Source organism: Blennius ocellaris (assembly GCF_963422515.1).
Source record: "Blennius ocellaris genome assembly, chromosome: 2".
Classification (NCBI taxonomy): domain Eukaryota; kingdom Metazoa; phylum Chordata; class Actinopteri; order Blenniiformes; family Blenniidae; genus Blennius; species Blennius ocellaris.
Window position 1 is genome coordinate 31582136 of NC_137651.1, and position 71289 is coordinate 31653424.

Consider the following 71289-nt stretch of genomic DNA (forward strand, 5'->3'; position numbering starts at 1 on the left):
GAGTTCACTGTGAAGCTTGAGGAAACACTGGAAGAAGCTCTGAATGTTTCATCCTCATGTATAATGAGACATGTCATTTTCCACTAAGTCCAATCAGTGAACATTACGGCCTGATGAACCACAATCTCCTCGCACTATGAATATGAATCGCTTGCTGTCTGTCCTCTCCACCTTAATGATTAAAGATTCCACTGACACGGTTCTGCACCAAATATAAAGACCATTCATTCCCATGTGACAGTTGCTATTCTTCAGAGCAGTTACTCCATTATGAAATTTGACATATTTTAATAGATATGACAGATTGGAGGGAGCCTCGGTGTCCCGTAGAAGTAATCTGTCTTGTAACAAAAGCACTTGTCGGTGAATCACACTGACGGTGACAGACTCAGTGGAGACTCGCTTCATGTGATCTAAACACTGGAGGTGGAGCATCAGTCACACGTTCAACAAACGTCTTGCCCCCCAAAAGATGAATCCCTATTTTTATATTTCAAAGCAATCAATTGGAAGTTAAAAGTCACGTCAGTTGTGCAGCGAGATCTCTGGGACACATCGTCAGTGATGTTCCCTGAAACCATGGGGTGTTTTGGGTCTCACAACATCCGACGTCCTCCTCCAGGCGACCCAGTCGGGCCAGTGTGTGAGTGTGTGTGTGTGTGTGTGTGTCCTTTGATGGCTAAATTGTGTTTCATAACTTTTTCCCCCACAAATGAATAATTCCTGGATTCCCAGATCTATAAAAACAATCAACCTCTGAAGCAAACATTCATTAGAACAAAAACCCAGGAAACTGTAAGAATAAATGTTTTTTTTCCTGAGAAAGTTTCAGTAAACTCAGTCATCAATAATTTAGTTTTTTTTTTTGTGTGAAATCGATTTGATTGCAGTGCAGCTGCAGCTTCTTCTGTTTTTGATCATCAACATTAAGTCTTTTCTCCTCCCAATAACAGCTGTTATAACTGTGTTATAACTCGTGTCATAGCCACTCTGCAATGAAGCAACATTAGGATTCCTCAAATGTATAGCGGGGGCGCTTTATAATCAACTTTACTGTTTTTTTCCAGGAAGTAACTGGTACCGAATCAATAACTAATTTGCAGCAACTTGCATGCTTAACAGTTGTATTGAATTATTCTGCTCCACCCACTTCCTTTGTCGTAGCATTTCCGGTGAGTGACGGATGACCTCGTGGTGGACGGCAGCCCAGTGTGTTTATCTCGTCTATAAAACTACCATGAAACACCTGTGAGGTGGGATGGATTATCTCTGCAAAAGAGAAGTGCTCGCTAACACACATTTAGGCAGACTTGTGAACAACATTTGAGAGAAATTGGCCTTTTGTGTTCATAGAAAATGTTTTAGGTCTTTGAGTTCAGCTCGTGAAAAATGGGAGCAAAAACAAAAGTGTTTGCATTTCTATTTTTGTTCAGTGTATGAGCAACGATACAACGCGACACTCGTCCCACCCAGGGGCGTTTCTAGACCCCCTGGGGGCCCGAGGCAACGAAGGCCTGTGGGGCATAGTGGAAAGTAAGAACTGTGACATCTTGGTCTTATATCTATAGTCCACTTGGAGTGCAATGTTTTTTTCTTAAAACTGCTGTTTGCAGGCCTTGGCCACAATATCTTCCATACCTGAAGGACCTCCGAACATCTGTCACTATGGAAACCAGTGCTGGTCCAGTGAGCCTCTCCTGGTACAACAACAAGACTTATGACATTCTGTGTGAGCAAAGCTGGACTACTTCTTAAAATAAAGCTGTTAAAATTGGTGTGAAGTAAGAATAAATAAATATGTGCTCTAAGTTTGTCACACCACAGAAGTGTGTTGTTACTGTCAAATTTGAATTATTAATATATACATATATACACACTTTATGGATGTGTTTATAAATAAATGGCTGAATTCACTTTACACAGACTTAAATGTGCAGTGAGCTTTTCTGGTGTTTGGTGGAGGACTGGGAGTTTAGGACAGAGTGTCTGGAACTAACTTTTTTTTATAATGCATCACACATAGCTTAAACACTCTCACTTGCCAACGTCACGTTTTCTTTCTTTTCATCCTCTTCCTCTTTCTCTTTTCTTTTCATTTCATGTTCCCTTAGCGATTTGTACGCTTCATTTTTTCAGCGTGTTGGTGCAGGGCAGTAGTGGGGCCCCATTAGGGAGGTTCCCGACGTGTCATTGACACGTGTCCAGGGGTTTCAAGTTGTGTCGCTGATATCAGCCGGCCGTCGGGGGGCCCCCCTACTGGAAACCAGCCAGCGACCACTCAGAAAGGGCCCCGTTCGGGGGAGTTTCGACGCTCTGTCGTTGCAGCGTCTAAAGCACTTACATTATTTTGTCATTGAAATTGACTGATGTGAGCCGTTCCTTGGGGCCCCCTTCAGGCTACCCCGTTGTGACGCCTGTGGCCCCACCCACCGGAAGTTGTCAGACAAAAGGATGCAATATGGCGGCGCCCTGGTTTTGGCACGGAATAAGATGAATGGGTTCATAGTTGTATTGAGATTATTCATCATATTTCCTTCAATATTTCACATAGTTTTTCAGAGTAAACATTGAACATAAAATATATGTTTGTAAGTGGCAAAGTGTTCAGGTATGAGAATAAAAACAGCAGAGATGTTTTACATTCACTCTTTCGACACATGAAGAAGATGTACAGGGTTGATATGCGTCAGCACTCACGTCATAATGTTTGTCAGCATGGAAACATCAGCTTCATCAGCAGATTAGAATTAATCTCTCATAGTCTGCAATCAGGAACGACATGACTATCGAACATTTAAAAACATAGTAATATTAACTTGGCTTGACTTTAGAAAACAAAGAAACTTTCACTTAAAATGTTTGAAAGGTTTTTGAGGCAATAACAGGAAGTCTTGATATTCAGCCAAGTAGCTTCAACTGTTCACCTGCTGCAGCTTCAGAATGAGGAAGTGAATAACCTTTTACTGCAGAGCTCAATGTTTCTCAAAGAGGTGGAAACAAGTAAATGTTTTTTTCAGGTTTTCAGAGGAATAAATAGTTAAAGCAAGTACAGATGCTTGAAAATCGACTTGAGTAGCTGAGTGTCTAAAACGACACATTTTGTTCCTGGAGACTTTGAAAAGCCCCTGAATGGTCTTGTATGATGCACGTTGGACATGAGTGAGGCCACATGGTGGAGCAGTGGTTAGACGGGGTCTCCAGCCCCGGTCCTCCAGGGCCCCTGTCCTCCAGGGCCCCTGTCCTGCAGCTTTTTGCTCTCTCCCAGTTGCAACACACCTGACTGCAATGAGGGGCTCGTTAGTGGGCTTTTTCACAACCTTGGTGATGATGTCATCATTAGATTCAGCTATGCTGAAGCAGGTAGAGAACAAAAACATGCAGGACGGGGGCCCTCGAGGACCAGGGCTGGAGACCCCTGGGTGAGAGCCTCACAGTGAGACGGACCTGGGTTCAAACACCAGACAAACCTTTCCTGCATTGGTACTCTGGTTTTACTTGGGTTTCCTCCTGTGGTCCACAATCACACATGTGTGGATCACTGGTGATGCTAGATTGAACCCAGGTGTGACTGTGAGAGTGTGTCTGTGTGTGTTTGTCCTGTGAAGGGCAACCGGCGACCCTGCACAGGATAAATCAGTATGACGGATGGAGGGACGGATATTAGGACGAGTACACAACATTGCTGGAATACATTTGGACAAGAGTACCTGGGGGAAACGCAAACACATGAGAAGAACATGCAAACTCCACACAGAAGGTCCTCCTGAACTCAGCTGTCACTGTGAAATGAACCTGTCGGTCACTGATGGGCTCCTGACTGCGCTGCACTTTGTGATCAAGCCGAGGAAAATGAAAAGGTCTATAGTCTTTCTTCTGAAATAGAACGAAAGGAATTGAAAGCCATGGAGTGCAGATTTCAATGTTTCCCTCTGAGATGAAGGAGTGGATGTAAGGACATGCAAATACATGAAAACTTCAATACTTTCACACTAGCAGTTTTTTTCCAAGGCAGAGTGCTTTGCGATGATTTGTTTGAATACTCTGTGTTGTTGCTGTTTCTCCGTGTATATAACCAAGGAACTAATGTGAGACGTGGCGTTCTTCAGGGAAACAACCTGGACGGGTGGCTGCACGCCGCTGAGGTGGTGAGCACTCATGCTTTCATAACTGGCTTGTGTTGAGTTTGCATGTTTGACCTTGGGTTCCTCCCACAGTCCAGTTGGATGAAGGCTGTTCCCGGCCTTTGGCTCCAGAACCCCGCGACCCCGACTCTTTGTCTTGATGTGTTTACATCGTGGTTCCTTCCACGCTGCATGCCACAGTGCGTCGCACACACAGCGAAGGTGGTTGTTTCTGTGAGATTGGAGTCACTGAACTGTTACTGAAGGAGCGCTGAGCCGCTGGGATGGCTGCAGGACCAGTGGAGAAACCATCATCCAGACGCCACTGGGCTGCTGGCTGCTCCCACCGTGTTATTCAGGAGGGAATGAATTACAGAACATTTTCAGATTCCAAACGGCTAATCCTCAAATGAATGGCTCGGGGGATTAACAGACACCACAGTTTGCAGCCTTTATTGACTGTCATTCATCCTGAATGACCTATTATATGTTTTTAAAAGTATTCAATTTATGGATTTTAATAGGTGGGAGTAAAAACGTTTTTTTCCTCAAACTGTTTGTTCTTTTTAGTCGATGCGACTCCATGCCTCCTCACATCTCCTGTGGTCATGTTTGATTTCCTGCGGGCCTGACCAGAGCTCCACACACACACCGGTGTCGTCCTTGATTACCGCCAAGCACAGATCTGGGTACAGCCCGGTGGCGGGGCACAAAGACATCAGAAATCACAATGGGTAGGCGCTGTTTAAAGGAGGAGGAGGAGAAGATGTGAAACTCTTTGCACAAAAAGGTACATCCTGGCAATGTGAATCTGTTGGAAGGGCTGTGGCCTGCTGGGATTTACCATCGTCGCTCTCAGACCTCGACACCAGGCTGAAGACGGAACGTGCAGCAGCTCCTTTCATCTCCCCTCAGATTGGTGTTGAGATTGAAGAGGCCGGCGGAAGGAGACACAAGTCCTCTCCTGCGCGCCGACAGCGAAAGCAATGTTCCACAAGACTACACATTCATTACTCAAAATAAATCTCCATTAAACAAATGCCATATGCATAATTAGGCTATAGGAATAATTAGAATTGTGATTAGTTTCTCCATGGGCCGACCTGTGTAAATTGTGATTGACACCCGGAAAATAGGACGTGCATAAATCTGGCTGCAGAGAGACACGGTCACGTCCAGCGGCACAATAACAACATGCGGCGGGATTCAGAGGCGACGGAGGGATTGAGGCTGTAAACGTCACACACGATGCTGGTGCTACAAGGAGACGCACGTTAGCGCAGCTCTTTCATCACGCTCAGCCGCAAGGCTTCAGGAACAATAAATCCTGCCCTCAGGGGGGTTCTAATCTTTGTTGTTGTTGTTGAAGCTGTTCGTCTCCTTCTATTGATATTAACAAGGTGGACAAAATATTATAAACACCCGTCGTCGTCCAATGATACAAATCATCAGCAGCACAGACGTGGCAGCCCCTATAAAGCATCAGCAGAAGCACAATGTATCAGTGGAGCATAAAGACGGGTATTATCTGTGAGGCACCATCAAGCTGTGGCCCATCTTTGTATTTCACACAGTAAACATTGACTTTTCTTTTTTTTTTATCACGTGCATGTAGTTATTCTTTTATATATGAACAATCCAGTTTCATCCTGGTGAAATGATCATTTGCAGTTCTTACAAACAACATTTTAAGTATAAATCCTGACATTTTCCTTGTTTAGTATTTAAAGTGGAGGTTCCAATCACAACAAACTGTCAGAGCAACACAAATAATGATTGTGTAGGTGGTGTAGTGGTGAGGGTAGGACGGTACCAGGAGGCATGGCGTTTGCAGGTTTTCCTGTGTTTGTGTTTGTGTTTGCTGCTCTTGGGTCTCAATTCAGTGAAGAAATAGCCACCGTCTGCATCAATCAATCTTCTTCACGGGATGCAGGGATGCAGGGATGGAGGGATGCAGGGATGCAGGGATGCAGGGGTGCAGGGAGCGTCGCAGAAAACCCCCAGCATGGAAAACATGCAAATCTCACAGCCACACTTGAACCAGCTCGCCCACCAGCATGCAGCCCCGGTCAATACAACTGAAGGTAACCTTCTTCTTCAACGGTATTGATTTTGTTTCACACACAGATTCAAGTCAGATCCAGAATTAATGTTTGTATATTACAGGCATTGTGGGAAATAATGTCTCACACCATTAGCCATGATGAAATATTCTTACTCTTCACTTTTCTGGTGAATGAAAACAGCTTTGGAGCTCTCTCTCTCTCTCTCTCTCTCTCTCTCTCTCTCTCTCTCTCTGTCTCTCTCTCTCTCTCTCTTGATTGATTGAACTTGATGCACCCGTGACTTTTCCAAATGACGAGTTACTGATATTTTCAGTAACTGGTAAAGTAATTCCCCTCCATCCTGATGTAAGTATTTATAATCTAGTAATTCTTCCCAGTGATCATCCTGGTAGAGAACCCCGGTCACACAGCGAGCGTTGGGCTGCAGAAGACAGAGGACGAGGACCAGAGAGGAGACACACGTCAATATCAAACCAACCAACCAAACAAACACTGTCACAATAACCAACATGTATGATCAGTTGCTTCCAACACTGTTAATGCAGTTGAATACATTTTTATTTGGTTATTTCTTCGGCTCTGTTGTTTGACAAGAGACAGATCTGTGGACTTGGGGAGGAGAATGAAGCTTAAAAACCCCCCAGAACAGAACAGGTGTACCGACATGTTGGTGTTGGAGAGTAGAGATGAATAGTAAGGTATGTGAGGAAGTTGCAGCCTCTGCAGAGGCGCCTGCTGGAGCTCCGCTTCTTAACAGGCTGCTCACGGCACCGTTGTTTCAGAAGGTGAGACGTTTACCGTGTTTACCCTCTTAATTCATGCTGTTAGCGTGTGCATCGGCTAATAAGTGCTAAACATGAGCCTCATCCAATCAACCCTCGGAGGGATGTGAAGATAAATGTTGAAGTTTTTCGGAGAACGGGTGAGAAATGTGAAGACGAATGATCACCAAGGTCAGTGTGAGATGATCCACATCAGGCCTGCAGCTGCGGGGGGAGGCTGGGGGTCAGGGGGATTCCTTTCACCACCATGGTTTAATCTTCAAGAAGAACAAAAGAGCAAGCGGAGGCTTAAACAACTTTGTGTGTTTTAATAAAGTGATCAAATAAGCTTCAGTGTCAAACGCCAAGTTGAGCAATAGTGGCAGATTATTAAAAAAGATTTCAACTTAAAGCTTCAAACCAGCATGAGAATAGCTTACAAAGTTTTACTTTGTAAGTTGTACATATCTCGACTATTCCATTCAATAACAGCCATAAATAAGCCACGGCCTGTTCCCTTGCTGGGTCTTACTCATTTGTAGTGTGTGTGTTGAAGTAAGCAATTCATTGCTTGATGAGCTCCACCAAACCAACAACGCCTCGTTTCCAGACTGACGATCGGAGAGAAAAGATGCAGGCTGCACACAGAAAGCCTGCAAGCCCAGACTCGAGCCAGGAGTCCTCCCAGGGTGCGGCTACAAGGCTGCCCGCTTCACCTTTTCTATTGAGGAGGGATGTAATGAGATGGTGAAAGTCCACACGGATTGTAAACTGCATTGAATCCCGTGGAGACAATTTTCTAAAAACTCCACCGTTGAGTTATTCAGCACGGCGTCCAAACAAGGAGTCAATCAGAGCGCTCTCACTGTCGCTGTGCTCCGGCTTCAAAAGGAAGCGATTACAGCCGGAGCCTTGATCTGTCCGAGTCCCGCTGGCCGGCCGGCTCACGTGGAGGCGGCAGAGCCTGTTATTACCAGTCTGAGGCTGCTGGGCCTCCACCTTTCATCTCCAGAGCCATCGCTGAGAAACAATAGCCAGCCCGGCCCGCCCTTCTCAACTCACCAGGAGGGGGCAGCAGTGTGTGTGTGTGTGTGTGTGTGTGTGTGTGTGTCTGCTCCGCCAATACCCAGAGTGAATCCAGTGTCAGCAGCTTCATTATATATTCAAAAGGACCAGACAGGTCGAGTGTGGCTTCTTTTACATTTTAATGGAAAAGTGAGGACTGGCTGATAAATCCACTGATAAGATGGAAATGGAAAGAAAGAAAACCCCTGAATGTTCCAACAAACAGAAACCAAAGGAGACGTTTCCAGGCTGTAAGATTAACAGTTGTCCCCCCCCCCCCCCCTCTCTCTCTCTCTCTAGGAAATAGAAAAACCGGTGCTGGGAAAAAAGAAAACACAGGACGACAAGACATGTCATGATATGTTCACATTTATTGTGCAGTGATTTGTATGTACATACAATTTTATACACCTAATTTACATGAACAGAAATAAATTAATCTGCTTATGTTCTTGAACTTTGCTAACCTTAATCTGGACTGGACAGCAATCTTTAAAATGAGAAGCACAAGAACTCCAAGTGACACGGGAGTGACGAGGCAGTAATGTGAGTCAATGTGGTCTAATCTTCATCAGTGTTATATTACACACACACACACACACACACACACGCACACACACACACCAAGAAGCAGTTTGTAAGAGGTGCAGTTGTGGTTCTGAAGAAACAGTCAAATATTGACACGACAGGACTATTTCCTATGAGCTCTGCCTGGACCTCAAGCGAGGGCTTTTAGTATTTCAAGCACGAGCCTCTATTCCACCAAAACTCTTGACGCACTTTTTCAGGTTTTAAATCTCTGCATTTAAAGAGTAAAGGAAATTCCTCCAACGCGATGAGGCCGTTTCAATAGTAACCTGTTAAATACTAATAAAGTGAATAAGATTTCCTAAAAAAATTCATTTTTCCAAACTCGTTCTTTGTCATTTACTTGTACATCTTTATAATTTGATAATTTTATTCAATAAATCAATAAAAACATCTATAGTCTTTTAGTGAGGTTAAACAGCCTGAGGGTATTTACAAATGTCAAAGGAATTACATTTTCCAAGACGTCTTACAAACTGCATCTTTAATATTAGAGATTACTATTACTATGGTGCTACATACAGTATTGATCACTGAGACACAGGGTAATTAGTGTGGGTTTTTTTTTTTAATATAAAAACTAGATCTAAGACGCTAGAGTGGAAACCATCTGGATTGTGTACGTTGTAGTGTGTGGACACAGAAGAGAAACGTAAAGTGGAGCGGCTGGGGGAAGTTGAACGGTAAACACAGACGTCAACCTGCTCTCATCTTTTCAGCCTGGAGAAGTCTAACGTTCTACTGCTAGCTTATGGTAAACACGGACGCTAACTAGAGTGACATGCCTATGTAACACCAAACGACACGCCACCGCCGGCCTCCTCGCGCCGCACACAAACACAATTTACAAGATACGCTGATGGCGCTGAAGCGCGGCGCTGCTGGGGCGGCAGGACCTCTAAGCTATCAAAACATGCAGCTTGTGGTGAGTTTGTCTACAGTACGATTCTGTTGGCGGGAAAATGGCTGTGAGGAAACCCAGAGTTTTATTTTTCAGTACAATTATTTCTATGACTCTCAGCATGGCTGTTGTCCCGATGGCCTCGCGCTCTCTCGGCGAACGAGAAGAAACGGCGTCGACACACTGGGACTTCTGATTATTGCACACGAGCACTGAACTTGCAAATGTTCAAGCGGGATGAATGGGGAACGCACGACGTGACAAATGACCGCACGGCTCTTTGGAAGACTATTATACAGAGTTGGGGCGAGTTGTGGGGGGGGGGGGGGGGGGGGGGGGTGTCGACTACGTGGCTCACGGCAGCGTTTGTATTACGGCCCAATGTGGTGGACAGAGGCCACGTCTGAGAGAGTCAGTGCGAGGAACGTTGACACACACAGACGGTAGGAAACGAGGAGTGGGGGGGCGATGAGAGCATTTCTGTGAGGCGGAATCCATCAACACCTGCATGTAACGTATATTACATCCATGATCAACATTCATAGTGTTGTTTCTGTTAAAACACAAAAATAGTAAAGACTCACAGGAGAATCCCAGCAAAGAAACAAAGAGGGAGAGTTTAAAATCCTTGTAAAAAGTAAAAACAGTAAAAGGAGGTAAATGCGATCAGATCAGACACACGGGCTGCCCCACCGACACCAGACGAGACGGGTGACACGGTCATAAGGCCAGACTGTGGCAGGAGGGGGGAGGGGGGAGGGAGGAGGGAGGAGAGAGGAGGGGGGAGGCAGGAGGGAGGAGGAGGAGGCAGTAGGGAGCAGTCGGGAGGGAGGAGGCAGGAGGGAGGAGGGAGGAGGGAGGAGTGAGGAGGCGGTAGGGAGCAGTCGGGAGGCAGGAGGCAGGAGGCAGGAGGCAGGAGTGAGGAGGGGGGAGGCAGGAGGGAGGAGTGAGGAGGGAGGAGGGGGGAGGCAGGAGGGAGGAGTGAGGAGGGAGGAGGGGGGAGGGGGGAGGAGGCGGGAGGAGGGTGGAGGCAGGAGGCAGGAGGGAGGAGGCAGGAGGGAGGAGACAGGAGGAAGGAGAGAGGAGGCAGGAGGGAGGAGGGAGGAGGGAGGAGGGAGGAGGCAGAAGGGAGGAGGGAGGAGGGAGGAGGGAGGAGGGAGGAGGGAGGAGGGGGGAGGGAGGAGGGAGGAGGGAGGAGGGAGGAGGGGGGAGGGAGGAGGGGGGAGGGAGGAGGGAGGAGTGAGGAGGGAGGAGGGGGGAGGGGGGGAGGAGGCGGGAGGAGGGTGGAGGCAGGAGGGAGGAGGCAGGAGGGAGGAGACAGGAGGAAGGAGAGAGGAGGCAGGAGGGAGGAGGGAGGAGGGTGGAGGCAGAAGGGAGGAGGGAGGAGGGAGGAGGGGGGAGGGGGGAGGAGGGAGGAGGGGGGAGGGGGGAGGCAGGAGGGTCTGTGAGTGGGGGTGTTGATGTTTGATGGGCCGTGGGTCTGCTCAGGCTCAGGGGGACTGAGAACCTGACCGGTAGCTCTTGAAGCTGCCCAGCAGACTCTGCACCCCCTTCTTGACCCGGCGGGCCACCGAGTCGGCGGGAGGGGTGGGCAGGCAGGAGGCCAGGCTGGGGGGACGGGCGTCCAAACATTTCTGGTAGCGGAGCTGCAGAAGAGAAAACACACAGTTGAGATTCTACGAGTCACATCCACTTCACTGACAACCCAACCCAAACAAGCAACAACACATTCGCCAACTCACAACATTACAACCACACCTGAAACATGAACAACAACGTGTGCAGAACTCCATTTTTAACACAGCCAGCCGGTGCAGACACACAGTGAACAATGACGGAAGCACGTCCTCCCCAGTGTGGGACGAAGTGGGACGAAGTGGGACGAAGTGGGACTCACCATGCAGGCGGCCTGCACCGCCTCACTCAGGCTGGCAGCGTTGGGCTCACACCAGAACATGTGGCAGGTGAACTCCTGAGGACCCTCGGCCATGATGAAAGCAAAGGTGTGCACGTCTTTCCCCACACCCATGAAGGACAGGAAACGCACCCTGCACTCCGACAGCACCTCCTCCTCCTGGAACCACCAGTTCAAACATCTCAACACTCACGTTTCACACCCTGTGACGCGTTTCTCAGATCAGCAACTAAGAAACAATCACACACGTAACTTACAGGAAGTCGTACGTGAAGGAATGTTTAGTTCACCATTCTCTCACATGGACTCATCGGATATCAACACTTATTGTTTTCACTGTGTGCAGCCACAAAACAGTTTTGTTGCTTCTGTTTGAGTTTGTATTGAAGCAAACTAAAGCACAATGTAAAAAGAGAAAAACAACAAAACGATTTTTAAATCAAGCATGTGACTGCCGAGGGCCGACAGATGAGACTTGTGGTCTGTGGTGAAAAGTGATCTCTGAGACGGTTTGTCCGTTACCTGTCGCGTCAGTATGGTGAGGGTTGCTGGTGCCACATTCACAGAGACCGGAGTGAAGTCTGTTTTGTCTTTGCCATCTATTGCTGCCTGCAGTGTGTCATTGATGACTTCCATACCTGAGAGGAACACAAAGGAACCACTGAACGTTAGCCTCGGGCCTCAAACACTTTTACAACCACACAGCTTTACGAACTAAAAGCGCAAACAATCGAAAAAAAAGGCAGTTTTCTTACCGACTGGTCTGGCCACCGCCTCACATCCAAGGTAATAAACATGGAAGCGTTGGAAGAGTTCATTTTTGGGAGCAGGGAACTCTGAGGAGAGCAAACGGGAGGTGACTGGCTTGTCCCCTCCAGACCAGGGGGGCGAGTGTTAAAAGGAACGGGGCCTACCTTCCACAGAGATGACCACTGGCCTGCTGGGATCAGAGTTCAGTCTGCTCACCCCCGGCCTGGTCGACTTTCTCTCCATCATGATCTGGAGTTGATTTTAAAACCAGGTGAAACTTTGCAAATGACACATGACTCCCTGCGGTGAATTCAAAAGCGTGATCTGAATGTGCTGACCTTGGAGCACATCTCATGGAGGCTGGTGGCGATGTTCTTGGCGGGCGAGTCGCAGCGGAAAACGTGACACTTCAAAACCTGTGTCAGGTTGTCTCGAGCCACGTAAGCAAAGTCCCTGCAGGCGAGATGGGAGGGGGAACAATGGTCAGGTCTGGATGTTGAGTGTGCAAGGCTGAAACGTGTGAGCAAATATATCCTTACGGCACGTAAACACACACACACATGCACACCAGCACTGAACAATAGTTTAATACGTCGTTCAGGAAAACAATCAATGAGGTGTACCTTTCCCTGTTCATGATGGAAATGCAGCATGAAAGAAAGAAATACAGATGTTAGAGGACAGACAGACGGGAAGCAGAAACGGCTTGGGTTGTCATTCTGTGCGTTCTGCAGTGTTGTTCTCGGTCCAGCAGAGGGCAGCAACGTGCAATAAATGACTTTTTGCTGAAAGCGGAGCCAGACAGGAGCCAATCATGAATCCAGCCCTCTGTGCAGACCAACAGGAACATGGCACAACATTCAAAAATGGGAAACAAGGCGTCTTGTCCAAGCACGAGTCATGGAGGAGAAACACTGGCTCAAGCTGAAATCACATCTAAAATGTGAAACGTCACCTAAATGCCTCCTTGTCAGATAAAATGTCAACATTGTGATAGTTTGAGAAGAGGTCCGATTAGGTTTACTGCTGGAAAGGGAACTCATTAAAAACGTACCCGAGATGTCAGATCAACTATTGCTACACCGTCTTTCTCCTTCTTAGTAAAGATCAGGTAGTGAGAGGTAAAACAGTGATTTCCCAACTCCTTCAGCCACATGAAGCGGTTTGAATTGGCCTTGCCGTGAGGACACTGACCTGCCGTTGTCGCGGCCCACACCCCAGACACGGATGCTGCCAATGGGCTGAGCGTGGAGCAGAGTCTGACCCAGCGGGTCGATCAAGTTCATCGTGTCGTTCTCCAGGACCATCAGCATGTCTTTCCCCTGCCGTGACAAACGTCAGGTTAGAGCGAGTGCATGAACTCACCGTTACAACTTTCACCATTTTCAACTGCACATTAGAAGTCAGATTTGAAAATCAAAGTCATATGAAACTTTCCATAAAAAGGTTAAAACACCTAAAAATGTGTTTCCCTATTGCTGATAGTCAAAGCAGCCAAATATCTTTGAAGCAGATTCAAATTAGATGCCATTACCATTCACCACCATGCAAAGTGATGCCGTCCTACACGCAGCTCTACACTGGGGAAAATGGTTGCGCTCACCTCTCCCCAGATACCAGCGGTGTCGTGGAGGTTGTGTTTGTGGTAAGAGAGCTGCCTGATGCAGTTGTTGACGGCAACACTGCTTTTTCCAGGCGCCATGTCCTCCTCTGACATCTCCACCCAGCCCAGGGAGCGCACTGCGAAACACTGACGGAACGGAACAGACATTAGAACCAAACAAGATGGCTCCGGGGGCAGAGACAACTTATTTAGCTGGGGGGAAAAAAGGCAAATACTCTTTAACTGTGATGTACAACACACCTAGTTAAAAGTAGAATTGTGATAGAAAATGGTGGTAAGTTATTTTACTAATCCTCCAAGAACTAAATCTCTGCTTCATCTTTTCCAACTCTGAGGAACATTCCCTGCTGGACCAGTTACCGCCCACAGCAGTCTTGTTGGAATCAACCAGTGAACACAGGATTTACCTTCGTTTCAATATCCGTGCAGAGCGGCTCAAGGTTCTTTTCATCCTCAGATGGAGAGTAATTGTAGCTATAATGAAGGAGAAACCAGACGGTGAGAGAACGTATCAGGAACAGGTCAAAACGCATCAACACCAAGAACCAAGAACCAAGAACCCATCGCAGCGTTTGAAGAGCTCATACTTCAGGTTGATCGATGCATAGCGTAGAGTTGCTCCTTCAAACTCCTTCAGACTTTGATCGGACGCGACCTCTCCCTCCTCCTGAGGACCCAGAGCAACGTTCATGAAGGCAACTTGAATTATTCTCCATTTAAATCAAAAAAGGTTAACAGGCTGACAATGAAACTTACTTAGACTTATCAATGTGATAACTGACATCCTGCATTATTAAAACACAACTCCAAAATGATGAGAGAGAAATAAGGAGCCAGCTGATGTTTGACCATCACATGTTTCTGTTCTGACACACAAACACAGTCTCATCAATATTATTTAAATTACCAGCAGGTGATGCACTAGGTTTTTGGAACAAAATATTAAACCTGATCATTTTAATAGTGATAAGTTTTTTCTTGCCGTTTCTTTCAGGGGAGCGTAACAACATGAGAGTTGCCTGATCACCACAGATCACTTTGAGATTTTAATCTGTTTCACATCGCAAAACAAACCGTCCATCAACACATTCTGCCGGTGATGATCGGGGAGGAAACATAAAAAATATAAAGTCCTGGCCTGCCCTGCTGTAGCTTTAGCAGCTGTCCCCTCTGGATGCTCATTCAAAAGAAATGTGAGGAGTAACTGGAACATTTGATGAGTTTCTGTTCTGTGAATCAGATTCGTCTCCAGTCTTTCTGCAGAGAAGGATGGGAGCGTTGATTCTGTATGACAGCTTCTAGGAAAAGGACTGAGAGGGCACATTCTGCCGTCTTCAGGAGGAGACACAGCTGCCCCCAAATCATTCTATGCTGCAACATATTTGACTCCGGGCGTTTCCACATTCCCCTTTTGGATCTGGACCAGAGTCTCTTCTAGGAACAACGGTTTGGTTTGGGTGACGTGAACACTTCCATGAACTGGAGCCAACAAGCAATCCACTGTCCCCTTTGCTGGGTCTTGGTTTGTTTACAGAGGATCTTTCTAGTGGGCGTGGTGAGATGACGTGACGGAGTCCGTCCAGTAGTAAACAAAGTTAAGCAAATCAGAAGAAGCAGATGCCGAAAGAAAAAGGTTGAAAATTTCTCGTGGGCAGACGTGGAGTAGAGAGGAAGAAGTAGTGAGAAAGGTGCTCATTAATATCTGGTCTGAGGACTAAATGTGGCAGTTGCTTGTGGCTACTCATTAGCTATGAGCTAACTAGCCTAGCCACCATAAGCTAAAGCGGCAGGACTTCCCTCTTTCGGTCCGGACCGATCAACGAGCCGTGTTTCTTCTCTACTTCCTCTCTGGTCAGTGTTTGTTTCAGGCGCCGGCGCCCCAAAACCAGCAGCTGTTGTAATTGCGTGACATTTTCCAGGCAGTTTGATCTTTCAAGGTACTTATTCACTCAAAAACCGAATGTGAACGCCACCGAGCCAAATGTAGGTGTGGAAGAATCCTCCCCTGGGAACAGAGTCCAGGACCATCTGAATGTGAAAGGCACCTAAATGTGTTCAAAACCTACAAGGAAACTGCTCTTTTCAACTGTTAACTGTGAATAAATGGAAACCGTCTTACTTTCCACAGCTCAGCGTCGCCGGGGCCTTCGTCTGTGCTGGACAGAGTCCAAGATTCCTGGAAGATATCAAATCAATTGTATTATTAGCTGAAGTTCCTCACCTCTACTGTGTGTCTATTAGTGTGTGTGCTCACCTCAGGTTCCTCACAGGGCGTGGTCTCCAGGGACATGGTGGAGGACATGGTGGAGTCGCCCACCTTGCCGAGGGGCGACGGCGGCTCCCACTGGGTGGTGCCTGTGGGAATGTGCCAGTAGTATGTGCCGGATGTGTCTCGCACCCTCATCCATCCCGAAGGAAGGTCTGTGTCCGTCTCGAAAGCACTGGAGTCCCAGAAGGACTCTGCAAGGCAGCCAGCAGCGGACAAAGGAAAAGCAAACGTTTCATTGCAGGACGAAAAAGAATAAACAAAAAGCTGTGTGCGGACCAAGCAGAAAATGTTGAACGCAAACAAGTACAAAACAAGAATCCGTCTTCCATCAACAGCAAAAACGTGACCATCAGTCTCCATTATCAAATTATTCCTCAAAACATGATCCATTGCTGCATCCAGAGGGCAAACTATGGTCATTCGATGGTTAATGCTCAACACCACAAGACATATTCATGTAACAAACCCAGAATTTAAACAAACTATAGTAAAAGAATCATTTGATTCCATCTTCTAGAGCCTCAACCTAAAGCAGCTTGTTTCTGATGTCAGAAAAGTTCATCACATATCTTTTGACCGTGATCTGTTACTTAAAGTAGAAATGTAGTTTTGATTTCCAAGCCTGGAGAAACACTGGTAATGTATTTCATCATTTTCAGACAGCTAGTTGATATTTATTTCAATCTTGCGGCTCGGGCTGATCCTATCTATCGTATTGCAATGTGTCAAATTTTTATTAAAAACACTGTTTAAATTTCATTTGTGACTTGTGCACATCTGACTCTGCCATGTTTGTTTTCAGTATTTTGATGGTAAAACCAGCCTGTTAACTTATTTTGAGACAAAATATTAATAAAGTTTGCTGCATGCACTAAAATATGTCGGCGATTGCTTCTTGCTCGTTACCTCTGTTGCCGTTGGGAGAGCTGTCAGCGGTGTTGTCCTGAGAAAGTGCAGGCCAGCTGGACTCTTCGTCAGTCGGTGTCCCGTTCATGTTGGAAAAGAGAAGGCAAGCGTTTCTGCCCACAACGCCGCCGTCTCTCTGAGCCTGGGAACCGCTCTGTTCTTCTGCCACGTCTTCCACTCCAGTGCTACCGGACGTCTCCTCATCCTCTTCCGATTTGTTCTCCTTCTCTTTATCATCTTCCTCCCCGTCCTTATCCTTCTCTTCCGTGGACTCCAGGGTGTCGATGAGGAGCGGCTCATTCAGGATGTTCTTGGACTCCTCTTGACTGAGGCCAGCGCTCGTCGCTATTTTGGGAGACTTGGTCTGCTGCTCCTCGTTTCCCTGCTGTGCTTCCTGAGTGGTGTTCTGGTGAGGGAAGTCTTCCTTGTTCCCATTCTGATTGATATTGCAGTTGTGATCCTGATCCTGGTGGTTTTCCGCGACTTTGCGCAGCTGATTCTGGCCTTCTTTCAGCCACTTGGCATTGTTGCCGGTGGGCTCCTGGTCGCACCAGTGGCTGCCCTCGTTCAGCTTGTTCTTAAGCTCTTCATCTTGCTTCTGTTTGTTTACAACGTATGTCATATCTTCATCATCATGACCACCCATGGTAATGTCCCATGTAACTGATAAGCGGAAATAAGGAGAAAAGAAGAAAACATGGTAAGGTTGAGCTTCTTGTTTTCATCTTAAATGAATTAACTAGTAATTAGTAGCTACTATGTCCATCTGGCTGATCTGAGTCTTTGGTCTATACAACAGTAACAGAACACCGTTAGCACTTCTGCATGACAGCAGAATAGATTTTTGCCACCATGGCCTGTCGGAGTAAAGCTTATTTGTTCTCCCTGGGAACGTGTGTGTGTGTGTGTGTGCATGCAGGCGATTTTAACCTCTGCAAGGCCCTTGATCAGCAGCTCCAGGACTCTGTCGGCATCCTGCTGTCCAGCACGTGCAGTTCAGGTTAATTATGAATGGGATGGCTTCAATGCAGAGAAGTGATTTCCCCAATGGGGGATCATTAAAATACACTGGAAATGCCTGATTCCTCTGTCCTTTGTAAGGATGAACTTCAACAAGTCCCAATCTCAATCAGGAAACCTAAGGTACCATTTTCTTTTATTTTTATAGCACTGTATTAATCCCCAAGGGGAAATTCCTTTCTGAATGGACCCATCGGTAGCAGCCACACAGAGCAGCGCTCAGGGGGAGCTGGGGGCCCCGAGGGTCTTGCTCAGATACCCCCAGTGCATGTTTCTGGGGAATGTGGGAGGAAACCAGAGGAAGCCCTCACACACAGGGAGAACATGCCAACTCCACACCGGAAAGGCAACGGGGCCATATTTACACTCACGGCCTTCTTGTTGTGAGGCCAGGACACCAACCACTCTGCCACCGTGCAGCCAATGGACGAAGACAGTACCAAAAGTAATACATATTTATCAGATACAAATATTTAAAAGAAAACTGCATTTTTCTCTAAGCAGATTTCACAGATAGTAAAGCAATTGTGTGAATTACTTGTTTTCCTTTTGCAATGCCATTTTTTCCCCGCATACCATAAGATACAGAAACTGGGTAGAATACACAGCTACATGCTACATGTGTTATCTTGTTTTGTAGTTTACACTGACTCATCAACATGTCAACATTACCACTGTCCTATGACAAGAAATAACTGGATTGAAATGATAAATTGACAAGGCGTAGAAAAAAAACACTTTTCTGGCTCCGATTGGCTTACCACCTCATTAATGGATGGATTAAGTAACGGGCTTTTCTTTATTTATGACCACTTGTGTGGATTTTACCTGCAGACTCGTCGTTTCCTGTTTCACTACATTACTGTTAGCGTGCTAGCTAGCTAGCTAGCAGGCCAGAGATCTACAAACAGCAGTTCAGCGAGCACCGCCTCAAAAGACGATTTAAATGTCGATTATCAACACGAAATACATCCATAAACACGAGCTATATCGCAACTGCTAATACATTAAACGTTTATTTACTACAGATCAACGATGCCAGTTGAACAGTGAAGTTCGTCTGTTATTCGTAGCTTACAAGTTGGCAAGAAGTGCGTTCGCTTTCACTGTTAGTCATTCCACACATACGAAGCTCACTTCAGCAGCTTCACCTTCCATTTGCCAACACGACCTTTTTTACTCTTTGGGGAATTATCTCAACAGACTGGGTTACAACACTAACATTAACACTAACAATTTAAAATTCAACAATATGGTGGTTGATGGAAATTTCGTGTTTGCCAAGCTACGAAAAGAAACACAGTGATGGACAAGAGATGCCATCGCCGCAGCTGGAAATAACGGGCACCATCCGCCATCATCTCTGCTAGGCTAACGTTAGCCTCGGCTCGCAGTGCAGAACGTTTATAACGGAGAATCAAATACCAACATTCATTCATTGACTCGATCGTGGATGGCGATGACTTACCGGGTCCACCAAGCCTCCCTGTTGTCGTACCGCGGCGATGGATGTCAGCGAGCTACATAGTTCCGTGAATCGTGAGGGCTCGCCTGGTTTCTCGCCGCTGCTTTCTGTCAGTGGGCTCGGCCGGTGATGGAGGGCGAAGCTGCGTCACGCACTGACGTCACGGCCCGAGCCCACTCGTGCCACCGCCGGGGCGCCGTGCGTAGTGGAGAAACAGAAACTCCACCGACACTTCTTTTTTGGACATAAAGATCCGCTGCTGTTCATCAAAAGTCAATGACATTTCAGAATGTTCTTTTTTTGAGGAAATAAATCCTGTTTGACATATTTTTATTTCTATTTGATATTGCATGAATTTTTTTCATACATCTCGTCTATGTTCACATATATTGTGTGGTATCATTTGTCAAATTGGAAAAAGTGCATGTAAATAAATTATTAAGAATGATTACAATTACATCCAAAGATGCTTCTCCTTCATTCACTTTTGGTGAATTGATATTGTATGTATTTTTGCCATACATCTCGTCTATGTTCACATATATTTAGCATGGTATCATTTGTCTTTGTTTACCATTATTATTATGGTGTACAAATGATTACAATTACATCCAATGACAGAAGCTTGAAAAGCAAAACTAATGGACTGAAAAACTCTTTCTTCCCCGTTGCCATCAGACTTTTGAACAGCTTCTGACATGTTTACATTGCACATCTCACTTTCGCACTAATATTTTTGCACTGCTCTGTTACTTTATTTTATTTTTTATATTTTATTCTCTTGTGTATATATTTATCTATATAGGTCGGCTTCAGGGCGGACGGCAAAATAAGAATTTCATTCACTGTGAAACCTGGCTTTTACTGGTGATATGACAAATAAAACACCTTGAACCTGAAAGATGCTTCTCCTCCATTCACTTTTGGTGAATGTGGCCTTGGCAAGGAAGAGTTGATGTGGTCAGGCGGTATCCAACCATCACTGGGTGTTTCGACCCTGAACCGCAACACCCTCCTACCGTTGGTGGGTGTGCAGTGGCGCCATATCACCCCCCCATCAACTCCTCCACCTCCTGCTCCATAACCAACAAGAGGATCTTTCTGCTCCCTCCCCCATCCTGCGAGCTGCAGTCTTTCACTCCCTCCTTACTTCTGATGACAAGCTCAGTTGGAAGCCTCATATAAATATCCCGAAGTCAAATTCACCAAAAATATATTGGCATGATGTGGAAAATCAGATGAATATTGGATCAAAATTCACTCAACTTATTATAAATCTCCCTTGTTCTTTATTCTTCCATATCCAGGTTATGGTGTGGAAATATGGGGAAATAATTATATAACAAACACTGATCCTATGTTGTTGTTTTTTTTACTTCAGAAGGCCAGAAGACTCATAACTCAGGCTGGTTATTATGCTTCAACATACCCAACTTTGTCATATCAAAGACCCTAAAAATAAGCAATATAGTCTACCTTTATACACTAACAAGTTTTGGTGTCAAATATACTTAATCCTTCCAAATGTGTCAATTCTACTTTAAAATCATCCAGTGTTTATTAGATATCACAGTAGATATATATATATATATATATATATACACAAATGTACAGGTTGACAATAATTAGTATGAAACGGATTTTACTTATGAGCATCTAACAAGTATTTTATATTGCGTACAAGCATTTTTCCATTTCCCTGTGGCTGCAGAGCACATTATTTCTCTGCAACATTATATGAAATACTATTTCACACGAGGTCGACATCAGCTCTTCTCGGTGAGCAGATTGTGTGTTTCGGGGATATTGAGCACAGTTATCATTCCCTCAAATAAAACCGACACATTTGAAGTTATCCATATGTTTCATTTTTAATATACTTATATATATACACATATATAAATACATTTGTATAAGTCATTCTTGATTTGGCTTCAACCTGTGATTGGGCACAAGCAAACAAGCTGGTGAAGGCACAAAAAAACAAAACAGGTTTATAGAAACAACTCATGAAACAGAAAGGCAAAAGTGATCCAACAGACCAAATATCAAAAAAGAGGGGAAGATTCAACCATCTGCAGGATGTTGTTCACCCCAGAAAGCCCCTGTAACCTTCTGACAGAACCCCAAAACAACTCGTTTTAAATGTACCTGTGTTATTTAAAAACAAATAATAATAAATTACAGTGAGAGCTGCAGTAATCATTCCTAGAACTAAAAGGAAAAGAAGAATTCACATGTGGACTTGTACACAAACACATTTAGACATCTTTATGGAGAACGATTATGCTCTTAATACAGCTTAAAAATAAAACTTAATTGCCTTTGAAATTGGAGGGACAGCATTGGAAAAAGGCCATTAAATGCACCCACCTGAGTGATATAACTCATTATGTTAACACAATTAACAGGAAACGTGACAATCTTGAAATGCATTTCTGAAGTAAGCTTTTGAAAATTGCATCGCCAAGACTGAACCGTCCTGCATTAATAAAGGGCTTGTTTAGGCAGGTTGAATTAAAGCACCAATTAAAAATGATAGTCAATTCAAGTTACTTCAAGCTCCATCGTTGCAAATACAAGCAGAATGGCACAACACTGCAACGATAATACTTAATTAAGGGTACCACTCACTCGTTCAATCATTTGTCACACTTGTACAGTTGCTTGAATTTGTTGCTTCGACGACAAACACCTCCCCCACTGACAAGCGTCAATGTTTGATTTTAACAGTCATGTCAAACAGTGACTTTAAATGATAAACCTGCTGAACTAAGATCTTGACATTTGTACCGAGTCGACAGGATTAGTTTCGAAGACGAACAGCCAAGACGAGCCGTCAGCAGACGAGCAGCGAGCGCAGCCACAGACGCTAACGAAGACTAGACGTCACATTGAGAAAACCATTTTAAAAAAGGAGGCGACTGCTGCTGTCAGAAGCAGAAGCTAGAGTGGTGTTGAATGCAGCAGTAGAGTTAAGCGTTAAGGCAATACTGGTGAGCACCACACCACCATATCTCCTGTGTCCTATTGGGGGTCAAATATCCTAGCATTCACCGGCTCAATAAAAAAAAAATAAAAGGGCAAACAGAAATGGGGTCACTGGTTCACTTGTCCTGCATTTTTTCCAGAATTGGCACAATCATGTCAAACTTGGGCCTCTTCGCCGGGTCTTCGTTCATGCAGATCTTCATGAGCTTGCAAATATGGGGCGAGATGCCCGGGGGGATGGTGGGCCTCAAACCCTCCAGAGCGATCTAAAACCAACACACACACACACACACACACATTACTAATGGTGACATGGAACGAGCACAAGTTTTGCCTGCAGGCTGATGACATTCAGCGCGACCTTCATGCCGATCTCCATGTTGGACAGGTCTGCAAACGGCACTTCTCTGGTCACCAGCTCCCACAGCAGGATGGCGAAGCTCCACATGTCTGCGGACCGCCGGTTGATCTCCTCGGGCTTCTTCTGCAGCGCTGCGGGCCACACGCGACAACTCAAGGTTAAGACGGTCCAATCATTGACTCCAATCAGTCACAACTCGCAAGAGCGGAACAGAACCTTTGGGAAACCGTGCAACACACTGCCTTGTAGTGGACGTGGATTTTAATCTTCACATGGATTTAGTTCAAAGTTAACAATGGCTCTCCACAGCTATCTTAGTTTTTTCCCCCAATTGGAACCAGGGGAAAATAAACTGCCCATTCTGCCACAATAATTTTAATGGAGGGTCACGTTCAGCTAAATTAGAGCTCAATTGGGCCAGATTGGTGAAACGAGAGCAAAACGCCAGCGTTTGGGAAATGTTCACATTTCTTTATCTTTGTTTATACACAACAAAAAATGTCTTCATACAAAAAGTGCAGACTTGAAATCCTTCCAGCCAGCGTTCAGGCAGCTTCAAATAACATGGCAAACGTCTGTCCCTTGTCAGAACACATGCAGCTTTTAGGAGCTTTACTGTTTAGGAGCTTACTGTAATGCCCTGCGGGAAAACAGAAGCTTCTGTTTTTGTAAAATTCCAGTTGATAATCCTTTTTCTTCTTCTTACAATTTGCAAAATCACAACATGGGATAGACCGAACCCTATCCTAATGTATATATACACACATCTATAACTAGAATTACAGTTGTACCTACATTAAATATTGATTACAGACATTTGATTAAGCAGTTCGACTGCATTTAAACAAACAGGCAATCCATTGACAACCACAAAATTGCAGCAGAGAGACAACTAATGTTACGCAAGAGACCAGAAGCCACATTCACACCCTTTTCCTGCATCATAAAGCCTCATTATGTAGAAGGCGCTTTCCACTTTGGTCCCACTGTGGTGAAACCTCACTTGGTTATTCATGAAGCGCTCCACAAAGAACTTGATAAATACAGAGTTGTGTCCTGTTTGTGATCGAGTGACTAAAGTGTACGTTGCTATGGAAACTAAACCTTGCAAACAGAGATAAAATGGGGAACTATCGCATGCTGCTGTTCACGTCACAAACAGGGAGCAGGTTACAGACGGCAGAGGGAAGAGGAATGGAAGAAAATGTGGGTTCAAACCGCTTTGAAAACCACAAGCTGCTGTGAAACAGGACAAATGCTAAGAGACAATAAATAAATAACTGACATTACAGATTGCATAAATACATAAATACATGTCCTTTATAGGAGTTTGTTAAGCATGTAGGCAAACTGTGCAGGCATCGTTGTGCAAATGTTTGATGTGCATTACTTGGGGCTGCGTGCCGATAGCTGCAATCTCCCTATTCTTTAAAACATAATCCAACATTTTTTAACCAGTGTCACATGCGAGACTCACAATGTTTGAATACAATCTATATTTAATATTAACCTGCAACACTAGTATTTCACCTGCCGTTTCATGTTGCGTATGTTAAAAAACATTATTCAACCAAACTACTCTTAGCATGTATGTGATAGAAAAATGCTTTAGCTGTGCTCCATTTCATGGTTCGACACCCACTATAGACACACCGTATGGAAGTATGGATTTGGTTTCCATGGTAACTGGTGTTGATAAATCCCATGTTGAACACACACCACATTGTAATTTCTGCAGACGGCTGTTACTCTTCGCATCAATGCTGCAGACGCTCTCTGCCTATTTTCAAATGTAATGAGTTTATGCCTGCAGCTCTGTCTCGCCGCATCTCGGCAGGGAAATCAGCACGCCGGTTACATTTGGCTCAGGGACCGCCAGCCAAGACCATCCCACATCAGTCAGTCAGTCAGCCACAGCACCGGTGCAGCCTGAGTGATGCCTACCCTCCGGGGCGACCCATGCAGGAGAGTACATCCTGCCAGGACACTGGAAGGAGAACTTGACGTCTGCCATGCTGATCCTCGCCGTCATGTCCTCGTCTATCTGTGGAAACAAGAATATTGATGGAGATGTCACTGGAACATCCTTCAGCGGGGGAAAAAAAAAAAAAAGATATTTATGATCTGAAAGGCTGCAATACCAACGTGAATTCCTCTTACCATCACACTCTTGCTGTTCAAATAATGGCGAGGAATCATTGGCTCCAGTGTGTGTAAGAAGGCCATTCCACAAGCAATGTCCAGAGCAAACTTGACCGCCTGCGTCTGGTCAACCACGAAGTCTGGAGGCAGGAGGAACAAATGACAATTCGAGTCTTTTTATCTCACCAAAGCACAGTGGAGGAGTGAAACTGCTGCTGCAGAAAGAAAAAAAAAAAAAAAAAAGTGATGGCAACATAATGACAGATGTGTGGTGCAATACAATCACACACAAGGCTGAGAGGTTTGGACTCTGTGACCAGAGTGGAAGTACTCACTGGTGCCTTCATGCAGCACGTTGTAGAGGGAGCCATAAGGCATCCAGTGTGTGATGATGATGGGGTGACGGGAGGGAGGAGACTGACATGCCCCCAACATGGGTAGGACGTTTGGGTGAGAAAATATCCTGGGATGAAGCCCAAGAGGGAGGACCAGTGGAGAGAGAGACAGACAGGAGGAGGCAAACCCACACCACATTTGACATAAACAGATGTCTTTTGTGAGACGCAACACGTCCTTTACAGTAGAAAGTACAGAAAGTTGGTCTCCACACAATGCAGACAGACAAATGCAGGACCACAACACTGAACCCGACAGACTGTGAGAAGGTGGTGGTGAAATAAGAACCTGAGTTTGGGATACTCCTCGTTGAAGTCTCTGCTTTTCCTCGTGGTCCAGTCACGAACCTTCAGCACCTTCACCACTATTTCATTTCCTTGCCAACGACCCTGCCAAAGCTACAGAAAACAACACGAATATCCAACACTGATTTGGTTCATGAACGTCAAGCATGTAAAAATAAGAAGATATGAAATACCTCTCCTGACTGATTTTCATTTATTTTAGCGACAAGGGAAAGCTGTTTGAAGTCAATTCCTGCATGTTTGTTCAATGTTCCATTACCTGAAGGCACAAAACAGAGACAAAAATGAGTTCAGACAAAACCTGCTATTAATATGCATTTTTAAGGAAAACACATATAGAAAGTTCCAAAGCCCACTGTCAAATGAGTTATGAGAGAGGAGCAGTGCATTTTTCCTTTGGAAGGAGCACTTCAACCAAAGCCCTGGATGGAAACTGGTTTATAGGACAAATGTACTCACGTGGTCGGGTTCTGGTGGTGCCTTTCCAAAATGTGTCCTTGAAGGGAATTTTAGTCAAGTTCTGTCCCAGTTTCTCAGCTTTTTCTGGATGGTGGAGGGAAAAAGAAGGAAAGTGACCACTCGGCCACAATAAGGTTTACAAATCAGTGAGATTCATCAAAACATGACAAAACAAAAAATCAGTTGCATTAACTGTCGCGTTACCTCGGAGGAGTTCACGGAGATGAGGTTTGGCTTTGTCAAGCGGAATCTCCCCGTATCTGTTGCAGACGCTCACCTGAGCCCCACTCGTCACAAGATCCTGAGAAAATGACCTTCAGATCAATACGCCGAAACACAAGCACAGAAAATGTGAGGCTTCCGCCACCAGGGGGCGAACTCACCTCAGCCACTTGGTCTTGGCCCCAGAAGCAGGCATAATGCAGAGGTGTGTTCCCGTGTTCATTGGCTGCATTGGTGTCCGCTTTGCACTGGATCAGCTAAAAGGAGAGACAAACGATTATGCGCAGAGGCCGGCTGGTGAGGTCGTGTTTGGGCTGTACACGCAGAGATGAGTCTACATGCAGCGTGTGGACACATACCAGAGGTATTGAGACATGCCTAATATTAAATGCAATAGCTGCCCTGCAGCTAGTCTGAACCAGACACCCTGCAGCAGAAGCTTCACCATGTGGCAACACTTCAGTGAACAACACTGACTTTCACATTTCTGGACAAACAAGAGCGTAGTTCAGCCCATACAGGCCAGGTAACGTTCTCTTTGACAACCTGGCCTACTCTGCAAAATCTTTCCAATTCAGAGCTGAACACCCAAAACCAGCTGTGTCGGCGTTCGTCAAGACGACTTTGAATCGAATGGATTATTGTGCTTCCATGAACCCAGCAAGTCCTGATTTACAAACATTTGAAACGTCTATAAATCCCGACTTTATTGACAATATTTCAAGGTCTTCTTTAACATCAGAACATGTTTGTTCAACTCTCACAGATTGCCGTAGAAACAGGTGTTAAAAGCCGTTCTGACACCATCAAAGGTGGAACTGCAAGAACAGACAAGACTTGTGGAATTGCTGTTAACATGAGATCATTTCAAGTTTCACAATACGTTGTGTTGATCAACCAAACTTGCGTAACCTACATGAATGCAACAGTCAATAAAAAGCTCCAAGTCGATGCCCCCTGTGTTTTCTTTCACGAACTTTCTGCCGACTCACTGTCTATTTATCAGGATCGCAATGGGATTTGAAAAGAACACAGCCGGAACTTATCGTCCACTTTACCTTTCCCACAATTTCCCGATGGCCGTGGCTCGCGGCCAGATGCAGAGGTGTGTCGTCTCCCCGGTTCATGACGTTGATGCGTGCCCCCCTCATGATGAGCATGTCCACCACACTGGAGCGGCCCTCGCGGCAGGCCCAGTGCAGCGGGCTGAAGCCATGGTCGTCTCTGGGGGTGACAGGAAAACACATTCGCCACATCAGCACAAGTTCTACAAAACCCTGCGGCACTGACACGGTGTCTCGGGTCACCATGACAAGCCGAATGAGAAAAACAACAGTCACGATGTCATCACAAAGGCAATTTTGCCATGTGCTAGATTTACTCTATGCAAGTCAGCAGTTTTCTAACTTAGCGCCGCTTGTCTTGTCTTGCAATACCAGATGTTCCCACAAGGTGGTGCATTCAAAGAAGCAGCAACAAAAATGTGGAGACTGCAGAAAACCTAGGTTCTGAAGGCCACCGCCCAGAGACATAGTTTGAATATTACACAAAATCCTTTTTTAATTGTCCTGCATAAACGTGTCAGTGACGTCGCTGGTACGAGACCAGTGGTGGCGTGTGGGGTCATTTTTAGACACTCCTGCACGGAAGAGCAAGAGATGCAACTGGTCGTACGAAGTGGCTGCTAAACTGCTATGTTGTCGCAAAATGTGACTGTGTGACTCTTCGTCTCAACCCCTGTGGTCTCGCTCATTAGGTTGCAGTAATTAAAGTAAAAGCAGCTGTTTGACATTCAGCGGATTCAAAGCATCACGTTTATCAGCGGCAAGTAGATGAAAGTGAACAGTCCGAAGCACAACTTTTGTTTTGGTGGCGTCAGTATAGTGCATCAGTTTGATTGAAAAACTTTACCCGAGGCAAACGGAACAAGTATGAAGCCACTCGGAGAATAATCAATCTGAAGTGCACGTCTGCAAGAATATGCGAGCTTCCCTACGTAAGGCCCCGACTGCCAGCATGGATGTGGTGCACAACTCCACTCAAGGCTTGACAAAACAAAGGAAATGACTGTTCGCTATAGAGGGAAACTATACAAAAAAAAGCGAATCAACAAAACCAATACTGAATGATGAAAGCGTTACATACAGTACGTATTTCCAGTAAGCGGGAAACTCGGAGCCTGTATCTGAAACTGCATGAGTCCATGCAAAGCAGTGGGAGTGCCTCAGGAGGAATGTGTCACTTTTGGAATTTCCTCCCTTTGAAAAACAGACGTTGATGCAGCCGAGGCGGCAGCTAATTGGCTTCTGGTACTCATCACTCTTCTGAGTCTTGTGACAGCGACACATGTAGGACAGTGCCGTCGATTACATGACGGAGACACTGATGGAGCACCTTCTCAATGGGGGCAAAAAAAAAACAAACAAAAAAAAAACAAGCTAAAGGGAGAGATTAAGACATGAGAAGAGCTGAGTGACAGAAAGTCAATCAGGAAAAGGTTGAGGGAAGGAAAAACAACAGGCAGCGCTGCACTGGCGCAGTCCTTATAAGGCCCACAGAGACTTCCTTTCGCAGCACGAAAACGCCAGCTGCTGTGTGCGATTGTGTCATTCTTCATTTCTCTGCTGTCCGCCTGTTTATGATCCGGTCCTCCTTCCTCATGAAACTCCCTGTCCACCCCCTCCCACTCGGTTTTAGTTTTCCAGTAAAGCCCCCCCCGCCGCCTGTCCTCATGATATGTCGATAGATTTTCCTCCTCGCTGTTTGGACCCGCACACAGCACAGTCCTTCTGTTAATAAAGTTACCCTCTTGTACAGAAAGAAGTGTGTGAGTAGGCAGACGGTATAATAATAGGCTGCAAGAACTGTGGTCGTATTGTGGAGGGAACTTGAACGTTCGGCCCCACACCGAGGTCGTCGTCGTCACTTCACCGGCTTATATTCACAGCATCAATGGCCCCGCAGAGACCTGCAGTCCAACAACACACATCTATCGCTTCCAGACCAGATCAACCCCACAGTGCAATTTCCTCTCAGACCAAAAGGCCAAACCCTCAAAACTAATTAGCTTAAGTTTATGAGCGCAAACCTCCCCACAGAGTCCCTTTTATGATCTTATTAGCTTCCAGCGCGAAGCACAAGTCTGAGGGAGGAAGCGCATATAAAGTCCATATTTGTTTTCTGTAGAAGCAAGAATACATATGGTTTATTCCCGAAGCAGTAGTTCCCACATGCAGTTATCCAACGCCACAAGTAGCAGACAAATGATCAAATTACAGATCACAGAAGCAATTTGACTGAGAAACAGAAAATGAAAAGCTTCAAGCAGCTCAGTCCATTTGCAAAATAGCCGATGCCAGTGCTCTCAGGTTGCACACCAAACGATGGATACCAACCAAACAGAGCTCGCCCATTCAATTACCTGTCTGGGACAAAACAACAAGCTAAAGGGAAGTTGTACAGATATAAAAATACACTTGAACTTTTTTTTTAAAATCCTGTCCCGTTGCAAATGAACAAAGCAGAAGAAATTGAGGTTTGTGCCAATATGCCATTCTAGTTGCTATTGTAGCCCCCAAGACGTTTTCAGTACACAAAATAGCAGATAAAAAGTGTGTCAGACAATTTTTAACAAGTATTGTTAATAAGAAAAATGAAATGAAATGATGTAATTTTGGAAAAAGCTGATTTTTGGATAACTGCCCACTCAAATGTCATAATAAATCCAGTCAATTTGATAATACAAGCTTTTCTTGAGTTATTCTATTTTAAAAAGAAACACGAAACTGGCAGAACCTTTTTAAATGTCACATCCTGTTAAATGATTATTATCCAATGATTATTTAATAAAACCCACTTGAAAAAAACCGCCAATCCACATTAAACTGTGGAAAATGTATTTTGTGTTTTGCAGGAGCCTCGTCACATCGGCCTGCAGTTCTATTCCAAGGTCCTTTTTATAGGATGGATGGATTTTCCCTTTAAGCCAACTTCAGCCACCAAACCCAGAGGCACTTGAGTGCCAGGGTTCTCTCCTGAGCCCCCCCCGCTCTGACTGTGGTCATTTATTTCAGGCACTTCCACCTGCCAACAGAGCTCAGTTTAGCAGACTGAAGAGCCAGAGGAAGAGCTCCTGTCTGCACCCTGACGTCCCCGTCTGGTCACATAACAAGCTTCAAATGAGGCTCACACACGTCGGAGGGAAAATACGGTGAAATAGCCATGATTTGACTAAAAGAAGAAGAAAACCCTTCTGTTCTGTCAGTCATATAATGGAACTCGACCACACGAGGGACAATGGTGGTGAAATGTTTGTTCTTGACTGTAAAGCCTCCCAAGGCTCCAAACCAACGGCGCTATTTTCAGCCGCCGGAGAACAAAGATGGTTGGAGAATCGTTGGTAAAATCCGCGGTTGCAGCTGAAATCGGTCGGGTTTTGTGCACGGCCGTAGGACGGCGGAAGTATCGGCTGGAAGTCCGTGAGCACTACCGGATTGTGTCTGGTGTTTGGAGTCAACGGGGAAACTGCAATCACGTCGGCTGTGGCCTGCAGCCTGCACAAGACAAACACTTTCATTTACACTGAGTGTGCGTTATTGGAAAATGAAAGACCCGCAACAGTAGATGCTAACAAGAACTTACTTCAAGCTACCTTTGTAAAATTACCATTCCAGGTTGGCCACATCCACATTCTCCTCATCCTCCTCTTTTTGGGGGGGGGGGTTATTTCCAAACACATAAATGCCACAAGGGCGAGGCTCCATTCATCTTTGACTAGTTTCTTTTTCTTGGATTGATGCTTGTGACATTCTATTCTTGCACAATCACGCCGACATCATAGCCTGTGATTCCGCTTGTTTTTATCGTCGTGCAATTTGCTCACAGCAAACTTCATGTTGTGGCCTCAAGTTTATGAGACTCATGCAGTACAGTGAAGCTACGTGTGAACTTATAAGACCGTTATAAGGGCATAACAGACGGAGCATAGAATACGAATGGAATATACATGTCACCCAATTTTAAAATGTACATTGTCCAATATAAACAATTACAACAAACAGTAATAATACAGAAAGCAGAAAAATACACAAAGGGTCAACCATGAAGACCACATTACAAATATTTATAAGAATACTGTGTAATTAAATGTCTCTAAATGTGAAGGGAGTGTTGAGGGGAAATGAGAGGAACTATCTAATGCCGCTGAGACTTGTTTACCGGAAACAATTCAGTGGAGGAGGGGGAAGGTGATGGGTGCTGCCCTGGCTGAGCTGTGCATTCCTCTTTTGAAAAATGTACTACACACACACACACACACACACACACACACAATGATTCCCTGTGTCTTCCAGCCCAGCCCACTACAATCATCTCCTCCCCCTCAGCTTTGGTAGGTGGTAGATGCTTCTCTTGATCCCCCCCCCCCCCCCCCACCCCAAACCCCCCCACGAGTTGCTCCTTGTAAGGAGATGCAGCATTCCTCTGCTATTCTTTGTCTGTGAGCGACATCAGTGTAAACACAGCGTCATCGCAAAGCACAGGAAACATTACTGAGACCATCTGATAAACCAGAGTAGAGCAAAGTTAACTGCAACCCGGAGAGGGGAGAAGTTTCTGGAGAGAGAACGAAATGGGGAATAAATCCACTTCAGTCACTGGGGGACATTTATCAAGCGGAAAAGAGAACTTGACATATAATTAGCTAATGGGTGGGTCACATGTGGGGATGCAAGTATCCAAAGCGGCTCAATGCAATCACAAACCCTCACAAGGAGACGTGTTCAACAAATACAAGCCCCAAACAAAGCAAACAAATACCGGAGTGTGTTTTTGTGCTGACGGTTATGATAAATCCCAAATATTTCAACAGAAAAGAAACCTTCCATCTATTACAGAATAAAGGCCATTCTAAATGAACTCAACCAATCATGTTATATAGATCCAAACAGTCCCTATTGATAGACTGTGCTTCTCTGCCTAAAGTGCCTTCTGCCTTCTCTGAGCTCACTTTGTCTTTAAACGTCGATAACCGCCCAGCCTCGGCTCCTTACAGGACAATGAGCTCCTTTTCTCTTACTCTGCAGGGAGAAAAGAAAGGCAGGCGTCATGCAGCCGAGGAGCAAGATGCTGCTGGTTTTCATCTTCAGACTCCAGATTTGTTCCAACATAACGTCTAAAGAGTTACCTGCATTTTAGTTCCCTTGTCAGTAAAAAAACAAAAAGTTAGGCTGAGAGCTGTTCAGCAGCTGAACGCTCCTATAAAATGCTGTCCGATAAAAAAGTTAAATGCTGAAAGACGAGACACCGTTTGTTAAAAGTAGATTGACTTCAGTTATTTGCAATGTAATAGATTAGTAATTTGTTGACGTGAATTCCTCAAACTTCAGTGCAAAATAAAGTTTCTCACAACTAAATCTCATGAGCTGCATGTGACAACGTACTGTAAGAATACATGTACTCACACCCCTCGTCCCAGTAGCAGATAAACTAAGTCGACCAAGAATCAAACCATTTCTTTATGTACAAGAACAAAGGGTGGTACAGAAATACATTAAGTGGACGTCATCCAGCAATTTACTTCAATTGAAAACTACACGTCACCAGACTGTTGTTTAAGTGTAAAAGTATTGTCCAGTTGGTCGTGGAATCATCACATTGTGCACCGCAGTGAGACGACTGTCCAATTCTGGCCACGTCACAACTTAATCCCAAGTCATATTTGGTCACAACAATGTGGAAAAACAGCCCTTTGACTGTACGACACAAGATCATCGTCGCTAAGTCACGATACAAGTTGTTGTCATCTTTAACTGGAGACAAACACAAATCAGACAATGTAAACAAGGCTTGAAAAGAACTTGGAGAAGCTCATGGCCACAGTGGAGACCTGCTCGACCCTTCTGACACTGAACAGGGAAAAATCAATGGAAACGCAACCTTCAGGTCAAATCTCAAGGTCAAATCTCAGTTGCAGCATGTGATGTCACGTCAGAGCGAGTTAAGATGGCTTCCTGTGAAAGAGAGCAGCCGCACACTCTTGTTCACTGGAGTGAAGGGAGTGGGACAAAATGCTCACGGGATGGAGCTGAACCCAATTTGTTTTCCCCAATATTTTGATTATAATTACAGGAAAGGTTGCGTCACATAAGAAGAAGCAAGAACAGCTTTCACAATGACGTCTGAAAGTCCATTAACTACACCAGGATTTTTTTCCCCCCTCCGGTATTAGGTAAGGGGAAACCTAACTTTTTGCAAAAGCATTTAAAGTAAACTGAAAACGTAAAACAAGGTTGACTGTCACTATAAAATCTGTTTAACCTTCTCACCAGCAAAGTACCGACGCAGTGAGGAAAGGGAGTACCTCCAAGCCACACTGTCATTATAATCAAAAGAGACTCATCCAGTCTTTCCTTGTTTGCTCTGTAAACAAACACCGGTAGTTTGAATCTGGGACAGAAGCCTCCAGTACACAAGATTCACGGGTGGCCCTGGAAGACTGGACCAGTGAGCTCTGCCAAGTCGGCCAAGGACAGAAGAGCAAACTGCAGCGGAAGCACATCTGGCCACCTCAAACGACTGCGTCAGAATCCGTATGAACGTGTCAAAGAGGAACCAGTGTGTGTGTGTGTGTGTGTGTGTGTGTGTGTGTGTGTGTGTGTGTGTGTGTGTGTGTGTGTGGCAGATCCTGCACCTGCACGACAATCCACAGTTGTGAATACGACATTCATCGGTGACAGGAAGCAGAACAAACTGGAATCGCGGCTGCAGGTCATGACAGCGGCTCAACTGGTGTCTGAAGCTGGGAGCTTCCTGTACCTTTCACAGTAAAAGCCGACAGTTCCAGGAGGTTCATTACAGACTTGTTGAGAGTGACGGAACATTCTAGTGAATTCCACAACAACTACAGGACATAAAAGACACACCATCACACTCATGGTTCTAACAATCCACATCTCCCACATTTATCTTCCATTTTAATAATGTGTAGCGATAAAGGAGCTGAGAGCTGCAATGCATTATGGGAGTTTCTGTTTGTCATGTTTTAAATGTAATTATTATGTTAGGTTTGTAGTGTTGGTAATGATTGTGTTTTTGTTGCTCAGTTCATGTAGTTTAGTTTATTAGTTGTAAGTCGTCAACCAGCAGTGAAGAAGGTTTTGTGTGTCGTGTCGTCCTGCATGGTCTTCCTGTGGGACTGTCAAAATAAAATGCGTACAACTCTTTGGGTGTTGTGTTCAGTGGGAAACGGGACCAAATGGCTCTTTGAGCAATAAAGGTTGCGACCCCTGGTGTAGAGGAGGCTGCACACCTCTCCAAGCTTCTCCTCTATGTCATGTGACATCACAGACTCGTGTCGCGACACGAGTCTGTGATGTCACATGACGTAGAGGAGAAGCTTGGAGAGGTGTGCAACCACCAAGCTTGGAGAAGCTTGGAGGCTGCACACTTCTCCAAGCTTCTCCTCTACGTCATGTGACATCACAGACTCGTGTCGCGACACGCCAAGGAATCTCCCTGACAGGACAGAGAACCCCTCTAATGTTGTGAACACACCAACGAATGGAATTGCGAAATTAATGAGCCACAGAATTGATCATTCTGTAGAATTTTCCATGTGCAAAAAAAAAGAAAAAGAGTGAATGTCACAAAAAGGCAGTTAGGCCTAGTGAGGGGTACTTTTCACATTTGAACCGATACACAGGACCTGGGAACTAATATACACTGAACACTACCAATACTCAGTACTTATGTGTGTTTGTGTGGTAATAAATGTTCATTTGTTTAATAATAAAATCTCAAAACTTTTCACTTTAACATATTTGATTCTCAATCTATAAAAACTTTACCAAACATATCCAACTGCTTGTACTGTAAAAATCACAGTTTCACAAATGTCTTCAGCATGAAAACCCTCAACTAGAACTACAAAGTGCTTTTTTCTTCCCAATGCACAAATTAAATGCGCATGCTCCACATACGCCTATTCCTTTCCCTTCCCTTCTGGAAACACTGTGATGGTACACGTGAGGACACTCTTCAGCCTTGACAAAAACGCGTTTTGTTAACGCGGCATATTGAAGCGTCGGCGCTCCACGGCACCGCGGTCGTCCAACGAGGAGCAGACGCTCCTCTCAGCAACGGGAAGAGGAGGCGGAGCTTCAGCAGGAGCTGGGCGCTGCTGTTCACACTGAGAAAGTTTGAGCTGCGTCACAGAGAAACGAGGCTCAAGACTCGAACGGCTGCCTGAGCTGCTCCTGCGTTCTTCGCCCGACACCTGCGTCGTTTTATCGTACCGTCTGCGGCGGGATCGCGCAACAGAGTTGAGTGTGGGTCGTCTTTGCCGTACCGTGCTGTACCGTACCGTACCGTACCCTCCCATCCCGCCCCGAAACTTAAAAGTACAGAATCCAGTACCCATCCCTAATAAGGCCACAGCCAGCATGCCATCAGTATTGAGTTTTGGCTTGGAAAATGAGGGAAAACACCATTACACCTTGGAGGTAAGATAAGAAAAATAGATAAACAAATTTAAATATAAAAATACAAACAGCATAATTTATAGTGGTTCTAATCATCACTGAGTTTTATGCCTGCTTCTGCCAGTGGACCAACAACGTAAAATGTAAAAGCCACACCTGGAAAGACTTGATGTGCTTTCCAGCTGCAATCAGCCAATCCTTTTTTCCCCCCATTTCATTGAACGTAAATGTCTATTGACAACGGTGATTTGAACAATACAGAGAGGAAAGATATTGAATTCACAGACGCCAAAAAACTGTGGGCTCACCCTTGATTGAGGTCGTTCTCCGTGTTGTCCAACCACAATCGCACAGCCACCGCGTTGCCTTCCCGGCACTGCGTGAAGATGTCGTCCATTTCAGCCGGAGCGCTGCGTCTTCCTCAAGGCGCACTCCCGGGAGCCGGCGCTGAGCGAACAGTGGGACCGAACGGAGAGGCGACCCGAGAGGCTCTGGAGGGTCTTGGCCAGCATCAGTCCGTCGTCCGGGACGGAAGGGCGCTCACACACAACCCTGGGACAAAACGGAAAGGAAAGGAAGCTGCAGGGTGAAAACCCTGGTCTGTGTATCCCATCGTGAAAACAAGAGAGTCACAACGATGAAGCCTCGCATTGAGTAAACTCCTCCACCTTAGTCACACTGGGTGGGGAGGCCGTTTACCGCACTGTGACTCACAACCCCTGGCTCTTACTATCACTTTGGAATAGAAACATTTTCTTTCCTGCATCGCACCAAACTGCACGTATTATTACTGAGAAGCAGAGTTCTACAGAGTCAGCAAAAATGCATGTATGATATATGTAAGTGCACATACTTGATTCAAATCTGGAAGCATGTTGTTGAAGCCATTTATTAAGATGTGTGTGGATTTAATGTGTTCACTTATGATGATTCAGTTGTTCACGTGACACGAGACGTGATTGAAAACAAAGCCTGCTTGTACTTCTGTGAATGTATTAAGTTGTTAATGAGAGAAAAACACAGGTTTTTGACTATTGATTTATATGCATCGAGTATAATGTAGAAAAGCTTCAAAAGGGCCATTTAATCATTTCAAGTTCTTAAGATACAAGGGTGCATGGATTGCATCTTATAAACATTTATTACACCATTAAACACAATGGATTACAGCTCAAGATTCCTGGAAGAGTGAATTAAGTAATGATGAGCTGCACAAAAGGTCTTGTCAGCACCACAATGGCTTAAAGTTCTTTGTATTGGCTCGGGCAGTAACTATATATGAATTCAACTTAAATTCAACTTCTCGCCCAAAAAGCTTTAATGAATCAATATTTTAAAAGTATAAACTCTCACATACTCAGTCACATATTCTTTGGGTCACATGATCTTTTAAAATGTAAAAATTGTAAATGTAAAAATTAAGTGGGGATCTTTTTTTCCTAATCATAATTACTTCACCTATTTAGTTTATACCTCAGGGTAAGTATTTGGAAGACATGCAATGATACCATGCAAGGTTAAAACGTGCAGCTATTGTAAATAATGCCAAGAGCTGTTGAAGAAAAGCACACAAGGCTATACTTCTGAAAGCTTGCTTCGCTATAATAATGAATTATTAATCCTGTTTTACTTAAGAGTAAACGTAAATACCTTGCTCCACTGAGCTGGAGGGTTCGTGTTTGGAGGAATCAGACGTACTGAACATGAAACACAACTCTGCTACTCAGGATCCTCAGTGAGAACGTCGCGTATCACAAGAAGGATCAGCACCCGACGTGGTAATGGTCATGAGTGTTAAAGTCCTGGATCGCCCATCAGACAGTGAATAGCCTCTTGACGGGTACAAATGGAGAAGATGCGACGACAAGCAGCATATTAATGAAGTTAAAAGTGTAACCACAAGTTGTGAATGACAGCACGCCGACACACGCTTGACACATGTGGCATGAAAAGATGCAGAAATTCGATTATTCTGCTAGCAGTGTGGATGTTATGAAGCAGATTTGTGACGAGTGATCAGATAAACAGTGAGTCTATCAGCGTGGCTAGCTGCTCTGCTACACCAACAACACTGACGGAAAAAACCCTCAAACTCAATCAACCAACTCCTTGAAACAACAAAGGCTGGTTTTATGCTTCTCGATAACCCATGAAATGTGGTTTTTTTTGTTGTTTTTACCACAACGGCTCCCACAACGAGACGCGACGACAGTAGATTCGTGCTAACTCGCTAACTCTGACGCCGCAGCCTGTCTCCGTCCATCTCTTCGCAAAAAAACTGCACCTTTCACTGAAAAACCGCCGGAACTCGTAACAGTGGAAGTTAGTAGACAGAAGCTGGAGATTAACCTACCTGTTGTACGGGCCTGTTGTGGGGTAGCGTGAGGGAAGAGCCGTAGTTTTCAGCCTCGTAACGTTATCTGCCGCGGACGTCGCCCACACCCTCCAAGCGCCGCCGGATGCTCCTTGCAAGCAGAGGCGGCGGGGAGAGGCGCACCCCCTGTCGGCCGCAGCAGGAACTGCAACAGGGTGAAGAAAGCGCCGCCTCGGGTCATGCTTATTCTAACCATTGTTTTGGTTTTTTTTTCTCTCCTCATATACTTTTAAGACCGGTCTTAAGAAAATAGACAGTTATAGTTTACAAGATAAATAAAATTAAAGAATAAAATGCATATGTTCTATATCATCTACCTGAGTTTCTTTATTTGTATGTATATTTATTTCATTTAATTTTAGTTATTCATTTCAATCATGTTGTTTTCTTTTTCTCAGATTTCATTCCATTGAATGTTTACGTGACTCACAATGACCACAAAAAAGATAAACGTGTAGCTCCGTTGAACCCGAAGAACGACATTTCCCAGAAGCGCTTTGTTTGTCTACGTCATCATCGCGCGCCCGTAGTCCTGTTTGCTTCCTGTGCGCACATGACACGAACCAACGTGGCTTCGGTGAGTAAAACACTTCTTTGCATCTCAATTAGTTATTTCATTACGATATTGAAGTACACAAGTGCCGGTGAACTTTGTTTTTATTGACAGAATCGTTTTAATCGTGACTGTTTCGGTGGAGAGCGTTTAAACCAGCAAATGTATGATATTAGCCTGACTTTCTCCGCATTAATGTTGTTGTCAAACATCTCCTCCAGTTCTCGGTGAAACATGTTTAATGAGGAGGAAGACTGGAGTGATGGAGAGGACGATCAGGCAACGACTAAAAGCTCCCTGAAAGACTCGCTGAAGACAAACAGCAGCACGAAGCTGAAGGTGCATTCCCAATGTCGTTGCTTTACTGCAGAACAGTTATTTCCAAGCAAGCCTATGTTTTTTCTTTACACACATATTCTTCAGACAGAACTATGTCAGCCTACAACAGCCTTAGAATATGTGAAAGCCACATATTACATTTTTAAATTGATAATTGTGATATTTCATTTTCTTTTTCTTGATTACAGCACACAGACGAATTGCAAATGCAATGAATGACCATCATCTGGCTTTATGTACTCTTGACAAACACATTTTCCACCTTTCTCTATTTATTATGAAAAAGTACAATTAAGCTAATTTTTCTCAAACATCTTTTCATTAAAAAAAAAAAATCTCTTGACAACTTATGCAGGGATGTTGTCTATTTAGACATCAAGCATGTTACAGCAAAACTACACAAATCATCTCTTCCACATACTTCACAGCCATTGATTTGGCTTGGTCTTTTATTTCTATTTTGTACACAGATTTATTTTCTGAGGTTTGGGTTCAGATACTGGAGTTTGCATTGTCTTTCTATGTGTGAATGTGTGTTTCCTCCAGGAACTCTGGTTTCTTCTGCAAAAAATGCATGTGAGGTTAATTGTTGACCCTAAATCTGCCCCTGGTGAATGTGAGTGTGTGTCTGTGTGTTTGTCCAGGATACACCCAGGACAGACTGGCGACCTTTCCAGGGTGTATCCTGCCCGCCACCATTGTTAGCTGGGGTTGGATTAACTGGTAGAGAAAATGGATGAATTTTCTGTGCAGAAGAAAGACAAGCCAAAGTTTCAATTACATATGTAAATGAGTAGGAATGTGTTTCTTTAAATCGTGCTGATATTAGACTGCCTCCTCCTATGTCTTGAAGCGTGGTATTCAGTTTTTATACTGTTTAAAGCCCACAATCTATCTAGTTTTTCTACACTGAAGTGATGGACCGAACGTGTAGTCAAGTTTAATTTCGGGGCGACGTGGGGGGGTCTGCATCGATTCTTGTTGAGTCATTAAAGCTTTAATGTAATTTTCTCTTGCTCAGTCCAAGGCGGTGGGTAAGAAGAGTTTGCTACGGACGCTGCAGACACTGGGATCAGTCCCGGAGTGGACAAACCAGGACGACCACATACAGGATAGTGACAGTGAGGCTGGAGCAACACCGTCCCCCAGCAAGAAGAAGAAAAGGAGAAAGAAGAAGAGAAAGGACACACAGGCATCTGGAGGGAATGCAGATGAATCTGCAGAGGAGGAGAAACCTGCACGAAAGAAGATGAAGAAAGAAAAATCTGGTGAGTTTTTCTTTACAGTTGAAAACTTCCCCACCGATGCGTATCTTTTTACTTTCTTTTGCAGGCTATATTTAACCTCGCACGTCTCAAATCATGCATCTTTTAAACAGATTAATCCAAATTGGGATTCTTTTTGGGGGTGGAGTTAATCCTAGTAGACTAAAGGACGTCGGGTTACATTGTGGATGGATAAATTATTGAGGCAGGTGGGAGTGGAGGTGAGCTGCGTCTTCATGGTTGGCTTGTTTATTATTATTAATATTATTATTATTAACGTGTAATCCCACTGTAACTGAGTTCAGTAAATTTGAACATCATCTCTTTCCTTATACCAAAAGCAATGTGAAAGCTGGGCACAGAGATAGTACAGTATAAAATATACATATACACAATATACCGTTTCAGTTGCTCACATTAACGTTTGCTGGCAAAGTCCAACAGCCTTAAACTGACAAACTATACTGGCACAACCACAGGAGACGAGTGTAAAGATGTAAGTGTGACATAAAAACACTTTGTTCATTCGTTTACATGTATTTTCCCTCCGTCGTCTCTGACGTGACGTGTTCCAAGAGTGTCTTCTTCTCTGTCGCTCTCCATGATGAAAACCATGTCGTGCATATTGAATAGGTGTTGCATCGTACATTACTTCTATATGCGTGTGGATGTGCACTTTCTTCCACTGCCGCTGCGTCTGAAATCTGACTTCACACCTTTCATGTTCCCGAAGGAGCGCCGGAGGCTGAAAGTGCAGCCGCAGAGGTTGAGAACGTCGCCGCCTGCGATCGGCTGGATGTAAACAAACCGCCCAACTCAGACAAAGTGAGCAGACAGCGGTGGAAAAACAAAATGAAGAACAAGAGGAAGTGTAAAAACAAATACCGCCAGGATGAGCCGGAGGACGGGGCAAATAAAGCTGCAGACAAAACGGCGCTGAAGAAAGAAGCCGACAGCTGCAGGTTGAAAACTAACGAGGCGAGAACCCAGGAGAAGACGGGGAAGGAACTGAAACAGAAAAGGGAAAATAGTGAGAAACAGCTGGTTGTAGAGGACAAAGCAAAAAGTAAAGTTGAAATGAGTGTGTGTGAGCACAAAACGGACGAGTCAGAGGTGGAGGTGACGGGTGGAGAGAAGCAGATCAACAACAACAAACAGAGCAAAGAGTGTCGTCTGAAGAGAGGGAAGCTGAGGAGGTTCCTTCAGAGCCGGCCGGCGGTCCAGCACGGGGAATGTCCCCCGGAGCCCAGAGACGAGGCGACGCAGCCCGGGGGGCCCGGGGAGCCGGCGGACCAGGTGGACCAGGTGGACCAGGTGGACCAGGTGGACCAGGTGGACCAGGCCTCTTCCTTCAGGTCCCGCATGGAGCAGCGGCTGGAGTCGGCCCGTTTCCGCTACATCAACGAGGTGCTGTACAGCACGTCCAGCGGCGAGGCCAGGCGCATGTTCCAGCGGGACCCGGAGGCCTTCTGGGTTTACCACAAGGGCTACACAGCTCAGGTGCAGCGGTGGCCCAGCAACCCCCTGGACAGCATCATCGCCTACGTCAAGAAACGGTGAGCGACCTTTACAACTGCTGCGATTACTCTGCAGAACGAGATCTGCTTTCAGTTAAGGGCTGCTCAATTGATCGGATTATAATTTTTTTTTTTTTTTTACTTTATTTTCAAATGTTGAGGAAAATACAAGTTACAATGTCATTCTCACAATATCAGCAGTCTGCGACCACAGATTCTTCCATTCTCAGTATTATTTTTTTTACGAACAAGAACAAGGGATGCACTTTATATATATATATATATTTTTTTTTTTTCTGTCAGTATGACTTTTTTTTTTTTTTATTGAAAGAAAGACATTTTTCAATACATTACAGTCAATCCAATTTGCTTTTATAGAGAAAATAGAAAAGCCCAACATCCACATGAGCAGCAGGTGAGTTTGTGACTGTGGAAAGAAAAACTCCTCCAACAGGGAGAAACTTTGTAGAAACCAGAGTCAGAGGAGGAGGAGAGGAGAGGTGGAGGAGAGGTGGAGGAGAGGAGAGGAGAGGTGGAGGAGAGGTGGAGGAGAGGAGAGGAGAGGAGAGGAGAGGAGAGGTGGAGGAGAGGAGGAGGAGAGGTGGAGGAGAGGTGGAGGAGAGGAGAGGAGAGGTGGAGGAGAGGTGGAGGAGAGGAGGAGGAGAGGAGAGGAGAGGAGAGGAGAGGAGAGGTGGAGGAGAGGAGAGGAGAGGTGGAGGAGAGGAGAGGAGAGGTGGAGGAGAGGAGAGGAGAGGTGGAGGAGAGGAGAGGTGGAGGAGAGGAGAGGTGGAGGAGAGGAGAGGAGAGGTGGAGGAGAGGTGGAGGAGAGGAGAGGTGGAGGAGAGGAGAGGTGGAGGAGAGGAGAGGTGGAGGAGAGGAGAGGGAGAGGAGAGGAGAGGAAAGACAGAGAAGGACTTGGTGGGGAGAAAGGATTCTCTCGCCAGGAGGTCGGTCATGTGACGTCGTAACGCGGTCGCTCACGTTCACGTCAGTCAGACACTCGTTTCAAGGCATTTTCCTCCTTCCAGCATCTTTTGTTGCTGCTGGTCTGGAGTTTCTGTCAGAGACGTACTTGATCAGGTGTAAACGGTAAACGGTGAGCATGAGCTCTGCTCAAGGCTTCCTGACGCCGTCATGCTGCAGGTTACGCTGCACTGCGGGGGTTAAACTGATGTTCCCGTCTGCTGCTGGGAGAGGATCAACTTGTTTACATCAACTGTTTGTGGTGAAAGCAGCAGCTCATTGGTGGTTTGCTTTTTCTTCAGGCTTCGTCTGTGTGTTCTGTGATCAGCTGTTACAGTATGAGCGCATGCACAATGTTGCACAATATTGTTTTGAGTTCTCAAAACCGCCGTGGACAGTTGAGACACGGCCTCCACTCCACATTTAAAGCTGTGCTGATCTATGTGGCTCCACCGTCTTCACGGATCCTTTGTGCTCTGAAAATTGTGCAGATAGAATAGAATATTCCTCCCCGGGGGGAAACAAACTGACAACAGCTCAAGGTAAAAAGGTGCAGAAATTATAAAATATGTAAACATATGTAAATATCTAAACAAGAGCACAAAAAATAGAATAAGTAAAAATAAAACAATCCAGTAAGAAATCCTCTAAAAATAGAGTATGGAGTCCTTAAATTGAAATTATCAATAAACATATTTGTGGGGGGGAAAAAAAAAAGTAATGTTAAAAAATATTCTTATTTATTTTAATAACCAGTGTTTGGAACCATCTTTGCATAATTAAATGCCAACTGTAAAACAAGTATGGAGGTGCTCTGATCCAGAATTTCCCTCTTGTCAAACTTCGATTCGTCCGATTTTCCTTCTTCAAATCCATCAAACTGCCAGCTGGAACTGTGTGTGCTCCACCCACCAGCAGGTGGTGCACCGTGACACCGTCAGTCCTCTCATCACAGACTCCTGTGTGTGTTCCAGGTCTTCCTCTCTGGTGGTTGCGGACTTCGGCTGCGGCGACTGTAAACTCGCTCGCAGCGTGAACAACAAGGTGCACAGCTTTGACCTGGCGGCGACCTGCGAGCTGGTGACGGTGTGCGACATGGCCCGCGTGAGTGTCTCTCCGTCCGCCCGGCAAAACACACACTCTTTATCGTCCTCGTGATGTTCGGGTTCTTCTTTTTTTTTTTTTTTTTTTAACTCTTTATTTTCATTTTTTCCGTTTTTCTTCTTGACAGTAAACACAAAGAAAGAACAAAACAGCAACACCGACACAATAAAATTAAATAAAAAAAAATAAAAATGTATTAAAAAAAATAGCACAGAAAAAGCAAACAATTAACAATAATAATAATAAATTGTGCTCACATTGACAATATTAATAAGACAAGGTCATTTAGCCTAATTTATTATTATTATAATAATGTATTTATAATTATCCCCCGCCGTGGCCGATAGGCCCCGAAGGGGGATCTTGAAACAGTCTCCGTCCGTTAGAACGTTTCTACCTATATCTCGGCAACCCCTGGGCCCACAGTGACCAAACTTCACATGTGGATACATCTCAGAGGGGGAAGGGATACTATGGTGACCTTGACCTAATTTGCATATTAAGTAGGTCACAGGGTCACGAAGTGCTTAAAAACACATTTTGGGCTCTGGAGGTCGAGGTTTTTGAGCTAGGGCTCTGAAATTTTATACACACCTACTAGTACTCTGGGGACACCCTCCAGCACACCAAGTGACCTGACCTTGACCTTGAAGATTGGTAGGGTCTGAAGTTTGCTCGTCATGGTTGCACAATACATGTATTTTCATATAAACATTTCTCCTCATTTCTCAGCAGTTCCTGGGCCCACAGTCACCAAACTTCACACATGGACACTCCACCTGGGGAGAAGGGGCACCATGGTGACCATGACCTCATTTGCATATCAGGTCACAGGGTCACTAAGTGCATAAAAACACCTTTTGGGCTCTGGAGACGTATTTTGACATAGCTTATGAAGAAGACCTTTCAGATTCTACATAATTATCTACTAGGACCCATGGAACACCCTCTAGTGTACCAAGTGTGCTGCCTTAGAGCTGCTTTGTGAGGAAATATAAAGCCCTCCGGCGGGGGATTAGCCGAGCAACGGCCTTCTTGTTTATTTATTTTTGCTTAAAATACATCAATTGTCTATTATTTGTTGTATTTGTTTACTTTTTGCTTGTTATTAATGAACATGTTGGTGTTCTGGCCTGAGCAGGTGCCGCTGAAGGACGGCTCGGTGGACATCGCCGTGTTCTGCCTGTCTCTCATGGGGACCAACCTGACTGACTTTGTGGCCGAGGCCAACCGGGTCCTGAAGACGGGGTAAAGCGTGCGCGGCGGATCTACCATCTCCTTTTTTTTTTTTGAAGAAGGAAACATCCAGTGGAAGTGTCTGATTGTTCTGTGTCGCTGCAGCGGGGTCCTTAAAGTGGCAGAGGTGGCGAGTCGATTCCACAACGTGCGCAGCTTCATCACGGCGTTGTCCCGCCTCGGGTTCAAGATGGAGTCGAAGGTGAGGCGACACTCGGTAATGTCATTTTCGGGAAATCAGCCTGCTGTGATTTCAAGGTGATTTCAAGGTGATTTCAAGGTGCATTAGGTTTGTGTTGTCACAGCTTCTATTGAGTTCATCTGTTCAGCTGCTTCCTTTGTAGCATTTTGAATGAAACACAAGTGAGACAAAATGCACACTTTGATTTTGAAGGCCTGTTGCATACAGGAAACCACTGCTACTATTCAGTAAGTGGCTTTAATTAAGGGTATTAAAAGGCAGAGTGAGGTGATTTCATCTAACCCTAACCCAGTAGCTAAATGTTTTTATTTATTTGTTCATGTTATTTCATGCCATTTCACAATATATATATATATAATAATGTGTCATTCATACATGAACAAAGGGGAACAGAGAGAAGAGTAATCTTGTGTTACCCCCCCCCCCCCCCCCCCCCCGACTCCTCACCAGGTCACAAAACAAAAACAGCCTTTTTCTTACAGTTCAACAGTTACAGTCCATTTTTTATTTTATTTTTTTCAATTCTTTTCATCGTCTCTCAAAATTTTCTGTTTGTACATTTTCTTGAATTTGTAAACATTTAAACAACATTTAGATTCCACACTTAAAGAGTTCCACAGTTTTACTCCATAAACAGACGGACGTTTCTGTTTCAACGACGTCGTGCAAACATTTGTTCTGAAAATCATATTTTCTCCTCTGGCGAACGGTTTTGTGCAACAAAATTACTTTGAACGTCGTTTGGCAATTTTTTTTGTTTTGCTTTCCACATAATAATCAAAATGTTTAAGTCGACAAGGTCCTTAACTTTAAGAAGTTTATTTTCAATAAATAAAGGATTGGTGTGTCTCTATAACCTTACTGATGATTCTAATTGTTTCTGTCTATACACTGAAGCTGATGAGCACTTGTCTCTTTTTTTATACCGCAGAACACAGAAAACACGCATTTCTATTCGTTTGACTTTGAGAAGACGGGAAACGTTCCAGAAAATGTAAAGAAGCTTGGACTGCAGTTGAAGCCTTGTTTGTACAAGAAGAGATGAAGGCATTGGAAGACCTTCTCCACCTTTCTCCGTCTTCTTCACTACATCACTGGACTTTGCACGGCTGTTTTTGAAGATGTTTTAAGAAGTTTTATTGACATGTTTCATGATTGTCTTGGTGCATTTTCAACCTCTCATAAATAGCGTTTTACAGAAATCTGTAAGTGCATCATGTGGACATAACATGTCTTCTGTCACATGGTGTTGGTGTCCAGGTGTTTGCAGTTTCCTTTGAATTCATTGACATGTCGGTGAATTTCACATCTTAAAGTTCCCAGTTGTGATTCAACTAATGTGTCAAGTTTGCATATTTTCCGTGTATCTGTAATCCAAAACCATGTTCTTGAGATTAATTGGTGAAAACATTTTCTTCTTTCGTCTCAGTCTCTGGAGCCTTCAGTCTAGACCAGGGGGGTCAAAGTCATTTCAGTTGAGGGGCCACATCCACCTGATCTGACCTCTGGGGGCCAACAAGTCAAACGTCACATATTAAACTGCAGATATGGACAAATGTCAAAGTCTTTCCTTCTTTTGATCCTTTTGTAACGGCAAGAATTTGCCGGTTTATTCTGAAATATACATATTAAAGGAAATCAGATATTATTATATTTGCAAAAAAAGACAAAAGAAAAACCCTCAGTCACCTTATCTGGATATCATATTCGGGATTAAAACAATTTGTCATCATCTGGACATTGTTTTGAGTTTACGTGTCTAAAGTATCACTTCACATAAGTTGGACTCATTGTTTTATTGTGAAAGGCGTTGCGTCATGTGACCTCCACAGATTCATTAATATCGGGGGTCAAATTCTGACCAAGGGCAGTTTTCAATGTCATTTTTGCTAATCGAGTGTTTTTAGATCAGCCTCTGTCAGTTTTCATTTTTGTACTTTAAAAAAAAAAATCCCATGGCGCATGTTGGACACCCCTGGTCTAGACTGACTTAATGTAAATTATACATGGTTCTTGATAAATACAATAAGTCGCTTTTATGAAGAAAAATACTTCTTTTTGGTCAAGCGTGTGTGTGTGTTTGAATTATTACTATCTTCGACTTGTTCATAAGCATTACGTTAAACACTTGCTAGTACCTGAGCGTATCGTACCGAAGGAGCTGAAAGAACACTTTAAAGAAAATTCAAACCAATGCAACTCAGCGAGACGCAACTTGTTTTCCCCACGAGGTGCAACGGCTGCGACAACCTGCATGCAGATGAGCTGCAGTTTGGTTGATGTACAGCAGGATCGTATTCTGTACGTGAACTGCAGCTTCTCTGCTGCAGTCACAACAGATGGTCGCCACCCATTTGGCTGAGCAACGACACGAGGAGGGCCGCTGGGATGTAAAGTCTGCCTCGCCTCGTTAGTTCCTCTACAAATATGTTCCCACTTTTCTGTGAAGATGTACAGAATGGAAAACGAGAGGGAGGTCATATTGAAATGATTGAAAAAGCAATATCTGAGAAATGCAAAATTCAGACAAAGGGGGAAAAAAAGTGCTTTGAACAGAGATGCTCATGTCTTTAAAAGCTTCCGTGAGACAGTTTCACAAACCAAATGTTCCACCCCACAACATTGCGATATAACTTGAAAGTTGTTTTTTTTTTTGAGAAAAACGGCTCGATTAAGCACTTTAAGCTTTACACTCTGCTCTTGACGTCGATGATGATGGAGTAACTGACCAGCTGAGCAGATCTTTTACTGTCCTTTTCTGCTGCCGCCGGTTTCTTGACTTGTGGAGATCCGGGCTCATGCATCAGGGACGCAAACGCTGACAGAGAGTCCTGGATCACACAGAGAGCGACAAGCAATTGGAGGCATGGAGGAGAGGCAAGGGGCTTTTCGTGGTGATCTTTTTATATGAAAATGAGCAAAACCAGAGAGAACGATGTGATTGTGGGAGAAAAACCAACACAGCACTTCAACACGTTTGTATTAACAGATTAAAACGTACCTTTCTTTGTGCTCTGCTGCTTTTGCTGTGAAAAACAAATAAAGGGTTAAATCGTGCAACACTGCAGCAATAATATCCACACTTTTTACTACTTTCAAATCAATGATTAATTTGACTTTGCATCATTATGCTGCTTTTAGACTGAATCAAACATGTACAGTACAATAATTCAGAGAAAAACATTGTTCCTGTTGAGTATTAAAAAAAAAACACTGATGTTGGTAGAAAACTACAAAAGAGACTTCCCTACAGGTTGAGTTTGGTAAATATTAAATGGTAGGTTTTATCAGATTACAAATTCAGACCAAAAACACATTTTCAATGATTTGTCAGAAAAGCTTGTTGAAATTCACTACAGGTATTTAAGGACGTTTAAATGCTTCTTAGCGTTTCCATCATAAACAGGCTGTATGTATCTGTGGGTCTCCTTCAACCTTCAGTGAACTTCATCCAAGTTGTTTGGTTTTGTTTTTTGAACGTGTGTTTGCAGTACTAACGGTAGTCACTAGATGGCACTGTGACACAGCGGACTGTGAATTAACTTGGTCAGGTCAAAGGTGGGATCCCAGCTTGGTTTGTACACTGAGCCTCAGCAGGCTTCCTTCACGTCCTCAGGGAGAGAGAGGGGGCTCGAGAATAACTCGAGTTTAGTTCTTCACAGGGTGACTGACCTTCCCGAGAACTCTAACTAATCCACCTCTTGATAAAGACTTTACCGGTATGTTCCAACAACCAGAAGACCAGTGGAGCGTTTCTCACAATCTGATCCTGACACATAGACCAGATGGAAGTGAGTTTATAGTTGCGCAGAAATATAGAATTAAGTGTTATAAGTTGTAGAATGCAACTTTTAAAAGCTTCATCCTGAAGTTGTACTTCTGGAAGTTGACCTTGGAATTCCCTTTCAGGTCGGTTGTACTCTGAGCTTCGATTTCAATATGATGCAGTGGGACATGTTGGTATGAACAATATTTTAATCATGGTTCTGTAGCAGCTTGAAGTTTTACATGTGGTTCTGCCATATGAGAGTGAATCCAGGGTGTTCAACCCGCCAGAGGGGGAGCGATGCTCAAAGGATTCTATTTTATTCTGTTCTAAAATGTCAAACTTGTCTGGAAAAGAAGGTTGAAACTGCTAAACTCACGTGCAAAACGTACGTGTTTCTATACTATTGTTTATGAACCTTTAAGGTTCAACGTGTTTCGTGGCACCAGCTAAATTTCATCTGGTGTAAAATCACAGAAATGGTTGCAGCCGTCTGGGTTTAAGTAAATGAAATCTAAATAAAAGCTTTGAATTTATTATCACTGTGAGGCAAAAGTGCAAACCACTCCCACACTGTGCAGCAGCGAGTTGATTGAGAACGCTCTGAGAGTCCCTCACGTTGAATTTATCACTGAAAGTAATGGTCGTATCTGTAGCAGCAGCTGGAGTAATATTAGCGTCAGCTGAAACCGCCTGTTGTTAAATCCTTGACAATAACAGGCCATCACTTGTACTGTCATCTTGAAGTCATGGGTTTGTTCTTCCTGTTCACGCACTCCCACAATCTTCGGTCCTCTTTTCTTTTCCCTGCATTAAAAAGCACCAATCACCGATGCACAGTGAGAAGATGTAAAACAGAAGATATCTGGCTCCCCAGAATGTGACGCATCGCTTGTCAGTTGTAAAAGAAGTGACTCTCCAACAGAAGCAATGATTTTGAAGTTGTTGGGTTTTTTTCTCCTGATGGACTCCAGCTTGAATTTCGTTATTCTTAAAACCTTTCTAAACACGTGGACACGTTATTTCCCCGGCTCTTCTGGCCGTGGCAATAAAGGATCAGCACCAGAGGACGGGGCAGGAAGCCGGAGGATTAATCTGTTATTCTCTCCACCTGTCGACACGCGGGGCTGCGGTGGCAGAGCCACCTGACAGCTTCCGCCGCATCGCTTCCTGTTTGTGAACATCTGCATGGTGCATTGAGTTCTGGTGAGTCTGGTTAACGATCCACACATCCTGTTTGTCTGCTTGGCGGCGGTGCCCTCTTTTCCACGTCGACACGTCAACCTGCAGAGCTGCAGCTTTGTCACCGGGGGAGTGTGGAACTCACCGGCACACGCAGAGGACGACGGCCAGGACCAGGACCAGGGCCGAGGCCGAAGAGATGCAGATCAGGGTCAGCAGCACTGCAGACAGATCGACCCATCGTATCAAACGAGAAGCTAAAGGGCTTCACAGCGAGACTGCAGAGCGGGGGTTCTCAACGTGTGCACGCACAAGGGGAAATCTGAGGGTCAAGAATGCCACGCCCCCACGTCGACTGAAGGAATCCTCACACAAAGGAGGAATTGGAAAGGGGGGGAAACTATAACAAATAAATCAATCTAAACAGATGTGAAGCGGCTGCCTGCCTGTCCTCACTATCAGTGTTTTTCTTCCACAGTTGCTGTGATGTACTTCCTGAATTTGCACGAGCCGTCTGCTCGTAGTTTATCACAGCTGTTCTCTCGCTGCGTCGCGCTACTGTCGTCCATTCATTCATTTACTTCCTTCAAGAATGGGCGTCGTGCCAAGTTGCGAACGACTGCATTGAATGACTCCTCCCTGGTGGACAGTGTGCTGGGGAATATTGAGCTTTAATCGTGACAGATTAGCTCAAAGAGGCCATTCGACTTCAGATCTATGGATGTTACTTCAGCTGCACTTCATGAGAAACTCTGAGCCACAGACAGCTTCAAGTATTAATGCTAATGCTAATAATACAGCTGTGTGCTCATGATAAGACACGAGTTACTTCTTTAAAAGACACAGTGGCTTTTATTTAACTCTTCAACTAGCCATTATTAAACTTTGCTAATTGAGCTGCCGTGTTTCACAGAGAGGGGGTTTATAATCACAACTTTCTAGATATGAGAGAGATATGATAAACGACCAACATGCTGACGACTCTTAGAAATGTGACGGTGATGATTGTCTGAATGGGAAACAAGACGGTGGCAGACACTCACGTCGCTCTCCGTCCTCTCTCCGGACCTCCACGTCGATGGAGACGGAGGCCTGGTGGTGATAGAAGGAGGCTGAGCAGGTGTACAGGCCTCCGCCTGGCGCCGTGGGCCTCGACTGGACCATCATTGCGTCCCCGTCCATCGGGACAAATGAGCCGTCACTCCTGAAAGACGGGCGACACAACAGAGATCAACACCTTCTGAATCACTGCTGGCTTATTAACAGGGCATTTGAGGAAATTCAGTAAAAGATTTCCTTTGTTCATGATTTCCTTGATATCTTTGATCTTGATCAGACTTGAAAAATGCATCATTTTGTTCATGTTGTAGGTAAAACTTCCAGTCTGTTATGTTATATTGACTATACTTCAAAACGATTTTCCTCTTATTAAATGATAATTTTGGGTGCAAATCAAATGTTTTTTCTTAAGAAACAGAGGCTAAATGATTTGCCAATAACTTCCACCCTGCACCTGATTAGCTTAACTTAGCATGAGAATATTATACAGGCAGAGTTAGCCCCTCCAAACCACTGACCTCATGAAGCCTTCAAATCTTAATATCTTGACTCAACAGGTTTAAACTAGCACTCAAACATGCACATGTTGGTTTATCTTGTTATATGTTGAGCATTGCCACATTATTTGCTTCCACTGTTTTCAGTGTTATTGCCAATATATCAATTCCCTGGTAGTTATTTAACTCAATTATAGTAACAGTAGTGTGTAATCAATTCAGCTCGCATTTTCTCTTTGGTCCTTCTTTACTGAATCCTTCCTTTAACATGTTCATATTCAGCTGGTAGGTTTCTGCAGGTGCATCACCTGAGACACACAAGGTTGTATTTGGGCACGTTTCCGTGGACTTGCAGGAGTATTTTCTCGTTGTGATGAGTCTCATGCAGAGACAGTCTGTGGGTCACAGGTTGGCCCCCATATCGACTCTGCAGAGGAGTCGTGTGGTTCAGGACCGTCAGGTGGGAAATATCTAGAGAACAAAAGGATTTGATGGACACTTCATACGTTGAGCTGTGGATTTCTGAGTGTATTTATATGGTGCACCTGGAGTCTTACAGTATTTGGGGATATGAACAGTCTTCTTGACTGTGATCAGATCGTCCAGCTGGTACACACAGGTCAGGTCTTCCCCCTCATGACGAGTCAAAGGAAACTCATAAGTCTGTCTGGCCTTCAGCGTGTGCCCTTCATACTCTGAGGACAGGCGTGTTTGACGTCTGACACTTTCGGGCAGGATCCAGGCGAGGTTAGAGCTGAGGCCTTCCCCGCTGCAGTCACACACTGCCAGCCAGAGAGCAGAGTGCTGCTGCCGCTCCACCGACACGCTCAGCACTGGCGCTCCTGTGCAGGGAAACACAGAGTGCAAGGACGACACGTGACGCCGTGTGAGCTCGTGTTTGTGCCAAAGCAAGAAGCAATGTCTGGAAAGGAAGTGGCGTACTCTGCACGGGGACATGTATCGCTCTCTCCTCCGGCTGCTCCAGGCTGGGATGCTTCACCATGCATGTCAAATTCTGGCCGGCGTACAGAGAGGACAGGAAGCGCACAGAGCTCCGGGCCGAAACCAAACCATCGGCCCCAACTTCCCTCTCCACCTGCGAGCTGATGATGTCTGCGTTCCCAACGTGCCAGGTGATATCTGCTGCAGGAGCAGCACTGTCTGCAGAGCAGTCCACCTGCGAGTACCTGTGACCGTCTTTCCATTCGGCGCTGAGGACGACGGAGACGTTTGGGCGAGCTGCGTGGGAAAGAGAAAGCGGGAATAAGAAAGTGAGGGTCCTGCCAAGCATTGGAAATTATGCAAAGGTTGATTTGTTGAACGCACCGCAAAGAGGGAGGGTCACGCTTCTTTTTTCTGGTTCCTCAAAGGCCGGGTGATTTATCACGCACTCTGCAGTGAGCTCCCGAGGCGAGCAGGCCGGGAGGAGTAAAACTCCCCTGACGGAGTGGCTTCCATTATGAGAAGTGGAATTGAACCAGAAGTCCCGGGACACGCCCTCTGGTGAGAGCCAGGACACGTTGGCCGCGGGAACAGCATCAGCTGCTGAGCATTCAATCACCCAGCGTCCGTCCTCACTCCACAAATCAAAACGTATCGCGGGAGGAACTGAGATTCAAAGTGTGGAGAGAAAGAAAAAAAATCCCATCGTGACGTTTGATCGTTAGACGACACAAAATTCAAAATCAATGTTTTCACAGATTCAAAGAAATGCAATTGTCATTCACCGAGCTGTACTGCTTGTGGTTTAACTGTGACGTTAAAGTGCAGCGTTGCTTCAAGATGATGATACGAGGCGGCGCAGTGATACAGCCCGGCGTGCTCGCGCTCCACAGGACGCTGCACCGTCAAGCTCCTGCCAAGCAGCTCCACACTCTCAGGCAAAGGGCCACCATCCCTACAGTGCCGAGAAACGTACAGTGTTTCTTTAAGATTCCCACTGTATGAAGTTACATCAGGTCAAACATTTATGAAAAAAAAAAAAAAAAAACACATTTAGCTCTGGAAACGTATATAAATCAGGTTCTTGCTGTCTAGTTGTGATTTTGAGCCGCAGAAAGTGTCACCACATCCTTCATGTGATGTAATGAGTGTTTCAGTCTCTATGTACATGAGAGAACCACAGTGTTGGCGTTTACTCACAGTATAAATCTAAAAATACCACTGACAAATGAAAACCTTGAATATGACTTTAGATTCAGTGATTTTAAATGAAAACTCTGCAGGCATACACACAGAATCACAACAGTCAGAATGAAATCATCCTTGAGAGATTATCAAACCACACCTTTCTTCTTGTCTCTTTTTTGAAACAAACACTGGATATAGTTTCGTCTGTGGTTTAAGAAAGTCAACGATATCCCGACATTTTGCTGTAGTTATGAGCTCCTCCACCTCCAAACTTTTCTATAATGCAGGAAAGAAATATAGACCTGATCTACTAAAGTGCAATACATTTAAAAATGGGTGCAAATGTAATAATGCAGGACACAAAAGATCACTTCTGAAAAATGCACAAAGCAACCCTCAGACTGTCCATTTAGCCTGTTTGCCTTCATTAATATGGAATATGGCTCCTGGATCACACAAAATACTGGCAGGACTAGATGCTATTTCAAGAATATACAACGTGGTTTGAAACACCTATTGAAAATCTTGTGCTATTTAATATTGCGTCTGTTGTTGCTGCATATGAAGAGGAGGTGCAAACGGCCTCAGGACTCATCAGGGATTCTGTAACTGTGCAGAGAGGCCTTTCCTCAGCTGTTCACATAGCGGCCAATCATGTTCTACCATTGAGGCCAAATCCAGATTTACTTGCTGCAATGCTTCAGTATGTTTGATTACTTCTTCCACTAAGAAGTCCAACTCCACATTTTAGTCCTGGAGAGGAGGCTCAGTGCTCCAGGTGAATCGATCAAACCTTTTCGCGCTCATCATCGTTTAAACATAATAGATAACATTCAGACTATATAGCTTCCAGATTATAGTTTATTCTTTTTCCAAAAAGTCATGTAACAAACAAAACTTAGGACAGTAAATCATTAAACAGTCTTTGAAAGGTCAAGGGAGACACATTGAAGTAACACAAGATTTAATTTGCTAATACTTAAAACCGGTTACTGTAATGGGGAATTCCATAAACTACCTATATGTTGCAATGTAAGGTTTTTGTTATGTAGCTTGATGAAGTCAGTCTTATTATGCAATAATATGCAACCATACAAGTAATCAGTATTAGACCGACGTCACAATTTAGATGTAAAAAGACATATTTCGACATTTTTGGAAAACGTTGTATGATCATTTTACCTCATGTGATTGACAGAACATGCTTTTTAAAAATAAAATTTAAAACCATCAAAGAAAACAAAAGTTCACTTCTCAGTATTTAGCACAATGTCGCCTGAGGCGGCTGTCATTAACACACCAATATTAAGGTTGAATAACGAGAGGATGTGGAAACGTCTGGTCAATTGTAATATCAAGGGTTCAGTAGAAAAGCTATGCTGTTGCACACATGTTCCCAAAAAGCTTCTTTTTCAAGAGTAAGCCACTGTTTGTGTGATTGAGATAATTGCTGGAGTGTTCCTCTAGCATCAAATCGCTCTTACTTTTTGCAGATAACGGTGAAACGAGGCACATTCCCTGTGACCTGGAGGCCGATGACGGCGTCAGTCTGTCCCTCCTGCAGCTCGACAGAGTCGTTGTTGGGAAAGTCTTCAGCACTGCTTCTTTTCTCTGCCTGTATCTGAACTCCAGACAAATCTGGAGAAAAACAAAACCAAACCATGTCTGTTTCCTGTCACTTTCAGCAGCAGGTTGAAGCCCCAGTCTTCACCGAGAGAAGCCTGAACTCACACAAGGTTGGCAGTGTGATGACCTGCGACTCCTCGTGTGTGAATGTCGGGTGGTCAAACACACAGGTGACGTTGTGACCTTCATACTCTGTTACCCTGAGACGGGCTGAGACCCTCTGCAGGTCCGAGTCTGTGTCGTTTTCTCTCTCTTCCGTTCCGTTCAAAGCCAAAGAGATGTCAGTGTTGGGTCTCCCCCCGGACGAAACGCAAGAGACCACCCAGAAGTCACTTCCTCCGTCTTGTACAATCTCTGCTTTAATGGTCACGTTTGGCCGGGCTGTGGAGCGAGAAGAAAGGTGAGAAGACTTATTCTTTCTCAAGGTCTAATGTTTTCTTTCCAGCAAATTAAAAAGTCAGATATCAAGTAAATGGCTCAAGTTGTTTTGGTTCAAACGGAAGCCGGGGCGCCGGATGAGCCGGACGTTAGCTAAACACGGGGGGGACTTCTGCTTTGGTTTTTGGAGAGTGCTGACTTCAGCTTATCACCTGTCCCATCTGCTGGCTGAGCTGCTGCCGAGAGCAGATGTGTGGCCCAGCTGCTGTCCAACCGAAGCCGAGAGAACCCCAGGATTTAATGCCGGCAATCAGCAGAGATCACGGTCGACTGTCGAATACATAAAAGTCGTGGTATCTTTGCAAACGCCGGACATCCTTAACGAGTCATAGACGTGTGCTAACGCCTCATAATAGCTGGGGAGCTGTGGAGAGGTATGTCCGCTGTACGTAACTAAATGCACTTTGGCTTTAAAACTTCCATCTGCCAACACCCCGAAGTTCTGTGTTGATTTGACCACTGTGTCAGAAAACGACCTAAGCTGCTACTTCACAGGGTGTAGATGGACGAATGAGCAGGCTGGCCTGGCTCCTGTTAAATAGCACGGTGATTGTTCCATCTGCCATAGACGTATTCTCTGTGTCTGTGCAGGAGGGTCCGCACTGTCGAGGGCGTGAACACAAAGTCAAGGACAGAAACTAAACAACTACAAAAACGCTCCAAGCCTGGTTAATGGTTTGGCTTTGGATTCCTATCAGGAGCCCCACGTCATTGTTTACATGTGCACCTATGTTCACGTGTCTGCGTCACAAATGTTATTCACTTCCAAAACATAAATAAAACTGAACGGGTCATCGTGAAGTTCTTGATCATAAATATGGACCAAGGGTTCATGTTAGTGAAACGTAGTTGCATAAGGACTGATTCACTCTTTACGTTCAACTGACGTACATTTACTCAATAATGCAGAATAACTTCACGCTCCTGAAGGAACCAATTGCAGCCAGAAATCCTCTTACGTAGAGGGGACAGATGAGTAAAACTGTACAATAATGCTCTTGATTAGAAAAAATTAACAGCCAGGAAAACCAACACGGTGAGTTTGAAAATGGTAAACTCTATCTGGAGCTGAGATTAATCACTAATAAGTCAATACAAAGAAAACATGGAATTATATAATCTTGTATAGAGTTGCACAAATCCTGCTTATGGCAGCTTTCATTTGGTGTCCCCACTTTAATGCTCGTTTGGGGGCGTTCCTGTGTATGTTCTCCCTGTACACACATTGAGGACTCACATAGTTAAAAAACCACACATTTAAAGGTTATTGTTGATTTTAAATTGCTCATAATGTCATGAAAGACCCAGATTTCTGATGGGCTCCAGCGACCTTTGACACTGAGCTGGAGGAAACAGTCTACAAGACAGATTGGTGGAAGTTTACAGAGTAAAATCTAAATATCTGTTCTGGAACTTTTTTATATTTCCATCTAGAGTGTTTGTCCTCACCGATCACCTTCGTCTTATTGTGTGCACAACCTTGAAATTGGAAGTTGTATAAGTGAAAAAATGTGTCAAGAGGTGAACATGGCCGTTTGTCCGGAAGCAGCCATCCGACTGCACTTTGCTCTGTGCTGTAATATTAATTAGTCACGAGGTTGTTCAGTGTTTTTCATTCCCTATGCCTCCTTCCAGTGAACGAGTGCAGTCCCACGCGAATGCACGGCACTGTGTTGTGTGATTTATGGTCTGTCAGTGTGTGTGCAGAGCAGAATGAGAGGAAACAGCGAGTGTGAGGAATCAGCATTAGAAAGTTGTTGTGTTGTAAGATGCTGAGTCATGACGCTTGATCGCTGACTTGTGACGCAACGCAATATGTCGGGCACGTAAACAACAGCAGCAGCGACAGGCCGTGTTGTGAACAGCATCTTACCGTAGGTCTCCACCCTGACCGTGGCGACCTCCCGGTCCGGGATCGTCGGGTGTTGGACCACACAGGTCACGCTGTCCTCGTCCTGCAGGCGTGTGGGGAAGCGGAGGAAGCTGCTGAGGGTGGAGGTGCCGTTGGAGTGCAGCGTTTCGCTGGCGTTCACGGTGAACAGGCGAGGCGAGGGAGGCAAGCCGCCGACCAGCCAGCTGATCTGAGGCGCCGGCCTGCCGCCGGCCGCAGAGCAACGCACGGCCTGGTAGTGAGTGCCGTTCACCGTCTCGGCCCGGACCAGCGTCTGGACGTCAGGTCGAGCTGCGGATCAAGCGCCAAGCGTCAGGAGTTGGGAGTGACTCTTGTGATTTGATTTCTTCTCAAAGAGCGGAATAATTGGGACTTACCTACGACGGTGACAAACACACTGCCGAAGAAGTCGTCCTCCTCGGACTGAAACTCGCAGACGTACTGTCCCTCTGCCTTCACACTGGAGACCTTCATCTGAACCGTGAGGTTGGTCAAAGAGCCCCGGAGGGAGAAGTCTTCTCGGCTGAATGCTTTACCGTGAGAAAACCCAGCCAGCCTCTTGGCCTTGCTCTGCGAGTTCGTCCTGCGTTTCCACTCGGCACTCAGGATCTGACTCTGACCTCGATACCGACAGTTCAGGTACACGTCGTCCCCCAGCAGCGCCGTGACGTTGGACGAGATCTCCAGCGCCGACTCCGGACCTGAGACACAGAGCGGCGCAGTGTTCAGTCACGACGAGAGGTCAGGAGTTCCTCTCAACACTCGAGCTGAGAGTGGAAATGTTCCACTTCCTGCGAGGCCTGGCTGCACCGCAATGATAGACGTCCATTGTTGCGCACGCCAGAGACGTTTCACTAATTCAGTGAAGCTGTGATGGATGTGGCACGGTGACCGGGTCACCGGTGATCAGCTCCTCACTCATTTTGTCACTATTAGCTGCTGTCAGGCAATAATCAATACAAACAACTGTTTACTTGGATTAAAGCACAACATATTGACATCTTGCCATCATCACGCACACACTCTTATAGAAGCAGTTTATCTGTGAGCACAAACTTGTTCATTACTTCAGCAGGTATTTGCTTATAAATCTACATTTACCCACATTGATGAGAAAAGAAACCGTTGACTGTCACGTGGGGGACACATGCTCATTTTTCAAAGAGCTTTGGAGTCACCAGAGACCAAATCCAAAAGGAGAGGGAAGCTAAAGATGAAAAACTGAATGGGATTATAAAAGGAAACATTGGATCCTGCAGTGGAAAAACTAAATAAAAAAGATTAAAAATTAAAAGGATTAATAATAAAACCATTCATTAATGAATCACAAACATAATATGTAATTCTATTTAAACCAAACCACCATTTGAATATAAATGTTGTCCTGCTGCTTGTAAATTGCTCATTCAGCATGAAGACATTTCTCTTATAAAGCTGCTAACTGACTGGCTGGCATGAGTTTTGTTCTTGAAACAAAGTAAAGGAGTCAACATTTCCATCTTCACCGCCATGACGTGGGGCCGAAGTGAAGGAGCATCAATCTGTCCTCGTCCATGTTGGTTCTGGATGAGCAGGTTTAAACACCGTTGGTATTTTGTTTACTCAGTCTCAGACATTTTGTCTATCATTTCATATAATTATTTTGTCATTTCACAGCAATCAATAGCATCATTTAAGTGAAATTCTTCTCATTTTTTTTTTTTTTTAATCTTTGTGTTGTTTTTGAGCAGCACAGCTTGTTCTTGCTGATATTGATCCTTGTTTCGGTTGTTTGACGTGTCTTTGTACGCAATCTTTCTTTGAAATCTCACGTTGGCTGTGCCTTTTTCTGAAGAATATTTATTTTATTCCTCATTAGACTCCTGCAACAGTCAAATCCTGTGAATGAAACTACTGTGCATAAGCATGCATATCATCTTACATAAGACATGAAAATAATGGACAGAATCATGTGTTTTTTACAAATAGGTGTAAGGGGACACTGAACCCTCAAGTTATCTGCAGGTAATGCTCAGTAATCTTACATAAACAGTTTGAAATACCACTTATTTAGATTTGGTTGGATGGTCAGACTGATGAGCCTCAAGCTTCAGTCTGGACCTGGAGGCTTTTCGTTTGTCTAATGTGAGAGAGGAAAATCAACTCTGTTGTTGTAAAGTTCAAGTGGCTCAATTATAGCTTTTGCTGCAAATTGGGTACTTTTTGAAACATCATGAAAAAGTAGTGCATTTTTCCAGTGTGTGTTTAAAGGTAATTCATTTTATGGGGGAAAAAATGGGCAAACTATTTTAAATATAAATAAACATGAAAAAAAAAGATTTAATAAGCCCAAAATGCCAAGTTCCCCCGGCCATGCATACCTCTGTGGAGCCCTCCTGTATTAAAGTTACTGTACAGCAGTCCGATTGTGAATACAGGGTGCAGACAAGAACACGACGCTGTGGCTCACTCACACTGACATTTGATCAATTTGGCTTTGTCCCCTCTGTGTATATTAAATAAAAGACTCCATTATGTTAATGAAATGAAAAGAGTCCAGAAGCTGTGCCTGGAACCAAACACAGCCAGCAGCAGCGTCTTCCCTCCAAACAGCTGAGTGCAGCTGCAGTTAGGAGGATTTAGAGGAGAGGGCATTTAATAGAGGCTGACAGGCTTTCGCACTCGCAGTCAGGACAGTGTGCAGACTCCAGCGCATACCAAGTCCCCTTCACTCTGCTTCCTGTGCTGACTTCATCAAAGTGCAGGTGAGGACACCGTTTGTTCTGCCGCTCAGCTGAAGCCAGGAACTTTTATTCAGCTTTTAGATACACGGTGAATGAAAGGACGACAGCTCGCTGCCGCACTGCTTCAAACAAATCCTCTGCGTGCACGCTCAGCTGCTGCAGCTTAGGCTGTTTGCATCAGACCCATGGTAAGCAAAAATGTTGCTACGTGTCAATGTATGTCGCAGCAAATAGAAACAACGTGGTGGGACTCCAAAGCCTTTAAATGAAGGGATCACAAGGGAGAGATGTATCAGCCCAATGATGTCTGGTCGGTCCATAATTCATTTGCCCTTGCAGGTTATTGCCAAAGTAAATGTCAGCCAAGAAAGGAAAAGGCACACCTTGAGGATTCACACGAGGTAATAACTTGAGGGAGAAGAACACATGCATTCATACGCTGCCTCATATTTCCTCAGCCTCAGGGGGGTTTTTTTTTCTTCCTCTGCAGACTGGGCAGCTTGTAAACAAATAAGACTTTCGACTTTAGCTTTTTCACACATTTTGACTTTCATCTGCATGCAGCTGGAGGCCCTGAGTGACTCTGCAGAAACAAAGGAAGCACTGAACCCAGCACATCTCCTGATAAGCACAGCTTGTTGAGGGCTTTTCCCTTTCGACCGAGAAAACAAATCTTAACAGCTCCTTCTATATTAGCTTTAAAAGGTCGTAAAGAAATAATTGTGGTTTTAAGTGGCCCAGCTGATCATTAGTCATGAACTGCCTGCTGGTGTGACAATGCAGACATGCCATCAGAAATGTATTGCAGGAAGAGAGCTTATTCAGTGCATTCAGTGTGTGGCTTTTTTGTCCATTTTAATCTCGTAGGTGAACCTCAGCAGGACGTTCAGTGTAAATGCCACAGGTTAAAAAAGACCTCAAGGAGCCGTAAAAGTAACCCATAAACAGCTGACAGTCACAGATGGATTGTAACTCTGCACACTTACCCGCAGTTTCCAAGCAGTGAGCAATGTCCAGGACGAGACCCAAAGTCAACAGCCATGAGCATCCCATGATGGTGTCATTAAGTCAAACACAGTTGGATGTACCAAGTGTGTGCAGGGAACAGAGGTATTTAAAGTGTACGTGTTTTCTGTGGTTAATGGTTAGAAGTACACACCCTCGACAGCTGACACTGAGGTTTCTGCTCGTTTGCCACTCGAGCACCCAGGAACTCAAGCACATGAAGGCAGGCTGTCTGCGAATGGCACTTATTCTCTAAAACAATAACCTGGATGTTGTTGATCACATTTGCATTTCCCTTCCACTGTTTTGTAAAAAAGAAGTGTGTTTCTGTGAGTGTGTGTGCAGGATGTGTCCGTTGTGTTGCTCAGCCACCTCCTGCAGCCCGGCGCCGGGGGAAGCGGTGAGGCCATGCATCATTCATACCATCCTGTCCCTGCTGGGGCCCTCAGAGACTCACTGTCTGCACCAGAACTCACCGCTGCTCCTGCCTTGCAGTCTGGGAATCGCTCACTGCAGCTCATTGTTTTATGGCATAATGCTCCCACTACCTCACTTCCAGCATGAGTGTTGTTGTTTCTCAGATGAAGGTATTTGTTGCCTCTCTGTGAGTGAAATGCAAACAAATGGCAGTGAGACAAGTAGGGCAAAGTTCCAATTCTGTAGTTTATATTGATTAGAAACATATATATATATATATATATAAATGGGTCAGTTTAGCACGTCTCGTATTCTATTGGACTGTTTAATCCTTACCCTCATTCTCCACAGTTTAATGAGGATTTGTGAGACATCTTCCATCAGCGATTCTGTATTTTTGTGTTGTTGTTTACTGCTGAGTTTATTGTTTTACGGACATTGTTGTGAGTGTGTAAGTTCTTATTCCGTCATGATGTTGGAAACCGTCAGGCTGATAGAATCAGGACATAATTCCCTTCCCATTACTTCACTAACACAGTATGACATGCCACCTGATTGTAGTTTTTAAGGAAGAGATTCCACATGTAAGGTGAGTCAAACTTGTCCAAGTGCCACATGGTGCTGTAGTGGTGAGCACAGCGGCCTCGTAAGAAGACCCCGGTGCAATTCAAGGCTTTCTGTGTGGACTTTGCATGTTCTCCCTGTGTGTTGAAGACTTCCTCTCAGTGGCCCAGCACAAAGCTTGTTGGGTTTATTTCTGGCTCTCTAAATGGAGCTGGGCTTGTCACTGCCGTTCATCCACTGTGAGCTGGGATGGGCTCCAGCCCCCCCCCCCCCCCCCCCCCCCCCCCCCCCACCGCTCCAAGCTGGATAAAGCAGACCCAGAAGATGGATGGAAAGCTTTCTGCTATAATCAGATGTTGTGCTTGTATCCAGCCCTGCAGATGTGTTTTGCAGTGGCTTGGCACTGCACAGTTTTTCAGAGGCCGCCGAGGCTCTCGTACGAGTCGATGATCTTCGGCGTTGAGTCATCTGACACCACAGGCGGAGGACAGTGAATGAAACGACCTGACAAAAGGAGAGCGGTGCCAACACATTTCACTCCTGTGGTTTGAATCAGGTTTTTGGACTCGTCTGTTGTGAAACTGGATGTTGCTGTGAGAACCTTTGTAGGCTGACAAAATGAGTTCTACGACAAACAAAACGTGGGACGCCTCTTCCACTTCTACTCTGAACCTCTGGTCCACGCCACACAGGCCTGTATTTCCTGGAAACTCACCCCAAACGTAACTACCGCTTCCCCAAACCTCACCGTTTAACCCCTACGTCACCAAAGAAGGCAATGGACTTACATGACTTCTGTCCCCCAAACTGATGCAGCTGCTTTTTACTTCAGCGCATCGACCTTCAGGGTGCAAACAGTCCATAGCGAGCCTGAAATGATTTTTAAAAAATAATACTTTATTTGTACAATTTTCAAGAACAAGGTAAAAACAAAGCACAAAACAACAACAACAAAAAGACTCAACAACTGGAAAACAACTGGAAAAGGTGATAGATGCAATGGTACAAGTACAAGTGTTCAGTGTCACAATGTGATTTTTTGCAGTTGTGTTTTTTCATTTGTGTTGTGTTTTTTCATTTGTGTTGTGTTTTTGAATTTGTTGTTGTGTTTTTCAATTTGTTGTTGTGTTTTTCAATTGGTTGTTGTGTTTTTCAATTTGCAGTTGTGTTTTTGAATTTGTGTTGTGTTTTTGAATTTGCAGTTGTGTTTTTGAATTTGTGTTGTGTTTTTCAATTTGCAGTTGTGTTTTTGAATTTGTGTTGTGTTTTTGAATTTGCAGTTGTGTTTTTCAATTTGTTGTTGTGTTTTTCAATTTGTTGTTGTGTTTTTCAATTTGTTGTTGTGTTTTTCAATTTGCAGTTGCATTTTTTCATTTGTGTTGTGTTTTTCATTTGTGTTGTGTTTTTGAATTTGCAGTTGTGTTTTTGAATTTGTGTTGTGTTTTTCCATTTGTTGTTGTGTTTAGTGATTTGTTGTTGTGGTTTGCACTTCAGGGCCACCGTAGTTGTGTGATTTGCCAGTCTGCCTGGCTGAGGGGGGGGGGATCCGTGCAGCAGCGCCCCCTGTGGTGAGAGGCTGTGCTACTCCCAGCACAGACGGTCTGAAATGTGGCCCTTTCCTCACCTTAGTCCTCAGTGCCCTGCCTTGTCTTCATATCACCAGGCATGTCTGCATGTGTGTGTGTGTGTGTGTGTGTGTGTGTGTGTGTGTGTGTGTGTGTGTGTGTGTGTGTGTGTGTGTGTGTGTGTGTGTGTGTGTGTGTGTGTGTGTGTGTGTGTGTGTGTGTGTCCCTCTCAGCCATTATCATGCCTCATACCAGAGATCTTTGTACAGAGTTGGAGAGACCGTCAGTTAAATGGGAGCAGCCAAAGATTACAAGCTCTGCATCTGGTTGGAGAACTTTTTCTTTATAGGCCTCGGAATAAAAGTCAAAGATTTTGGGTCCAAAATCCAGCTTGTACTTTATGATATCCTGCCTTCTGACACTTTGCACCTGTCACACAGTGGTGGGCCTGTAGGGCGGGGGTCCTGGGGGGCCGCAGCCCTGCACATTTCAGACGCCTCCTCACGTCAATACAGCAACTAGTGGCTCCTTGTCCAGCTTTCTGCAGAGCCTCGTCACGATAACAGGTGTGTTTGAGCAGGGAAACCTCTAAAACCTGCAGGACTGCGGCCCTCCAGGACCAGGGTGGCCCCCCCCCTGCTGTAGGGTCAATCCTATCTCATCTCAACTTGGAGTACTGTCAACCATGAACAATTATAAAACTGAATGACTCGATGTCTGCTGTTTATCAAACCAGCCTGAATCATAATCTGAATCAAAAATCATGATTTTGATTGTTCAACATGTGGGATTATATATATATATACATCTATATTTATAAATCTGTGCTGCTCAGATATATGAAGGAGGATTTTCTGGCCCTCCAAGCAAAATTAAAGCTTTGATTACTTCCAGTCTTTCTCTCCGACTCGAGTCTGACTGCATATGTGCAGATTTCCAGAAGGTAAAACACGATCACATGCAACATTTAACTTCAGGGATGGCCTCTTGACACGGAGTCGAGATTTTCTGGTTAAAAGTCGTAATCACTCACTGGACCAGAACCTGGACGTAACCATTCCTGCTAATTAAATTATCCGAAGTGGTTTTTCCCAAAAGGCGGGTGGGAGTTTGTTGAAGTGGTCCGGAAACCTTCAGTCGTTCCGGTCATGCCTTATACTATCTGCAAGCTAATACCTTTTACTGACAATGAATTGTTAACGTCTCCCAGACAAAGTATTTATAGCTTTCACAGATGTACCACTGGCATCCTCCTTGCACTGCTGTCTTTCTCTTTATCACTTTCTTCATGAACGAAGGAAATGGAGATTCTGCTGGATAAGGTCGACGCACACACGTACGTGTGCTGCGGACGTGGAAACTTATTTCCAGGAGCATTAGAATGATTTGCGTTGGAGGAAGAAACTTGATGAGCATCTGCAGCGTCTCATCCTGTTATTCATTTGCAGCTGAACCAAACCACTCAGCCCACACACACACGCGCACACACACACACACACACACACACACACACACACACACACACTCGCACACACACACAGATAGCCCCCTGACACTAACTTGATCGATATACTCTAATCTCAGTGGCCTGTGACTCTGCTGGCATTTGTGCATTAAGTGAAAACAAATGTGAATATCAGTGAAATCCCAGTTTGTGGTGATGATTCTGCTGAATTCCTAGTGAGACAGGAATATATGACTGTTAATGAGCGCTTACTGTAAGAGACTGTTTGAGCTCTTTGCTGAAGATTTTTAGTCTTTTGCTCTTCAACAAGTTGAAACATAAACTTAAAGCATGAATCTGTCTTTTATTATGTCAATGCTTTGTGGAAAATTGTTTGTAGTAGCTGGAGAAGCTGAGTTATTACCGAGAAATTCAGCTGAAAAGAAACAACTGGCATTTGGTGACGTGCATTTTCACCTTTCTTTTGCCAGGAGTCGGATGAACATCCTCGGTGGTTTTATTTCATCTGAATCAGAGTCACTGACTTCGATTAAAAACATTCTAGATCATCTATAGTATTAACTTTCATAATGTCGAAAACAGAAGATCGAAAAACAACCAGAAAAATAGAACAGAATTTGAAAGCCATCATTTTCTTTTGTCATTTCAGAAAAGCCTACCCTCTTAATATCCACATATTTACTCGATTACAATGATTACGTCCAAGAAATCAACAGATTCTGTGAAAGACAACCAGTGAGTTTACTAAAAGTGTAGGTAAGGGTTTTAATGATTAAAAACTGTTGGCACAACCTTTCACTTTTGTCTTTTTATCTCGTTCTTGTTTCCTACTTTAAATGGATTTAGAAAACAAAAGTATCTGTGAGGAACATTTGAAAGATTACGCCTTTCAAGGTGCTTTATCCTTTATTTTTGTTGTTTTTTTATAGCAACTGAACGTGGTGCTTTTGAGAAGAATCCAGTGAACAAGGCTGACACATTATTTCCCTGTTTGCCACCACTGGATGTTTACATGAATCACCAGGTTCACACATCATTAAAAAATAAAATCTTACAGACTTACTCACATATAGCTGAACACACAAAGCAGCCTATATTAATATGTTTATTGTATATGGCTGTTCATGAAAATAAATCTATTATAAATGTTACAAATTAAGCTTTTTATACTGTATATAGTATATAGTTTTTTATATAGTAACATTGAATCTCAATTCTGAGGCTGTTCTGTAATAAAGAAACTTTTGATCAATCCAGATCAATTTCAGACTTAAAATAATGTACCGACTTAAGCCCCACCCGGTTTCACTTGAACCACGCCCATTTCCGGTGTAGGCCCCACCCACTTGAAGTACAGATACGGGTACAGATACTTTAGATGGTTGAACAGATGCAGATGCAGATAGTGGTGAACTCGCTCATCCCGTGTGCGGAGTGATTGTGGTGTGATTTAGGAGGCGATGGAAGTGTGGGTCCAGGGCGAGGAGATTATTATTATTATTACATTAATCATTACTTTACAGAGATGATAGGCAGGTTTTCTTCAGTGTTTTGCAAAAGTTATGGTAAATAAATATTCAACAATGAAACTTTTGACTATTATGTTGATCAAGACAAATCACATTTGTGCTGCTTCTTATTGGTACCATCTATTTCAAAATGTTTTCAAAAATCTCATCAAAAATGCTTTTATGAAATATAACGTATTTTTCAATGTGTTATCATGCATATAAAAGCATAATCGTTATCATATGTTTTTATAGTGTAGATTGGTATTTGTATTTCTTTACATTTGCATTGTTTTTACTTTCGGTTGAGAAGGAAACAACATAGAGGTGGTGTAAAGTTGACTTTACCTTGCACCATGCAGAAATAGGCCGCATGGTGCAAGGTACAATTCTGTCCATCATAGGTTTTGTTTTTCCGGCTAGTTGGTGACCATGAATGTATTGGATGTGTGTGACCTTCAGTCTCTCTGGGTTTATGCGTTGATGGATCGGTAGTGATGGCATGTTTGATTCAAAACCAATGTGACGATAAACCCAATAATTCCAGGTGCACAAGAACAAGAGTGGGTGGAAAGAAGAAGCAGGTGCAGACTCTTGTCCTGGTTGGTGTTCGAGGAATAAAAGAGAAAGTGACAGGACAGAGAACAATAAACAAGAAAAACAATCAGACAGGAAGCTGAAGATGTGACAAGTGTGTGAATAAGGAAGAGAGTCTTAAAAATCACCGATTGTAGCATTATGTTAATGAGGTTTAGCTCAGCATAAAAACGTTAAAACAAACTCTGATCCTTCTGAAGGAAGCAAAAGCTGCCAGCCGAAACTAATGACCTCATGCATCTGGACTTTATAGTTCACCCAGAATTAGAAGTGTTGGCCTGCTGCCTGTACACTTAAATAGCAGATCTCTTAGCAACTCTAAATTTACATATAAACATTATATTTACTGCAAAGATATATCATCTTTCTCTTGGCTAGAAGTCAGTTCTTCTGCAGCTTTGGGTGACCGTAAAGTTTAAAGGATACGACAGAGGGCGAGTTGTTCCACCAAGCAGAATGTCCTCAAACAGTCTCATATGTCCACCTCTGTCTCTGTACATGTCTGTCCTGATATGAGGTGTCAAACACATCACTGCTGCTTTAAGTCCTTCAAGTGAGACTGTGATATTGATCTGCTAAACCTGGCACCGTGTTTCCTTCTGCTTGTGCACTGTAGCTAACAATTCACACAAAGCCTTTTCAGCAGCTTACATGTTCTTTTCTCCTTAAAGCTTTTGTAAAAGTCCCCCTGATAAGTTTCTACCTCTGCAACACTGCAGTGCATATTTCACGTAACAGCTGCAGTAACACATATCACAAATAGGTAAGATGTGACGTCACGATCTAAAGGGCGACTGCTTTGTACTTTCGGTTTTTTATTTCAGACAGACGAACTGTTGTTCACCTCGGGGTCGTCACTCATGAGCTGCTCATGTTACGTTCACTGTTTTATTAAAGTCTGTGAACTGGCCCACACTAGCAACACGGGGGGGGGGGGGGGGGGGGGGGGGTACGCCTGGTCTTTAAAGGGATAGTCGGTGTGGTTTGATTGGTTTCAGGTTCTGTATACCTCCTTTGAATCACACAACAGCAAACTCACCCAGGGCGGAAACCGGCCAGGTCTGCCCCTGGTGTTGGAATGGTGAACTGCACCTGAAGGCGACTTTAATTGATGGCGTCCAGACTGAAATCTGGGAGAGTCTTTGCTCTTTTTCCCAAGTCGTGGAACTTTTGGATCACACCTCTTCATGAGGAGAGATTTATTGGAGAACTTGGAGCTCTGTTACCGTATTGCTCCCTGATGGACTGCTGGTTTGTTGAATTTACAGTACGTTGGACTTTATGAAAGGAAATCTATGTCTTATTACATTTGTCTGGAATTTGTCTAATTTACAGCATTTCATATATCAGTTTGTTGCCTCAGACATGTGAAGGCTGCATTGTGACGAGGCGAGCAGAAGAGCATCCTGGAGGTGACCGACCACAAAAGCAGCTGCGTACTTGTAACCACAAAACAATAAACACCTTTAATGCAGAGAGAGCAGCCAACAGTCCAGCAGCTCCTTCACAAATCTCCTGCACTTTAAACATTACATACCTCTGGATGGACACTCCCAACTTCACTTTTCTTACAAAACATCCTGACCTTCTCTTTAAGAGCACATAATGGCTACCGGTGCATTTTATCTGCCCCCATAAAACATTAAGATGCACTAATAAATCATAATCCTCCATGAATGTTTACGAGTTGTTGTCCGACAACCTTCTGAAGTCACAATACCCGACGCCTCGTAAAGCCATCGCTCAGCGACGGTGGCCCAGGAGGGCCAGCAGCCAACACAACAGTAAACGTTACAACACAACAACAAGAAGCCACAGTGGTCGGAGAACAGGCTTTGTTTCCCGGGGATGAGATCTTCTAACGGAACCAAAGCAGAACCAAACGATGGAGGGAAGAGCACACACATAACGTTGTGACATTTCAACACGGTGACCAGCGATAGTGTTTTCTGAAGACATTTACGACGTTAATTACAATCATAATGCAGCAGTGGTTTACTTGTGTGTCATCAAAGCCTCCACAATCAAAAGAGTCGACCCGCTGCACACTTCACTGTGGAGTTCTGCTTTTGTGGGTTTTTGCGGTTGCGTTGCGCTGTTGGCCCTTCTGGGCCACCGTACTCAGCAGCTTGGCACAAAGTTAAAACCTCAGCAGAGACGAACAGTGAGTTTCTAACAATGCTTTATGATGGAGACCTCATACCCTTAAATGAAAAAGTCAAGCGGCATGTGAAAGGACATTAAAATAGGCAGACGCTTGAAACTTGAACAATTCCTCAAGTTTACTAAAACGATGACTAATAATTCAAATTATTTAAGGGGTTCCTCCTCTACATGGAGATAATTACATTTTATAAAGAAGTAAGATGTCTTTACAACCAAACACACATTCACAGTCTTCTCTGAGGTCACTTTAATATACTTTACTATACTCATTTATGAGAGATAGATAGATAGATAGATAGATAGATAGATAGATAGATAGATAGATAGATAAGCACAGGCTATACATTTAGATCCATAAATAAGGTTAATGCAGTTGCAGAATCTTTCCTGACTGGAAACTTCCAGATAACAAAAACATCTTAAGCAGCTGTTACGAACCTTCCTCTGTCCGAGTCGTAACGTCTCTGATCAATCGCTCCCCTCCCGATGCCCCAGAGTGCTTTAACGGTTGCTGAGTGCTTAATGGTTATTTAGTTGGTGGGAATTGCTCAAACAGTGATGCGGCATTTCTGAAGAAGCTGCTTCTAATGTGGCGGTCATGAGCCATTTATGTACTTCAACAGTTGAGGCCGGACGGCTGAGTGCTTAATGGTTATTTAGTTGATGGAAATGACTGAAACACACTCAGGATGGGCGGGAGAAGCAGATCTGGTCATTACAGTAAGTGGTGGACGGTTGCAGAGCCTTTGTGATAAATGATACTGCTTCAAATACATGTCAAGGAAGTGGAGTTCTTTGGTTTTCTGGCAGAACGCGGAGGAGTGACCGGGATGTCCCGCCGCCTCCGGAGGCTCCAGTGCCGACGGGACTCGTCGCCTTCCAGGGCCAAAAGAGGGAGCTGCTGGCAGACGATCAACTGAGAGTGTAAGTGAAATGGACAGCAGATGGTTCTGGTTCATGCTTCGGCTGTTTGGGACGTGCTGAGCATGACTCGGCCTGGGTGCGCCCCTGCAGACCTGGCAGCGGTCCTGGACCTGGACCGGCAGGCCGCAGGGCTGAGCTCAGCCACATGGAAAGAACCTATATAAACATATATGTTTATATAGGTTTTGATATAGGTTTTGAATATATGTGACATATATAAAATTGGCAGTTTTCCTATAATTTATGTACATATATGTACATATATGTGCATATATGTACATATATGCACATATATGCAGCATATGTGGTCCTATATGGTCGTATATGTGCATACATGCGGCATATATTGTCATATATGCGCATATATGCACATATATGCACATATATGCAGCATATGTGGTCCTATA

General features: G+C 44.5%; 3 protein-coding genes across 4 annotated transcripts; 1 reads left to right on the forward strand and 2 right to left on the reverse strand.

Annotated features, from left to right (window-relative positions):
- Positions 1-8364: 8364 nt before the first annotated feature.
- Positions 8365-19580, reverse strand: apbb1 (amyloid beta (A4) precursor protein-binding, family B, member 1 (Fe65)). The gene is made up of 14 exons (XM_080511848.1): positions 19455-19580; positions 16967-17629; positions 16046-16251; positions 15911-15967; positions 14379-14458; positions 14199-14265; positions 13771-13917; positions 13362-13489; positions 12506-12620; positions 12332-12416; positions 12173-12253; positions 11940-12055; positions 11400-11576; positions 8365-11148 (listed from the first exon to the last, which is right to left on the reverse strand). Exons 2-14 carry the CDS (start codon positions 17610-17612, stop codon positions 10993-10995), a joined length of 2061 nt encoding a protein of 686 aa, XP_080367974.1. The 5' UTR covers positions 17613-17629; positions 19455-19580; the 3' UTR covers positions 8365-10992.
- Positions 19581-21304: 1724 nt separating this feature from the next.
- LOC308142879 (scaffold protein ILK) lies at positions 21305-38263 on the reverse strand. Of its 2 annotated transcripts, none has more exons than XM_080513482.1 (13): positions 38160-38263; positions 36115-36358; positions 27386-27551; positions 26489-26584; positions 26310-26406; positions 26106-26189; positions 25820-25905; positions 25630-25739; positions 25281-25408; positions 24964-25085; positions 24748-24847; positions 22804-22934; positions 21305-22708 (listed from the first exon to the last, which is right to left on the reverse strand). In XM_080513482.1, the coding sequence occupies exons 2-13, from the start codon at positions 36201-36203 to the stop codon at positions 22559-22561; spliced, it is 1359 nt and encodes a 452-aa protein (XP_080369608.1). In that variant the 5' UTR covers positions 36204-36358; positions 38160-38263; the 3' UTR covers positions 21305-22558. The 2 variants fall into 2 exon arrangements, with proteins under 2 accessions (XP_080369608.1, XP_080369609.1); XM_080513483.1 differs by lacking the exon at positions 38160-38263 and adding an exon at positions 37457-37561.
- A 460-nt stretch (positions 38264-38723) lies between these two features.
- rrp8 (ribosomal RNA processing 8) lies at positions 38724-47072 on the forward strand. The gene is made up of 8 exons (XM_080507705.1): positions 38724-38757; positions 38955-39072; positions 40094-40340; positions 41071-41893; positions 43792-43921; positions 45063-45169; positions 45263-45359; positions 46291-47072. The coding sequence occupies exons 2-8, from the start codon at positions 38968-38970 to the stop codon at positions 46402-46404; spliced, it is 1623 nt and encodes a 540-aa protein (XP_080363831.1). The 5' UTR covers positions 38724-38757; positions 38955-38967; the 3' UTR covers positions 46405-47072.
- Positions 47073-71289: the final 24217 nt, after the last annotated feature.

What these genes read in the sequence shown, in the direction of transcription:
- LOC308142879 (XM_080513482.1), bottom strand. Translation starts at nt 36,203, where the DNA reads ATGGACGACATCTTCACGCAGTGCCGGGAAGGCAACGCGGTGGCTGTG. An exon ending in GAGAACGACCTCAATCAAGG is followed by an intron (nt 27,552 to 36,114) that starts GTGAGCCCACAG and finishes TGTCACCCCCAG; the next exon opens with AGACGACCATGGCTTCAGCC. An exon ending in GAGGAGTATCCCAAACTCAG is followed by an intron (nt 25,409 to 25,629) that starts GTTCTTATTTCA and finishes GCTTCATCCCAG; the next exon opens with GATATTTTCTCACCCAAACG.
- apbb1 (XM_080511848.1), bottom strand. Translation starts at nt 17,612, where the DNA reads ATGGGTGGTCATGATGATGAAGATATGACATACGTTGTAAACAAACAG. An exon ending in GCGACGCTGAGCTGTGGAAA is followed by an intron (nt 14,459 to 15,910) that starts GTAAGACGGTTT and finishes CTGGGTCCTCAG; the next exon opens with GAGGAGGGAGAGGTCGCGTC. An exon ending in GCACGGATATTGAAACGAAG is followed by an intron (nt 13,918 to 14,198) that starts GTAAATCCTGTG and finishes CCGTTCCGTCAG; the next exon opens with TGTTTCGCAGTGCGCTCCCT.
- rrp8 (XM_080507705.1), top strand. Translation starts at nt 38,968, where the DNA reads ATGTTTAATGAGGAGGAAGACTGGAGTGATGGAGAGGACGATCAGGCA. An exon ending in ACAGCAGCACGAAGCTGAAG is followed by an intron (nt 39,073 to 40,093) that starts GTGCATTCCCAA and finishes TCTCTTGCTCAG; the next exon opens with TCCAAGGCGGTGGGTAAGAA. An exon ending in GGTTCAAGATGGAGTCGAAG is followed by an intron (nt 45,360 to 46,290) that starts GTGAGGCGACAC and finishes TTTATACCGCAG; the next exon opens with AACACAGAAAACACGCATTT.